This window comes from Vidua macroura, chromosome 2 (genome assembly GCF_024509145.1).
Source record: "Vidua macroura isolate BioBank_ID:100142 chromosome 2, ASM2450914v1, whole genome shotgun sequence".
In the NCBI taxonomy this organism is placed as follows: Eukaryota; Metazoa; Chordata; class Aves; order Passeriformes; family Viduidae; genus Vidua; species Vidua macroura.
In genome coordinates this window covers 33,437,563-33,495,556 of record NC_071572.1, presented here as the reverse complement: position 1 = coordinate 33,495,556, position 57,994 = coordinate 33,437,563, and the positions used below count along the sequence as shown (strand labels likewise).

General features: G+C 40.1%; 1 protein-coding gene across 1 annotated transcript; it reads right to left on the bottom strand.

Annotated features, from left to right (window-relative positions):
* Window positions 1-6,439: 6,439 nt before the first annotated feature.
* On the bottom strand, window positions 6,440-52,300 carry JADE3 (jade family PHD finger 3). Its single transcript, XM_053971188.1, has 11 exons — window positions 52,251-52,300; window positions 38,021-38,080; window positions 36,811-36,893; window positions 27,138-27,295; window positions 25,076-25,266; window positions 22,733-22,944; window positions 19,992-20,159; window positions 14,189-14,305; window positions 13,251-13,724; window positions 11,386-11,503; window positions 6,440-9,889 (listed from the first exon to the last, which is right to left on the bottom strand). The coding sequence occupies exons 2-11, from the start codon at window positions 38,067-38,069 to the stop codon at window positions 8,997-8,999; spliced, it is 2,463 nt and encodes an 820-aa protein (XP_053827163.1). The 5' UTR covers window positions 38,070-38,080; window positions 52,251-52,300; the 3' UTR covers window positions 6,440-8,996.
* Window positions 52,301-57,994: the final 5,694 nt, after the last annotated feature.

Here is a 57,994-nt window from a genome sequence, read left to right as displayed (position 1 = left end):
ATTCACACAAACCAGAATTAACTCAGCTGCTCTAAAGCTCGCCTCTTCCCCATCCAGACACTGCTTTCCAGCTGGCTTACATAGCAGCCCCATTATTCAAGGGGCACTGCACACCAGTGATCGCATAACATCCAGCAGGATCTTTTAGATCTCCTTTTAGAGATTTTATCTGTTCCTTATCATACACCCACCTGTTGGCAGTTATCTCCTGTTGAATATTATTATTATTTGGTTGCTTTTATTCATAAAGCAGGCGGTCACAGCCTTGGCTTCATTTGGTCACGTTTATTTCTATTAGTGGTATCTTTGGAAAATTCATGGGCTACATGACCTTACCAACATGTGTTTCATGTAGGCTGCTTCTGATGGAGTACTGATGTGATATTCATTAACTTATTGTCACCTTATCTGAGCAGTTAAGACTTCTATTTTATAGGCTTCCATAGTATTCCTTCAATGCTTAGAATTGCATTAATTTCTCTTTCTGTCCGACTGCTGCATGTACAACAAATAGCAGGATTTCATCTCAGACCTGAGGCAAGCAAATTATTAGCAACAACCAATGCAGAGATACAGAAAAAAAGTGCCACATCTCTCCTTTTTTCCATGCACTTCACAACATGGAAAGAAGATTCAGAAATTAAAAAAAAAAAAAAAACATGCAAGGAACCAAAGAGTTCGTTAAGTACAATGAAGAACAATTATTGCTTCTTACAAAGCTTAGCCACATTTACTGCTCTCCCATTGTTTTTGCACACTACAAGGCCTTTGGGATGCAATGCAAGAGCTTACTGAATCCAGCAGCAACAGGAGATACACCCTCAACCCACCTGAGCAGTCTCTCTGTTCCTTGCTGACTTAAGCATTTGCCAGCATGGTTTGGAGGCATCAAAACAAGCTGTGTGCTGGCACACACCTTGGGAGAAAATTAACAGCTTCTGTAAGCACTGGGTTACAACACAAACTCTGTGCCATGTATTTGGAGCTTGGCTCTCTAGTTACATGGGACAGCACCCCTGCTTTGCCTTCTCTGTAATGGCTAATCCAAGCTTGTTGAAAGGTAGAGCAGGGAGGAATCCATGGTGGGGTACCTTCACAGAGAGCATCAGATGAAGCCTTCTGCCAGTACAAGTTCACTGTGGGAGAGAAGAGCACAGAAGAGGTGGCTGCCAAAGATTGTACTGCCTTGTGCCTTCCCACTGGGAATTTCCCACTGTTGTACTGCAGCCAGAGTCTACTGTGTGGCCAAATCTGATTGATAGGGAGCTAACAGCACCTCTGTGGCTTCCACAGGACACACTAGTAGCTTAGCATTTATTCCACATGGTAGGAGGGAGCAGGGAAGTGGAATTCTTACTTATCTACAACCATGGAGAACACAAAGAGGAGATCTGTGATCTGGGAGGCCTTGTAGGGTGAAGTCACAGCCTTGCCTCAGCCTGCAGGTTCCCTCAGCCTGTCAGAAGCCACTACCCTTCTTGCCAGTTCAGGAAACGTGCAGCAGTTCTGGAAAACAGCCCAGAGCACCACAGAGCTGGAAAAATCCCCCCACTCTCAACAACAGTAGGCAAGAAGAGATGTTTGACTATTTCAGGTGCTATAGAGACTGGGTTTTACTTGTGTTCATTCCTGGAAAGTTCCAGTTGTTCTTGTCTTCTTTTATGAGCTTCATCCTGCTATTCCTTCATCTTTAGAGCAATCCTTGTCTTTTTCCCTTCCTTACTACTGCGAGTCCTCCTTCCTGCTCGAAGGTGGGAGAGCTCTAGGCCTTATCCATGGCTGGTACGAAGTGCAAATGCTGTATATCAGCTATCTGTATTCCAAGAGCTGCCTCTGAGTCTGTCAGGCCACCTTGGCAGATGGGCAAGGTACAGCTGAGAGTGAGGACTGTGCCAAGGGCCTTGGAGCCCAAAGAGCCACTACCTCACTGCAAGCCTGATAAATCCATTAGGGCAACCAGAGTGGGCATGTGGGAATTCTCTCCTAGTAGATAATATTGCATTTGGGGGTATACAGATGGAGGGACAAGCAAAAAACACTGAGCAAGGGTAGAGGTAGAAACATGAAATCAGTCACTGCCATCAGTTCACTGGAAAGGAAGAGTTGGCACTGCCATGCACTTGTTTGCAGCCAAGTATAGTTCTTGGAATTGGCTTGTGTATCCAGATCAAGTTTGTTAGCAAGCAACAAGTAACTCCAGGAGAGATCAAACTGCTGAGAAGTTTCAATTGTTTACTAGTCTGGATGATCACAGTTTCGTATTTAAACATAATAAAACATTTGCCAAATACTCCCTTTTCCTGTTTGCAAATGTCTGCTTGGGAGAAGGTGGCACCAGCAGATTTGTGCCCATTGACTAATTTATGTGTCTAACACCACTGTCACAGAAGTTAATGTGGAATGGATTAAGACTCTCAGACAGGGAATCTTTTCTACAAAGGATTGCACCAAATCATCATGAAGTCATATTGAAATATTTAGCCTTTAAAAACCAGTTTTCACAAAAATGACAATTGTGTACCCTTTACTTATTACAGTTTATTACACAGACTTCTTTCAGCACAATTCCTTCTGTACAGGCCACAGGCTCATGAAAAAGCATCTCTCACTTAAGAATAACAATGCTTAAGCAAATGTGTGGCCCTTCCCACTGCAGCCAGTCTCCCCAGTGCTTCATGAACACCCTCACAGTGTCACACATACACCTCCAACTTCTTTGTCATGGGAGCACCAAAAATTGCAGGTTTCTGCTGCCTGAAGCTGCTTCACAAATCTTGAGTTCCCAGCCTGTGCCTCTCCAGATGTCTGCTCTGTACCAGGAGCAGTTGGGCAACAGGGTGCTTCAGAAAGCATTCTTCAGTGGAACGCAGCCAAGACATTTTTCATTAATGCCTTACTTTTCTGGTCTTTGTACCCCATGTGACCTATATTTGCATTTTGCTTGCCTCAGGGTAAAAAAAAAAAGAGCATTGATATGTGCTACAGCAGCTGCAACATTACAGTCACAACAGAGGTCATGCAACAGAGCCAGGACTTCAGGGAAAGGCAGCATCTTTCATTCAAATAACTGATCTAGCAACAGTGCTTTCAGTGTTTGCAGCTTACAGGCATGCAAATCCTTCTTCTGGCCAAATCAAAATTAAATTTTAAATTAACTGCAGATTTAGGGTGACTTCACAGAGCTTTAATTTAAGATGTTCAACCAGACAATTTGAGGAGTCTGGTTTATGTACCAGCCATTTGTAACGAGTGTAAACTACAACTTGCTTATTAATACATGCATCACCTTGCTCATCCAGCTTTTCAGCCTCTGTGCTTCCTTTAACCAGGAGAGATGTCTTGCTTGTTGTATAATGATTAATCAGGAAAAGGATTAAACAATGCCCTACTTCATTTTAGAGGAGAGAACAGAACAATAGCTGAGCCAGTTTTAAGGAGGGGAAGTGCTTTGGTCAGGTTCCATTCAATCAGATGCAAATGGAGCCTAAAATGCCAGTGACAGGGGCTCCCGAACTACTCAGCACTACCCTTCTGAGATAAGGAACAACAAAGGAATGCAAGCAGACACTGCAATTTCAGGTGAAGTGGGTGGGCTAGTTCAGAGGTGGTTTTCCCCTTTAGATGACTCATTCCCTCACCAGGGCCTGCACTCCCCAAGGTATAACCAGAGGCATTTTCCCAAACGGCATATAACACCTTTTCTTTTTATAGGTACTACTCTTGAAGACTGAAGAGCTCTCAGATGACCAGGAGATTTCTTGATCTCTTGATGGCACTTTCCTTTGAGGTTGCTGTTGTGTTAAGTTTTAAATTCTTCCTCAGGACACTGGCCCACCGATTTCATGAGCAGAACAACTCTGGAACTGCTATGGAACTGTCAAAATACAATTTGTGCCCTGCTCCCCAGTGCTCTTTCCTCCAGATAGGGTGGGTGGGGCAGCACCTAAGGAGAAACAACAGAAACCAGAAAAAAATATCTTCAGGATGTTTAAGCCAAAAGAAACCATGAAGGTGTCATTATGGAACCTACTCAGAGATTTAAAACAATGTGTATCAGATAAAGCAGCCAAGGTGAGGAGGCAGATACCCAGCTCCAAGTCTGCTGAGAAAGCAGTGGAAGGCAGGAAGGGTCTGCCCTGAAACAAAAGAAGAATCCCAGAGAAAGGGTAGGGCAAGGTGGATCCAGGAGGTTGTGCCAGACTAAAGAAGCCTACTGGAAAAAGAAATATTATCTGGAAGCTGCATACACAGAGACAGGAAAATTAATGAGCAAACATGCGAGACTGCTTCTCCTACAACCACGTGGTCACACAAATTTATCCAAGCTCTTTGCAGAGGGGTGAACTTGAGGAACAGAAATAGTCATGCACATCCGCTATTTTCAAACAACTTACCCAACTGCTACGTAACATCTTCTTTCGGAAGTTTGTGCTTGCAGTCACTTCAATCCACCTGTTGCATCCCACTAGATACACTCACTTGGTTAGGAGCAGAGCCTGACAGCAGTTATCCCAGAATCATCTCTGCAAGAGGGACATGCCACAGAGTTTCACCTCAGGAGTGGCAAAAGTGTTCAGCCATGAAGCTGGTGTAAAAGGAAGGTTCAGAAGCAGCAGTACCAAGGCATCTCTCATGAAACCAGAGCCCAGAAGTCCGTGCGTCTTCATTTCTTCCTAAGGAAGCCGCATTGAGGCACTCCATTGTTTTCCATCTCTGCCCTTCCCCGGTATTTTTCCCTTGCATGCCAAGCTCCCTGGTTGTGCAAGCGGCTTTTGTTCCTTAATTCGCTTCAAAAGCATTTTTTTTAATAGATGTGTCAATTCCCTGCAGTGCTAAACCTTTACAAGTACTGGGATCATCCAAATTCCCAAGATCAGAATGAGTGTTTTCGCTGGATTATCTTCACAGCTCACAGAGGCAGGCTTTGGTTCCCTCCCAGGTGTCAGATCCACACCATGAGTCTACAGTATAGCCTGTACGTCTAGACCAGGTCACCAGAGCGACCACAGCAAAATCAAGGGAATGTTTCAGGCTTACATTTAATAGCCAAACATTTGTAATTGCCCCTTCAATCGTTTGGGATTCATGGTGCAAAGAAAACATTCCACAAGTGATATACACAAGTTATACATGAGAAACATTTCTTTTAGGGCAGAAACGTAACTGCAGAAATGATGGTGCTCAGAACCACTGTGCAGCCCCTTTAGTCCTTGGCCCATGTTATCATCAACAAGTAAGCACACTTAGTTATTTGAAAAGACTTTACAAGCCAATAGTAGCTGTTTCCAAATTAATGGGGGCACCAGTCTCCTTCCTTGGCCCTATCTTTCCCACATCCCAGCCACAAGCAGACTGTATGTGGAGAGGGAATTAGTCAGAATGTCACAACAAGGAAGTCTGTTGCTGGTATCTGTTGCAAGATGCCTTTAGGGAAGAAGAAATCCTGGTCCTGAAAAACAACTGACAGTCCAACACCTACTGCTTCTTCCTAGTGATGGTTTTTCTTCCCTTCTGTCTGCACCTTTACTGCCTTTTCCCCTTTTCTTACCTCCTGTTTGCTTTTCAGCTGAGGGATTTGGGCTCCATTTCACCCAAGATTTCTCTAGCTGCAGTTCCAGCATGCCTGGGGCCACCTGCTCAGTCACTCCCGTCCTTAAGCCAGTGCACAGCGTTGGCTGCTCAGCTCTGACTCACTCTGCTGCTGCCAGAGCCATCACAGGCAGGAGGGTCACTGCTGCTTGCAACACCCACATTGCAAATCCCATCCTTCTTGAAGGCTGCCAGTTGCAGAGCCAGTCACAGCAGGAGGGATGCTAAGGGATCAGTTGTGCACCTAGCCCAGCACCTCTCCCTCCACCTTCTCATTTTCCCATCTTCCCTCCACAGGGAGCAGCTCCTCTGTGCCAGCAAGGTACCTCACAGCACCGGCCTGTGGGAGCAGGGGGAACTACAGCAGAAGGTCGGGTAAAACCAACGTGAAGCCAACATGGCCCAGGAACCCGCTGGCCCCACTTTGTCCTTTGCACGCAGACTGGTGGGTGTTCAGCTGCACACGCCTGCGGGATACATGAAGAGGGATCAGACAGAAGGCCTGGCTGCGGCTCTTCCTCTCTAACTCACTTTGTCCGACCAGGGAAAACCAGCCATACTACAGCATAAGCAAATACATTGAAAAGGAAGGCCAGGGCAGCAAATGGTCTGTTACATTTGCTCAGCTAGGCAGAAACAAAAGCCAGGCTTGCACTATTTGCTATACACAGCAAATTTGTGCTCAGCGACTCTTTTTTGGGAGGCTGAAGGGGAAGGGTTTTCCTGGATACTTAACTTGTTAAAGTATTGCTAAATCTGCAGAAATAATTTACTCCTGATGGACACAGTACTCATGAGTTTTACAACCTGCCAGACACAGAGGGTCTGAATAAATCACAACAAATGAAAATATTGTTAGCAGTTTCATAATTTAATGAAAAAGTACTTGTAAAAAGGGGACATCTGAAAAAGACCGAGTCCATCTTGGAAAATTGAATATATATATATATTTATATATATAAAACAAAATGCAAAAACACAACAAAAAATTGACAAATAAGGTTAAGAGGTAATACTTCAAACAGTTAGCCACCGAACGCACAATAAAAACTAGCAAATGCACTTTGGGGACAATACTTGAGAACTACATAACCAAGGGCTCCTTCATATGCCTATTAAAATCATGTAAAAATTAGCAAAACCATTGCCCAGACTGGAAACAACTGAATTGATAACCCCAGAAGAGCAGAAACTCTGAGTTTTGCTTAAGCACCATTTTCCCTCCCTTCTGTCATATGCTTCCAGCCACAAAATAACATAAACACTTTGCTGACCTCCCAGGTAAGTGTTCCCAATAAAAGCTTCATAAAATTTCATGGCCAGTGAGAGAGGATTACTAATAAATATTGAAGGAGAACTAAGAGAATCAGAACCAGAATACAAATGAATAGACATTTGTTTACTTATTCTGAATGACCCATGGCTTAGAACACAAAGCATTTCCCATAAAAATAAAATATGTGGAAACCTAAATTGCTACTGCATATTTACACCAAAAGAAATAATTTTGAAGACACAGCTCTAGAAAGATCAATTACACAAATATACATAAAATCAAGAAGAAAAAAAATTAATATGCATGAAGCAAACAGAGCAGATTGGCCAAATATACTTTTTAAAAAATTATTTCACTACTGAAGAGTCCTCCAGCCCCTGACCTGCTAGTCCTATTGCAACTAGGGAGATTTCAAAGTTAAAAACAAATCTGAAAATGTTGTTGCCATTTCCCAGCCTAAAAGCAATAAATTAAAACTATGAAGCAAAACCAAGTTGCTATTCAGATCCTGCATAGTCGTCTTCATGCTGTGAGGGAAACACCTTTTTGTTTGTAGACAAAACTGAACCCTCAACAGAGCTGTACAACATGCCCTACACAACCTACGGGTCATTCCAGCCAGTGACGTGGGGACAGAGGATGTTGCGTGTTTATGAAATGTACAGCATTTCAGACAAAAATAGTGCAGTAGCTTTGTTGATCAACACAACACCATCTGTAAAACAAGAAGTTAGTTTGCATTCAAACAAAAATCCCCTGTCTTTGAAACAAACAGAAAGGGATTCATTCCCTTCTCTACTCCTCAGTCAGTACTGGCTGAAATTTAATCACTATTTAACAACTGCTGATTTTAAAGGACGTACAAAAAATGTGTTAGACTGGGAAACAGCAACTGATCCAGAGGTTCAAAAGCAGCATAATAAAATAGTAGATTTTCAGCAATTAAAAAAACCATTTTTAATTAAACCATCATACTCTAAATGATGACTTGCTAAAATTTTACAGACCTAGATGCCAGAAGACTCCTCTGCCTGTGTTCAGGCAACTAGGGTTGAAAATTTGCACCTGAAAAAAAATTCAGCTAAAATTATTTCTAATTCAGCTGACTTTAAAAATACCAGGTAAAAACACCTCTGGATATGAAATCTCAGTTTCAAGAGGAACCTGGCATCACCGGTGATTGCCTAAATGTAAGTGTCAAATAGCATTTTTCTTTAAAGTAGTACATCTACTTTTGTAAACACTATCCACAAAATTAGCCATCTGTACTTGTTAGCTGGGTAAAATATTTACAAGTGCATCCCACAACAAGCATCTATGTACAGAGATTAAAAAAACTGAAGTACTAGAAGTTGTATATTTACAAAATAAGCGAATTATTGTGAAGAGAAACACAACCTTCAGCAAAAGCAGGGAATGGGGGCACATCTAGAGGTCAGTGAGTTTGGCAGCGCCAGCTGACACCTGCTTCTGCCCTCCGCAGGGAGCCTGCAAACGCCACTGCAGTTCAAAGCCTCCTGCAGAAGGGGATCATCACTTAGTAGTCACTTTGGGCCTGATCCAGCAGAGCACACTGGCATGTGCTCGGATATCTGAGCACAAATGTTCCCGGGGGAAACCAGCAGGACTTTTCACGTGCTTAACTTCCTAACACATCCGCAAGTGCATTGCTGGATCAAAGCCATACTGCAGGTGCCATAACAACGCAGTTTCAGTGTCTCCGTTTGCAGTCTCTTGCAACACGTTAGAGCAATGCAAGGACTTCTTCAAAACCTGTCCACCACCACGAGACTGCCTCCACATGAACACGGTGCCTTGCACTTAAGCTGGCAAGGGGGAAGCAGTTTCCTGAATTTTTGCACTATTAACCACTTTGTGCTCTCCCAGATATTACCCTCTGATAAAACACACAATTTCCACTTGATTTTGTGGATAACTGAGCTAACCTTGCAAAGACTGCAAACCAATTCACAGTTGAACAAAACTATTCTGATTTCTCTCCCCTCCCCCATCCCCTACTGCAGCTCTTCCTAAATAGGTCCTAGACTATTTTCTGGAACCTTTTGATGCTGAGCTTTGCACTGGTACACTGGAATACATAAAGGCTGAATTACCCCGTGGGGGCTTCTAATCACCTTTGTACCGAACTGTGAGATAGCATATTCTTTTTGTTTCTATTGTGACAGTCTCTTCCAAAGTCCTTACTTGGGCTTTCTCTCTCTGAGCTACTTCGTCTTAACCTCACTTGTTCTTTGTTTTCATCACTTTCTGCTTCAGAGTCACTCAGCTCTAAGTCAGGACAGTACCCATCGTTGTCCTGGTATGGAGCACCTTCAAGTGCCTGCTTGCTCCACAAGCGATCTTTTGTTGCAAGTCTTCTTGTTGGCTTTTCACAGCACCGGAGATCTTCCGTGGTCCTCACCAGACTGTTGGTAGCCTCTTTAAAGGACCGGCTGAAATGTTCTATGGTGGATTTTCGGAATCCACTCTGGCTGGCCAAGTGAGCTGTGAGCACAGACTCTTGTTCATAGGACGTCTGGCTGGAGCTGTCTCTCTGGCTCACATCTCCAGCCCTGCCCATCAGACCATTGGATTTGGACACCAGCCTTGAGTTCTCCTGCTGCACCCGCCCATTTCCAATGGAAGACTGTCCATGCAAAGCAGCCTGGAGCGCTAAAGGCTTCCCAGAAGGCTGGCTCCGGTGAAACTCCATCAGCTGCATGGGGCCAGAATCCTTTGCCTCACTCCGAGGCTTGCCGATCCCTGCCAGCAACCCATTACTTCTGCTGTCGTGCTGATACCTGGCGTAAGATTTTGCTTTAATTTCAAATGATTCCTTTGACATTGGCACACTCCGTTTGCTGTAAACAGTGCTGTTGTTGTCAGGAGAAAGCGGTCTGTTGCCAGGCTTCAGTGAGTTATTTTTGCAGTCTCCCAATGCTGATTTGGGCATTTTTAACTTCAGGGTGATCCTGGGAGGTGGGTAGAACAGTGTGCTCTCTAGTGCACTTGTCAGAGTATGGCCTACAGGAGAAAGAGGCGAGGAAGCAGAAGAAAAAGAAAAAAGGCCTTTTTAAAAAGCGTAATTTCTTTTGTCACCCATAACAAGTTTTATAGTCCATTATACAGTCATGCAACAGTAAGAAGCATTTGCAAATAATTAGTGTGAAATTACTTTAGGAAACTAAGGAGAAGTTGGGATAACCTAACTGTTCCAAATTATCTACTGCTTTGGAATTTAGGTAAGCATTTAAATATTTCAATTAAAAACAACAATGTGCCCTTTTTACAGGGCTTTAAGCCAGTGAATTGAACCAGTTTTGAGATATGACTGAAGTTGTTCCAATAAAGCTATAAAAAAGGTTCATATTGTTTTGGATGAAGAAAAAACAATGCTTCAAACTGAGTTTCAATTTGGACTTAGTTCAACTCTGCTTTGTACTATAAAATTCTCTAAGCTTTAAAAGTCTTTTTACCTCAACATATAAGTTGTTCATGGTAATACATGCATACAGCACCCATTGCAAGTATCAAGCTATAAGTATTAAAAAAAACCATTTGTATTTGTAAAGACATTAAATAAACTTAGTAGACATTTCTAATAAAATGCATTTACACAAAAGCAAGAAGCTTCAGAGTGCCACTACTTCTATGAAGTACTAGTCTGATCTAAAACAGTTAAAAAAAAAAAAGCCCCTTATCAGTACTAACGAAACCTATCCATGTTTCAGGGGCAGAGAAAAAAAGCACAAAGACTTCACTGGTGAAGTATGTATCTTGAAAGACCAGAGAGATCTTAATTTCACACAAAAAAATAGCTGCCCTTCCTATTAAAAAAAAATCCCAGTAACTACATTGGTATGCATAGGCTCCTCTTCTTTCCAAATGCTGTGTTCCTTATTTTAAAAAGTTGCTGTAAATGCAAAGGGCAGAGTGGGGTTTGACACCTCAGCATTCCCAAACAGTTACTAGTCCCTATTAATACCCAGAGTACTTAAACTCTTTTTGAAGGAAGGAGAGCAAATGCAGATAACAAGCTAAAAAATCTGCGCTGCTCATGGCGTGCACAAGGCGCATGAGAAAAGCAGCAATTCCCAGCAGTCACTCTTTCTGTTGCCTGAAGGAACCAATTGGTGCCAGCAAGCAAAAAAGCCTTCTCAGCTGGAGACCCAACCAGCAGGGTAGAGCTTGCTGTGGGGAACCAGTGCCACACTGTGCAGCAGCCAAAACAGCGCAAAAACCTAGAGATCAGCACCAGTTCATTTCTGCTGTCTGGATGCCACGGTGATAAACAAAGGCATATACCAAAAACAGCCATAAAATAAAGAAATATTCAAGTAAATATTTTAAGCAATTATAGAGTTCTCTCTGTGTTGCTACTTTGATTGACTATGTACTTGAAGAAAATTCTTAAAGGTGTTTTTACATGTTAAAAGCACTAATCAGGAACATAAAGAGAATACACTGCTTTAGTTTAAATACAGGCAGGATTTATAAATATTTTACATTTATATTATTACCTGCAGCAATTTCCTGATTAATGAGTTGGACTTGCAAGTTGAAGACCTGTTCATGTACTTTACTGTGGGACAACTTCAGTTTCTCTCTCCTGCTTACCATGTAGCAGAGATTTCTTACCTACAGAAGAATAATAGGAGACTTAAAAGGCAATAAGAAAATAAATCCAGACATAGTTTAAAAAGTGTATCAACATTACATTACATTACTTGGTACATTACATTACATTACTTGGTAAAGTTCTTGTGAATATTACTGAACATACTTAACTATTAAAAAAATGTTCAGCTTGGAAAAGAGAAGGCTCTGGAGAGCTCTCACTGCAGTTCTTCCATATATGAAAAGGGATTATGAGAAAGACAGAGATACCAGAGCCTGTAGTGACAGAAAGAGGTAATGTTTTTGAACTGAAGGAGGGTAAATTTACACTGGGCATAAGGAAGACATTGTTAACAGTGAGACACTGCAACAGGTTGCCCAGAGAAGCTGTGGAGGCCCCATTTCTGAAGCATGGATGGGGCTTTGAGCAACTTGATCTCATGGAAGGTGTCCCTTGTCCATGGCAGGAGTGTTGGAACTAGAGAGTCTTTAAGGTCCCTTCCAACTCAAACCATTCTGATTCAGTTGCACATAATTCTACTTGTTTGAGTTAATAGCAACATTTTTATCTAAGGCAATAAAAAAGAGACACTGACAGTTCTTGATCAACACCTAAACGTGCTTTCAAAACACAAAAACAGCATAGGGGCTGGTTGAAAGGTATTTGCCAAACACGCTTTCCCCAGCACTCAGTTCCATCTGTTCAGAACTGGAATCTCTTTACCTAGAAACAAAATTCCAAGATTCCCAAATTTATATTTGTCCCAAGATATAACAGAATAGAAAATCTTGTGGCACAAGAAATTCAGAAACTTGGAAACCGGCGTTTCAAATTATGAATCACCTCCACTCAGAAAAAGTATATCAACAATATTTGGTGCAAACCAAACATTTACCAAACAAAAAGCTTTACATGGTCTCTTGAAAAATAATAAAAAAAGCCACCCTCAAGTACCAGCCCTCCATCTGAGGCATTTTATGGGTTTTATATTTTTTCTTGAAGTAAGCTTCCATATCTAAAGCAGTCCCGGAAAAGATCTGAGATTGATTATGACAGATTAAAGACAACAGTTACACTGACAAGTGCAAATCTTGGCTCCAATAATCTTCCTGTATTTTCATGTTGTTCTCTTCCCAATATTGTTTCCCCTTTTCTTACAACACTATTACCTCTCTTCTGCTTTTACTTCCCCTGTCCTCATCACATCTATTTTACTACCTTTTTTACATTCATTACCTTCCTCTAAGCACTTGAAAATTGCAGGTGACCCCTACCCAACAGGCCAACCTAATGGGCAACCTCCAAGAGGTAACAAGCCTTACTCTTATTTTCTTTTTATTAAAAGTAACTTATTTTTTCTCATTTAATTTGTATTACTACCTACTACTACAGTGGGTCAAATAAATTTCTTCATTTTTTGAACATTTACTCAACTGAAGCTGAAGTTATAGAGTCAATTACCAAACATGTCCATTGTGCATAGAAATATGCATCTTAAAACACATGAAGGAATAACCTTTAAGCAAGTTAGGAAGCACTGCTTTCACCTTAGGTCTTTCACTGGACTGAGAGAGGCAGCACCTGAAAGCCTCTGCAGCAGGCAGTACAGTATATCAAAAGACTGGAGTTGAAGGCCTTTTTTTTTTTTTTTTAATTATTATTTTTAAAATCGCCTCACTTTGCTTTCCCCATTCTCACTTTCATCCACAAACAAAGACCTTGCTCACCTGCAAACAGTTTTTCAAAACTTTACAAGTTAATTCTTACCCTCTCTAGGTCCTGCCTTAAATGCATGAACATCCTCATGCGAGTATGAATGCTATCTTCTTTTGGCTGCACCAAGCCATTTTCTTCATCCTCCTTGGGAGGAAACAATGGTTTGTTAAAGTTACTTTTTCGCTTTAATTTCCAGTAATTGTAGATGAAGTCTACAGCAAGTTTTGGAAGGCCCAGCTCTGCTGCAACATCCTCCACTTTTACTAGTGAGTAAAACTCTTCTTCCAGCTCTCGGAGTTTTTGGGCTCGCAGGCTCGTTTTCTCACTCTCTGTTTGCTTCTGCTCTGACACGCTCTTGGGGTGCTCCTCAACATCAGGCAGCGAATTCTGTTTGTTCTTGCTGTGCTTTAGACAGTAAGACTTGAACTTGACCTCATCCCCATCATCCAGGATAGTCTTCATCTCTAAGCTATGCTCAAAGGCACAGGTGACATGAAAGGCAGTGATGCAGCTTTTCACGGAGCACTGCAGACAAATTAAAACAAAAAGCCTCAATTACTAACAGTAGCAGCAAACTAGAAAAAAGGGACATAACTACCTCAACTGCATGAAAATCCATCCCTACCAAAACCAATTTCCTACACATTCTTAAAAATATTGATCCCTTTGAAGTTGGTATTACCCCATATAGTATTTTCTTGTTTGCAGAGTGTTCAGTGGAAGTTTTCTGTTCATCTTTGATACACATAGAACTGGCTCTTAAACACCTCAGCTTTATTCAAAAGACAGCAACCCAGACTAATTCTTCTGTCTAGTCAACTAATGTGATAGCAAATGGCTATGAAGAAGCAGACAATATATACAACAATATATCCAACAGTCATCTCCATTGTAAAGCATCTCTGAACACAGGAAGAACAAAATGCAAAACTGAAATTGCCCTTCTGACAAATTCCCCCCTGCAGAGTCACTATGGGACAAGTACATACCTGAATGCAAGCACCAGTTTTCAGTTTGCACAAACTACACACTAGAGCCCATCGACTTGGTGGAATGTGAGACACCTTTGTGATTGGCTCCATCCTTTCTGGGCAAGCAATACTAACCTGTAAAGAAAAAAAGCAGTGTAGAAAACAGTTATCAAAGGGAAAAAAAAGCCCAAGCTCTCCCTTTATACTAGAAGAAGAAAGTCATTCATCTCTTCCTGCAAGATCTCCATGTACTCCTACTTCTCAGAAAGGGACCCCAAAAGATCCCACATGCAGACAATAGTGTGGAATGCTATCATTTTAACCTGGTGACTTGAAGTTGCAATTATTCAAAACATTTGAGGCAGCTACAGAACGCCTTTGTTATTAACCAATGTCCTGATTCCAGCCAGGAGAGGGTTAATTTTTGCAGTAACCAAGAGGGAGCATGGCTAGGACCCAGAGGTTATTCTGTACCAGCTCACAAAATTTTCCAAGACTGGGGGGAAGGGCTCTCTTCTGGTCAGGTAAGTGTGGTGTGAAGCCAGTGGTCGGGTAGCACTGGCTCCTTCCCATTACTGATATTGTAGCTCTTACTGTTTGTTTTTCTTATTTCACTGATGCTTCCAGTAAATTCTTCTTTTCTCTATCCATGATTCTTACCATTTGTGCCTCCAAATCCCCTCTGCAGCCTGGTGCAAGGGAGGGGGGAGTGGTGCATATTTTGAAGTGCTTCAGTGGGAACACTAAATTGGGGAATACCATTGCTAAACCACTACCAGTTGAGAGACTGCAGCAAGTGTTGCTCTAAGTTTATTTCCATTCCCTTGTGGATTTTTGGTTTTTTTCCCCTCTGTGCTGCTTTCACAGGTCTGACTTAAAAAATGCCAAAATACAAGCCCCTGAGAACAAAAGAGAAACACTTTCCTGAAAAGTTCCTTCTATAAAATCCCTAGATCTGCTATGGTATCTACTTCTGTCAACTCAAGATTTGGGACAGAACCAGATCTATCAGTCAGCAGCCAGGAAAAGCCTCGCTTCCCAGCTTTGCCTCTCCACTGAGCACTCCTGCCACAAGAGATAATCCTAATACACCTTCCTAACTATGGACTGTATCAAATATAATTTGAGAAAAAATACAACAAACTTCTCTTATGGCAAAGCAGGATATATTGTGTTGTGTTAGTTTTCACAGAATCAGTTTGGATGATCAATTTGTCTCTAGTAGATCAGATTATAGATATTACTAAAAGAAAGGAAAAAAAAACCCCAGATATAGACAGAATAGCTTTTTCTATTCTTTGTTATATTAACTTCCACATATACATTGTGATAGAAGTTTCTCAGTTGCCTGTTGTCTATACAGGGAAATGAGGACTTTCCTCTATGATTTGGAAACCAAAACAGATATATCTGTATCTGTAGGCATCCCTGAGCCACTCCTGACAGGATTTATCCAAGCACAGAAACAAAAACTTGGCCAGCTCTGAATGACTAACATGCAGAACTGGGCCAGTATGAGAATGGCACGTGGCAGAAGATTTCAGTGGGATAACTATCCCAAAAACACCAGTCTCCAAAAGCTTGGATTTTGACACTTCTACAACACTTTCTGAACTCAGCATTTGTGTGCCTTGAAGGGCTACCTGGCTGAACCAAAACCACAATGCTGATACTCCACACTTTCTAAAAACAATTCATCTGAATAGAGCAGACCTGTATTTCCTGTGGTGGGACTATGGGCTTCTGCTCAAAGGGGTCAAACGTAAGAATTCAAAGAAAGGAGGTTCCTAGGTCATGCTCTGTGGCACTGTGAGGCCAGAAGAAAGCTGATGGCTTAAAAAAGCAGTTAAGGACGAGATTTGAACAACAATTATTTTGGTTTTGTACAGTAATTTTCATAGATTAACTCCACAGTAAGGGACACCCAGGAAAATCTGGATTGTATGAATTAGTTTAACATGTGGTAACTGAACTGGCAGCTTTACAAGAGCCAGTAGACAAAGCTGAATTTTTTAGCTTCCCTTTGGAGGTACATCATCAATCACTTGATGCACATACTCATTTTAAAACCTGTTTAATCCCTAAGGATGAAAAGCTTTGCTTCAGGAGATCTCCTCAGTGAGGTAGACTTACCCAAAGATAGCAGTGCTAAATCACAGTTGCTATGCTCAGAATATTTTTGCTACTCTCTCCTTATCATGCATTGCTTTAAGGATCATTTATGTAGGTGGAAAAAAACAGCTTTGCAAGAGATTACTCAGTTCATCATTTTCACATTAGAAAAAAAAAGCTGACCAACAGTTCATGAATTCATGACATACATGGACTCAAATAAGATGTTTGTTACAGTACTTCCCTCTCTGCCAAGTGCAAGCCCACATCTCCTGGAATATACTGAGGTCAACCAGCTGCATGGTATTTCCAAAAGTCTTCATTAGGAAGACACTGAGATGCTTCAGAAGATTGAGGTTTTAAAGAAGAACAGTCAGGCAACACATGATGCACTCATGAGACAGATGTGACTAACAATTTAACCTCTTGTGGTCTTCCTATAATTGGTGTAAAAGTGACAAGACTGTCCCTGGAATGCCCAAGTAGTTCAACAAAATCATGGTCAGTGCTCTTCAATATCATCAAATGTAGCCTTTTTGCTTCCAAAAGGAAAGACACTTTCATGAACCTAATTTGACCATGCTCAAAATAGCTGGTTACAAGTTGCACAGGTATTTCTGAAACAATATTGTAGGAAGACTGACTGTTACTACTACACTGAGAGACAAGACTTCCCTTAGGAATTAAGGGAGTGTATCAATGTGTCAGGTTGTCTATATTCTTTTCAAAAAGAAACCAGAATCTGCAATGATTTTTTCCTGGAGATTGAGTGATACCAGCTTTCCACTGAGCTTCTCAGCAGGAGCTGGGAATTGACACAGACCTTTTCCCTGTCCCTTTCTGCCCCCTTAATATTCTCCCTGCTCCTTCCCCAGAGGAGACTCATAAGGTCAGGAAACATTTATATTGGGAATACTGTTCATTCAGCTTGTAATGCTGACTGTTGATATTATCCCGCTTTGTAAAAGTACAAAGAGGCACTTACAGAGTCAGGTGCAATTTATTTATACTGGCCTTGTGCCACCTGCATGTTTCTGCAGAGAGGATTCAAGGCAAAGTCCGTTTGAACTTTGCTGCTCACAAGGGATCGGGAGAGCAGAGGCCAACCTTTTCATCCCCCCCCAAAAACTCCCATTGCAAGGCAGAAATGATCCATCTGCCATAACATGTAGTCATTTCCTCCATTTCTTCTTTGCAAACTTTTCAAACTTTGCATCAGGTTACATCTTGACTGCTATACTCAGTAGAAGTTCTAAGAGTGGGAGAGAGTGAAGACAATGGGTTGTTGAAGCCTATTATCCGTTATGCACATGATCAATCACCTTGCTGTCCTCTGCTTCCCTGCTAACTGTGCCACCACCAGCTGCACCAGTACACAAGGATCTGCATCAGTGGTTCAGCCCAGTGGCTTGAGCACAGCCACTCACAACAGCTGCTCAGGACAGTAAATTTTATCTTTCCTCGCCCGGGGGGGCATTATCACTTTCTGCTTCAGCTAACACCATATTGACTGGCAGAAGACATACCTATAATAGGTTATCTAAGGCAGAGAAACACCTTGAATTTCAAAACACTCAATACAGGTTTTCTGGTATCAGTGTTTCCTTTTTTGATTTTTTTTTTTTTTTTTTAATTTAGAAGAACACCTTAAAAAAACCCCATGAAATAGACCACACATTTACACTAAAGCAAAGTAAAGGCAGAAGAAAAAGAGGATATAAACCAACGAGTACTCTTTGGAAAGTAAAAACCTTCAACTGTCCCAATCAGCCAAGGGAGCAAAAAGAAAGCCTTTAAAAAGCGTTAACTCCCAAGGAAGGCAGGGAAGAAAAAAGATTTTAAGACAGTGCTGAATGTATTAATGCAGGAGAATACCTGGCACAATTGACTTCAACAGTGCTAGACTACACTTGCTGACTCATGAAGCCTCTTTGAACCTTTTGCCACAAGACAGACATTTATAGCCCCTTCCTCCCTGCTTTCTTCCATGCTTCACTTTGTTAGGGCCACAAGAGGAAATACCAGTGACCTTGTAATTAATGTTTCTTTTATGGAGTTCCAGCATGCTAGTACCTTGGAAGAAAAAAAATAGATATATGATAATACACATTCTCCCCTAAAGCATCCATCCCTGGGTCTTCAAACTCTATGTCCTTCTTGCCCCCAGCAGCACATAAAGCCGCTCCAGACAGGAACTGACCTGCCATTTTAGTAGAGATTTACAAAGGGTTTTCCTGGCTTCTCTGGAAACTGAATTGTTTTACAAGTGACTATACAGAAGCCTGCGAGAATGGATCCAAGAGGCATTTCCCATGCCTGCAGGCATGTGCCACCTCTTCACTATGCCTGACACACTTGGCGTTGGTGTGGAGAGGAGGAGGTGTCCAAAATCTGGAATCACTGAATGGGCTGTGGAAACAGCTGGATTCAAGCTCTGGGTGCCCTGGGTGTCCCCCAGTAGCTTCTCTTCCTCAGCCAGAGGGAGATGGACAGGCAGGAAGTCAGAGTGTGCTTCCTGCCTGGCCATCACCACCTTCCCAAACCTCACCGTTCCTTTGCTGATGAGAACAGCAAGGCAACCACATGCAGAATGGACCTCTTAGAGACACCAGTCAGCTCAGAGCCAGGACAGCTTCCAGGCAAGACACTTCATAAGCACAAGAGAAGTGGGTTTTTTTTAAATAAGTATTTTTGGTTTTTTTCTCAACTCCTCTCTCCTTGAAGGTGAAAGAGATGACAGAAACTACAAGTAGGCCTGAAGGGAAAAGTGCAACTGCAAAGAGTCTCCTTAGAAGGAGCTATATGCCTGAGACAACTAAAAATTACACATTATATCCAGTTGCTAAGTCAAAATAAACCAAATCAAAATCTCAGCATCTTCCTCAAAGTTGTGCACACATCAGACCTGTCTGCACTTGGGAGCAGAAAATTTAGAAAATACTGTACCCTTGATTTTATGGTGCTGACAGATCTGGCTACTGTCTCACATTAAACCACCCACCATAATGGATTTGTGAATCTTACCAGAAATAAAACATAAATATCCCAAGTGCAAAATTAAACACAAACTCCATCTATACCTAAGTGAACTTTCTGATTTACAGAACTACACTGTGATGCTAAACTTAATTCAAAATGGAGGAGGAGGTGTAAAACTTCATTATTAAATTCTCCATATATGTTATGCACAGATATAGCAAAAAAGCCTTTACTTATAAAGTGTATACAACATGGAGATAAAAATTCTCATCTCCCCACCATTCAGAAAAATTCTAATTCAAAGAAACTTTAAGTACAAATTGCAGCATACATCTTAGAGAAATAATGCAGTGCAGGCATCCTTCAAGCAAGCAAACAAACATAACTCTGAAAAGAGTGGAGGTACTCATGCAAATTACACACATATCTGAGCACACAAATTCATCAAAAAATATGAGACAATGAAGCTGCAGTTGTTAGATACCGCTTATATCAGTGGCCCTTTCTAGCAGGTCACAGATACTATAATGACACCAAGAAGTGATTGCTGACTAAATGGAGGCGACAAAGTGACTCATTAAGGGAATACAAGCTGGGCTCTCTCCCAGACTTCACAGACTGAGCATGCCTATCAAAATAAAGCCCAGTATTACGTCAAAGACCTTAAATCATGAGAATGTCAAAAAGCAGAGGATGGAACTAGAAGGAGGAGGACAGGAGAGAAATTTACCTCTGGAATCCAAAGAGCACAGCTCACATGTGCCCACTTGGTCCCTGTCCTGGTAGCTTTCATGGCACCTCCTCTTTTAGGACAGAGGAGACACTGAGGATGTATTCCCAGGACGCAGGTGCGACACAGCCAGCTCCCTTCAGGTACTTTTAAGATTCCATAGCAAGCCTTGGAGAAAAACAGATATTGGAATCATTGTGCTGACATTGTTTCACACACAAGCATTCATAATCACACAGAGTCAAGCTTTCAAAAAGTAAAGGCACAATCTGGCCTTCACTTAATCTTTCTGTGATTTCTTTACTTTAAAATGAGTCAATTAATCTAAGAGAAACAGCCTCAAAAGCAATAGATTTTACACATGTTTATAAAACATATCCACTGGGACCGCACAACAGCACTGGTGTTACAAACCTTCACCTTTGCCTTTAGTGACTTTTAAACTTCTGAAGTAAACATGGATATTCCTTTAAATTAGCTTCTGTATCTAATACTTTCTAAAATCACCATTTCCTACTGCTAAAAATGTAATGCTCTAACATAATTCTATTTAGGGATAGGGATATGAGCTGTTTGACTGAAAATAATTTCCTGAAGTGTTTGTGGTTACAGTTCTGCGAACTTTTTTTCTTTAAATATTTATATAATATTGCAACAAAAATCACAGCATATACTGGAATTTTAAGATGCTGGGTTTTACACCTATTTCCCAAGCATTATACTTAACCATATGGAAAATGAGAGATTTCTTAAGTTTTGCTAGGTTTGAGAATTAAAACAAAGAAAGGAAAATAAATAGTTTAATTTCTAATTCAAATTCCTCATGATTCTTAATGGAGCCAATGGTGGACCCTGCTGTACATGCATATCCCCCCTACCTCCATGAAGCTGAGCATATCTGAAATCACTGGTTACCACAGAGGCCTAATTTCATGCAACCACTCCAAATAAAAGTTTTATCAAAAGGGTGGATATCACAGGAAATCTCAATTTCTAACACTATCTCTGGTAATGATAACATTAAAAGATTCAAAAGAATGGGATCATTAGTTGTAACCATTCTTTCAGATTAAATCTACTATAAAATTCCCATACTTGCCTTTCCAGCCTTCTGCTTACAATATCTCAGTATTTAATATTAAACAATATCATAAAACACTGCACATTTATGTCAAGCTTGTAGGGAGGGGGACTTTCCTGAATTAAATGCGTCAAAACTGACTAACCTAAATGTTTTTTTTTTTGATGTGCCAACTCCTGTATAAGCCCAACAGGGGGAGCTGCAATCCAAATTTTACAAGTGTTCTTTTCCTCCTCTGTGGCATATTCCCACCAGAATTCTTTCTGTTACTAGAGCAGAAGCGGCATTACATCTAAGATCATATCTAGGGTGTTGGAAATGGACTGAAACTACTTTCTAATTTTAACTGATAAGCAAAGGATGCCTAGACTACTAAAACAGTCATTTCACCATGTGTTTGAGCCAGCACAACAGGGTACCATGAAAGAGGAATTTTCTCACACTCCTCCTCCCCTCCACCTCCAAACTTGTGATGACAAACAGACCTAAGGCTACTTGTTGAACCAAAGCTGATCCAGATTAAAAATGAAACAAGTTATTGTTACAGTTAGGATTTGCTCTAGCCCTGTAATAGTTAGGATTTGCTCTAGCCCAGGCACACTCTCCAGTTTGTTTCAAGCAGATCCAGCACAGGGAAGAGTGAGGGGCAAGAAGGCAGCAGACCATCAACTCAAGCTCAGCTGTCAGCAGACAACCATGAGCCTTTGACTGCAAACCCATCACTACTCCTTAATAGGCACAAGCAGGGACTGAAGCAAGCAGCCCATCTGCCAACCATATTCCTGTCACTGGCCACCTTACTGCCAACTCAGGCTCCCACGCTGCTTCACACAGGGACTCAGGTCAGGAAAGCAGCCGGGCTAGAAGCCAGCCCACTGTGAGCAGGAAGGTGACAGGTCTTTTTTCAGTCAGATGTGTTTTCCAAATATTACTTGCAGTCAGTACAAAAATGCATTAAAAAAAAAAAACAAAAACAACACTTTCTTGTTCTCCTTTCAATTTGTAGCAAAACTCCCTTCCAGAATAGGATGCACAAAAGCCACAGGATTCATACCACTCTTCTGATAAGGATACCTTTACCTGACTATGGTGAGCTCAGGCAGTGTAAAGTCTTGACTACATCTGAAACACTATAAACATGAGCACCATTCAGACTGAGACGATGGTTTCTGCAGGTGCTGATGGCTTCTGAAAAGGATCACTCTATAAAAGTGCCTATATATGGTTCCAGATGGCTAAATTTGGACAGTCTATGTCTGACTAAATAAGTATTCAATAAAGGCAAAAAAACCCTCTGAAACAAATGATCTTTAGATTTCTCACAAACAGGCAAGCCAGTATTTCCTGTCCTGTTTATCTTCAAAAGCAGATTTAGTAATAGGGGGAACAATTATTTACGGTCATAGAAGAAATACTTGCATGTCCCAAAACCACACTTTGCATTCCTGTTAGACTGTGGCTGTCCACTTATTAACTACGCTAGGCCACTTAATCTACTTGTAATTGTTATAGTGTAAAAATTCACCTCAGTATCGCACCAGCCTTCATATGTAGAAAACCCCAAAGTCCTCCACTTAGCATTTAACATCCATTCAAATTGCACATTTGCCTGGGTAAACTTAAACCACAGGAAAGTGTCAACATTTCTGCAGGCACTAACCTGATGGACACAAATGTTACACTTGTCACAGAACACCATGTCATTCCCATCTTCACTGTCCGGGGACCGGCACACATCACAGATGACGTCCTCATCATATTCGATACCCAACCCTTCTTCTGTCTCGATGGCGTGATTCATATTCTCATGACAGTGCCGCTCCAGCACTTCAATTGTCTTCTCCATTGTGTTTTCATCCAGGAGCCCACATCCTACAAAAGAGAAAGGGAAGGGCAATTAGAGGACAGTCAGATGCTTCTGAGTCAGAGAAGCAGGAGGAGAAAAAAGACAACTTCTACCGACTAATGCAATAGACACAGCATCTAAAAATAAAATAAAAATAGACAAGATTTTTCACTCACAGGCTAATTATAACATTATTTTATAAATACAAGCAGAACTATTATTTGAGTAAAAATTTTACACAAACCACAAGGTTGCACCTGGAAGAAAACACTGCAGCACAAAAGACAGCAGTAGCTGTAACTGCTGGCTGCTCTCATACAACCCTTCCTGCACCTCTGTAATTTTACTAAACACTAATGAAATCCAAAAATCATGCACTGTGTTCTTCCGAAGACGAATGCCCTAGGAAATAAAACTTATCAAGAATACTTCATATCTTATGATGAAAGTTGCACCACCCAGTAGCTCTAAGTCCCTTGTGATGAAGTGATCAAAACATGATGTTTATGAAAAGTGGTTTTATTTTTCTGATGTTTTTTTTAAAAATAAAATAGTAGATAAATATACTGTTGCAATACATACTATCTGAACACTACACATGCTATCTATACTCACCACTAATCAAACTTAGCATAAGCAGGATCACTTTAAAAGTATTTGCTATGAGATTGGCCATCAGCTTGCAGCTTCAGGACGTGCACTGCATTAGAAACCCCATGATGTTCACAGCTACATCTCCAAATTGCATGTCATCAAAATCCTTGCTCAAAAATGATCATGATGTTCACAGCTTATGATTTACTTAGGCCTTCAAATGTTGGGATATTCATGTAACATTAATTGCAGAGGCTAATATTTCAACTAAGGCTACTAATTTTGATTCCTTGTTACAAAAAAGAAACAGGGAGAGTTAAAGTGTTCTCTCCTGTGCCCTAATACTTTCTCATTGCCTGAATTAAAAGAATTACCGAATCATTCAGGTGGGAAAAGTCCTACAGAGGGCTTCAGCCCCTGCCCAGGCTCTAAACAGGGAATAGGAAATCCAAAAAGGCTGTTGCTCAAAAGATACATGTAGTCGTATCTTGAAAATTTCCATGGATGCAGATCTGCGCCCTTGAAAAGCTAACAGCTTTTGCTTACTGCATTCCTGTATGCCTGGGAAGTTATTGTCCTTGCTTCTACTTATATGCATCCTTTGGCACTGGAGCTCAGTCATGAATTCCCTACTTCACCAAACCAGTCTCCCAACACATCTACTCATTTTCCTGAATGTATAATTGGAACTTTCTTGTGCTTGGAGGACAGTGTTCTTGAAGTCCTGCTAGCTCTCTTCAGTAATTCCATGCTTCAGAGCTGCCTCCCAGATCCCACCCAGTTACCTAAACAGAAACATGCTGTCCTGAAGTCCAGGACCAGAAAAACTACTTCCCCTCCTCACTTCTCTCTGGAGCTCAGTCACCACTATTTCATTGCTGTTACAGACAATACTGCCATTGATTGTCACTTCTCTATGGGTACTACTTATTTTATTAAAAGCAAACACAAGGAGATGCCAACCCGTCTTTCCTAAAGGACCTACAATCACCCATGGAAGAATACTAGCCACACAGGCTATTCCATCACAATTCAGTTATTCCAGTGATCATTCCAATATTATTTTCCATAGCTCACTCCTTCTCATAGACCTCTATACCCACAACTTGCATGGCAAAAGAAAGTTTACTTAGCTGATTTTGAATGGGCTAACATGTGTGAATCTTAATTACTCTGTTGAGAACCCAGCATGCAAATTCCTCAGAACTCTGAATTTGTAGATATGTTCCAAGTTCAAGAAATGGAAACATCTGCTTTCCCTACATAAACTCTTTAACTTTTGAAGTCCTAAAATGAATTCCACCTGGTGTGGGCTTTTCCTCTCCTGCCTCAGGCTGCAGAAGTTGCAGATGATTTTGGACGTCAAGAAATTTTTAGACACAACAGGTAAAATATAAAACATTAACAGATCAAGAAAGTAATTACTTTTTTAGCTCCTGCTTCTCTTAGCACTTCCATTCAATTCTCATTCAGCAATCTTTCAGAGACCTTACACAGCAGACTACAACTCAAACAGCAGAAATTAAGTGCAGCTTTTAAAATGAGAAAATGTTGTGCAATTACCCATTTCTGTAAGCTCTTCATTTAGCTCCTGGAGCCAAAAGATGTCCATGTCATCCAAGTCATAGCGACACACAGATTCTGCTAGCTCCAAGATGTTGATGTAACCTGGTTCTGTGGGTTCTTGGCTGGAACAGTGGATGTATTTTCTGGGTCGTGTATACAGTACTTCTTTTACCTTTTCTGCTACAACCCTGTGAGTGAAAAGAAAAAAAAAGAAATACTTACAGCTTTTTAAGACCCATCCTTGAAAGACATAAAATATTTGCTGTAAGTGCAAAGCTGGGGTTTCACAGATTAAGTAAGTATATTAAGTAAGCCAGTAAGTATAGTCAGCCTGGGGAGACAGGATTCTCTAAATGTCATTTTTTCACACAAAATGTTCCAAGGTTTACTACATATACAGAACCCTTTTAAAATGTAAGCCTGTCCATATGACTTCAATTTAACAAATGCTACTGGTATGACAAAGCAACTGTTTCTGAAACCCACTGAAAGTATTGTGCATAAAACCAATGCAATCTTTGTCCTATATTCTTCCTAAATGACATAAGGAAATCTTGCCAACTGATCTCTTGAAAATACCAGCTTTTTCACGAAAGCTTACTGTAGTAATTCTACTGTAGTGTCTCTGTGTGTGGTGGAAAAATCCTCGCTCTCCATTTGGGATACTCAGTCATCCCTAATTTTGTAAATGACACCTTATCCACATCACAAATACATTATTTTTGTTATGCAAAAAACATTCTGATGCCAAACAAAAATGTAAAGGGGAAAAGTCATCCAAGAAGCAATGGAGAAAAATATTTGTGTTCCTTCTGTTGTTTCTTTCAAGTATTTTCGGAGATAAAACTCTGTGTTTAATTGGTTTGATTTTGGAATGGAAAGAATAATCTTAACTAGATAAAGTTCAATTTTTCTCTGAATTCAATGCAAAAAGCCCTACATGTGGAAGGAAGCCAGAGAGATACAGAATGGAACAGTGCCATGCATGAGCAGCTCTACATGCTTTCTGGAGCTCACCCTCCACAGGACAAGGAAAAGATAAAAACTCTGGAAAATAAGACAGCAAAGAAGGAGGAGGCAGCTGTCAAGTCCAAATAATTCTAACTGGACAATGTGGATTATCAATGTTAGCACAAGTAACGACCTTCCGCCATTCTCCACCCCCCTTCACCCTGCTCATTTTTTCCTCTAATTCCCTTGTGAGCTTTTCTTTTCTCTGTTCCAGCCAAATCTATAGCTATTATAGCTATATAGGTAATATAATACTGCTGGTATGAGCTGCTATATACTTATTTTTAATAACTTAGTACTGACAATAGCACCAGTGGAAATTAAATTATGCTGACTCAGCACTTTCACCAGACAATTAATTTATCTTCGTCTTGAAGACAACACTGGCATTAACCTTTCTTTGTTGAAACATGCTTTGTTTCCACCAGGAAGGGTTGCAGGACTACAGTGCTATGTTTCCCTAATCTAAACACAGTGTGAGAGAACAGAAGATTCTTTATGTATTCTCAAAATCTGAGACCACTGAACTTCTATAATGTTAAACAGCCAACTGTGGTGAGAGAAGGCAGAAAAGGTTAAAACATCGAGAATAACCAAAATTAGATTATAAAAACAAATGAGTAATTTTATCAGGTATCAGTAATTACTGCATGCCTAGTGCTCTATATCACCATGCAGGGTAGGGAAACCTTTCAAGTAATATGCATAAGATATGGGTTTATTTTTAATTTATTCAACTCCCCATGCTCAAATAAAAAACAGCTTTTAATCCATAGCACCATGTGCCTGAAGAAAAAAGATCTCTTTACACTCACAATGTAGATACTGTAACAGCGTGCAGACAGAATGAGATCTGGACTGAAGCACCACAGAAATGTTTTCCAAATTGGCACTCGTGTGGTTTAAGAACATGTCTGAAAGCTGCTACACTGAAGATTTAAACATACCAACAGAGAAAAGCTGACTGCACTTAGACAACTTGGTTTTGAGCAACCATCTTCTCTGAGTTGCCATTTTGTGCACATGATCCATGTCTGATCACCAATACCTGAGAGAAGGCTGCGGAATAGTTTCTGGACTGGCTGGAACCTGAACCCCTTTCTCCCATTCTTGTTTCCATGTGTCCGCAAAGACGTAATACTCATCAGGGTTGACATGGTGAGAATCTGGAAGTTTCATGGCACTAATGAGATCCTTGCGGAACACCTGCAGGAAACACAGAGTGCAAAGACAGATTTGAGAAAGAACATTGCATTAAAGAACGTGGCAGGCATTTTTCTTATCTACACTGAAACAGTGCATATACATTGATAATTTTTTAAAAGAGTATCAACATAAAGAAATCAATTTGAAACTACCTAGATTATTAATTTTTAGTGCATTAGGTACAGTATGATAAGAAGTTTACACTAATTCAAAACCATGCTGCTGCCCAAAGGCTAACCAGAAGGAAGAAGGTTTTTACAGGTAAGCAGAGAGAGGAGAAAGGAAGCCTGCATCTGATTCAAGACTTGCCACCATATTTTCAATCAGCTTATTGTCAGCCTGTAGGTTGTATCCTAACTTAAACACAAAGCAGGATATCCTTTTCTTTCACTCAGTTCGGCTACTTTAAACTGTCATATTCATCATGGGCTACAAACAGTTGCCATGGCAAAACTGATGGATAGGCACTTGCTCATTTATTAAAACCACTTGAAGCTTTATTGGTTGGGATCTCCGAGATCGAAGATGAACAGCTGCCTTTGCTGCAACACAAGATCTGTGTTGCTCTGTGTGTAAGCAGTGATGGACAATAACCAGCCTCAGCATCCTTCAGCAAACCTACACTTTGAAACACCACTCTCATACAAAGCAAACCACAGCGGCAAATCTCCAGCCATAACACTTGGCTCCAGAGAGTCACGTTTTTACAAGCATGTAAACGTGATTATCAGTCATCTCAAAGCTTACTTAATTTCAGTGTCTGTCAACTACAGGTGCCTACAATTTAAATAAAGAGCATATGTATCCTCTGTGGGTTTTCTCCCCCACTGCACCAGCTTAATGTTCAGTAAAGCAAAACAGTAATTGTGACTTGGTTTTAGGGAGACATTGCAACTAATTAACTGTATTATTGTAATAAGAAATCAAATCCTCAAAGGGCAATAAAACGACACGGAAAATATCCCTGCAGTAAATTGTGACAGGTTGAACTCTCTTTTCACTAATTCAGTTTTATAACCAGAAGAGTAATAAACAATTTCAGAGCCCAATATCTTCATGTACCCTGTTCAATTTGACAGTACCAGACTGCTTATGCCTACTGCGGAAATTCTCAGCTGTTCTTGGAAATCATCAAGTAAATATTACTTTAAAAGTCTCTGTGCTAAATGGGTATTGAAATAGCTGCTGTGACCTGGAACATTAGCATTACTTCATTATGTTCTACAACTGCATCTCATATGGATGGCCAGGAGAGCAAGCTGACCGAGGGTACTCAAACCCACAGACTCAAGGGTCATGTATTTCCTATTAATGTGTTACCTGCCTTGGTTCAGAACAGACTGTTCACTGCTGCCTTCTGTATAAAACTCCTCAGGTACCTAACAGGCCTGTATTAAAATCTGAATGTCAAGAGTGAAAGCAATGAGACTGCAAGACTGCAAGCATCCTTTTTTTTTTTTTTTTTTTTTTTTCCCCAAGCACTATATGTACACAACAAAATAAAATGTAAAATTATTTATGCCACTTAAAAGCCATTTTAGTTTTCTGTGTTACAGGTACAGAGCCAGAATTATGAGAAACACTAACAGGGCACAATTCCAAAGAACACTGGAAGGGAAAAGTATGATACTGGAAGGGAAGTGCAATGACTGCTTTAATTACCAGAAAATATATTTCTCAAATCTTATCTGAGGTAAGTGCTTTACAAACTACCTTTTAAGCCACTGACAGAATATAAAAGTGACGTATTTCCTATCAAATGCACTATTTCTTAACCACTAGATGAAAAATGCTATTAAAGGCATCAGTATTCTAACTACATTGCTTAGCAGCAAATCTTCTGATCATCCATTATGTATGCAAACCATATCTCTATTTTTAGAGCACAAGCCCCCTCCTGGAGCATGAACTTCTTCAGGGTTTCTTTTGACTGTTGCAAGTACTGACCACACCATCACCATGCCACAAGATAAAGTTCTCTGCTTCAGATTCCTACAGTTTACAGTACAGGTACCACTGAAGGTCAAAAATTTAATCAATAAAAGGATAACTGTTGAAACCTTAAGGGACTCCAAAACTCAGCTAAGACTTCCTAAGAATTGCCTGTTCATACTTGTGATTAACAGTGCAATTGAGGATTTCTTGCAGACATTTGGAATGATTACAATCTTTAGTTCTAGTCATTCTTCATTTCTTCACGTGTGGCAAAGCAGGGTCATCCAACAGTAAAATACTCTCAGAGGGCAACGTATGAGAATACTCAGTCTGTATTTCTTTCATCGTGGAAGTAAACCAAAACACTCAGGGGACCCAAAGAGAGTTTTCTGACAAATCAAGTAAATTCTACTTCAGCAGTCAGCCTCAAGGCCATGAACTAAGCCATCTACACAAAGAGCAGCACACACACCTTCAGGATTTAAATAGCCAGCTTCTCCTCATGGCTGTTTCTTTCCAACATTTGAAAAACAAATAAATGCTGCTTCCTTTACTAACTGTGTCCAGAGAACAACAGCTAGTCTGCTCCACAGCACACACTCTCCCCTCTTGGCAAGAACCACCTGCATTTCCAGTTAGCCCATGACGCTCAGTGGCCAATCTTTCAATCACCCCAAAGTAGTTCTACTTCTTACCTTATATAAATGACAACCCCTCAACTTTATTTTAACATCACCTGTAATATCATACATATTGAAAATACCTGAAAAATGAGCATGCCAAGGCTAGGCTTATAAGGTATTCCCATCCAGAAACATCACTCCTCACAACCAGACTGAGCTGGTGTCAAGCGTCTTTAGCACACAACAGAAGGCCTTGCAGAGCTGAGCTATAACCAACTGCAGCTCCCAGAGCCACACAGAAGTGGGAAACTCCCCACCATTTAGAGCATTCCACAGTAGTTACTGTGTGACAGTGGGATTTTTAAAAAATATTTTTTAGCAAAGAGAGCATGAAAGTACAAAGGAGTTTTAGCCTTACCATGCAAGACTGTTTGGTCTGAACTTAAAATTGCATTTTGCTGCCAGGAATTTTTAGCTTCAACCACAAACAGTGCAGCACTTTGAGTAAATTATATCAATGAAATGTGTCTGCTTATGTAATCATTGTCTCATAATCTAATCATTACCACTTCATTGAGACTTTCTATTATATATTTCATGCTTTAATACTGCAGCTTAAATATAGAACAAAAGACCTTGTTCTTTAGTCTTGTTGTGGTCTTAAGCCCAGCTGGAAATGAAATTCTACTCAGCTGCTTGCTCAACCCCACTCCTGTCTTCCCCCCCCCAAACCCAGTGGAATGGGGAGTAGAATCAAACTAAAATTTGTATGTTGAGATAAGAACAGTTTAATAATTGAAAATAAAGTTAAATACAATAATAATGACAAATAATAATAACAATAATGATAATAAAAAGGAAAAACTCAAACAAGTGATGCACAATACAGTTGCTCACCACCCACTGACCAATGCCAGACCCCGCTTCCCAAACCCAGATCAGCTCCCCTTCTGGGTAACTCCTCCAGTTTATACAATAGTTCTGTGGGGTGGAATATCCCTCTGATCAGTATGGGTCACCTGTCCCAGTTATGCCACCTCGCAGTCTTTCTTGTTTTGTGGTTTATTTTTTATTGCGTACCTCCTCCCTGTCTGAGCATGAGACACGTAAAAGAAGAAAAGTCCTTGATTTGGGATAAACACGAGTTACCAAATAACCAAAGCCCACTTTATGCTGGATTGCATGTAATTGCTTCAGTGGTGAGGCTTCCCCTGCACCCAGCAGAACTTAGCAACTCAGGCTTTTCATCACACCCATCACCTGGGGAGTCAGGAGACGCACTGCTCAGAAACACAGAGCTATGATTTTTTTAAAAAGCAGAAGGGAACTATTATGTCCTGACTTCCCTGCAAAAGTATATTAGATTTTTTACAGCAAACAGCATGGAATGAGGGCCAGCATCCTCTCTAACCAGACAACATCTAGCATTTTCCTAGATTTTTGGTGCCCCTCCCAATTCATCTCAAAGGTCAAGTTTAAAATTCTATTGTCAAACTCCTGGGTTTATGTGAAATGTAAATTACACAAGAGGTTTTCCATCATGTCGAGGGTCAAATAGTTTTATTTATTCTCCTTTGAAAGGATCCAGTAACTTTTATTCCCGTAAGCACCCCCAAACATTAAGGCTTACTCTACTATTGTAGCTCTCAAGAACAGGCCCTCAGCAAACACACGAAGCAGCAGGTTTACACCTAAAATCACCACATAAATAATAAAACAAAATTTAAATTCTAATATGACTTATTGCAAGTGTAATACAGCCACACAGTATCCGAGCATAGTTTATCTTTGTACGGATATTTGACAGTATGTGCAAAAGACTACCCATTTACAGGGCATGAAGCTCCAAGAACAGAATTTGGTGACCCTGTCCTGGAAAGGTAGAATTTTTTCTTGCTAAAACATTGCAACCTGGGCATGAAATTGCTGAACTAAGTAACTTGCCTTATAGAGAAGTGTAGAAACTTAAAGCAGGTTTGCTTTGGATTTTGGTTGGTTGTGGGATATGTGGCAGCAAAGTAAATAAAAGGCAACATAAATTTCAAATGCAAATGAAGCTACAGTTCCAGGGACATATACCAACGAGACTGAAAAACTTAAATGTTAAAAATGATAGTGATAGTCAGGAATACGTGTAGAAATAAATTTGTAGCTCTCAAACATCCACACAATTTGGACAAGCAAGGCAGTAAATCCTGATGTTAAAACTCCCTATTCTCTAAAACTATTTTAATGAATTATCCAGGGCTCAAGCAAATTAAATATTGTACTTTTCATTTAAGTAGCCATGATTCTTCCTAGCCTCCTTTTACAAGCATGTATAGGAAAGGCCAGGAAATTGGATACTAAATCAATGCTACCTAACATTGTGTCTCTGACAGTATCTCATGAGCCAGAAGAATGTGCAAGAACATGTCAAGTTTCCTTCTGGTTGCTTATCAGACATAAGCTTTGGATTTTGGGGTTAATCCTAACAATCAATTTTTAAAGTGGTACTAATTTATACAGATATTTTTAAAAATCTGTACTTGCTATCATCTGTCCAATTCCTTTTTTAATCTTGTTTAATTCTCAGTCTCAACAACTTCCTGTAGCAGATGAGCTTCCCAGCCTAATTGCATGAAAAGGATATCCTTTCAATTGCTACAGATTTTCTAAGTTTTGGCCTCATTTTTCAATGCTCACGGCTGCCTTTTCTGTCCAGTTTTTCCATCACAAGGACAGGCAGGACTGAAGCACTCTAGCTCTGCTGTTTCCAACCCATTCACACTTTACTGTTATGCCTGCTCATTCACTTCAAAGGTAAAATAGCTCAGCTTTTTCACAAGCAAGCTCTTCCACACCTCTCTGCATTTGGGTCACCTCTTCCTAAAGAGTTCAAATAGCCTGAGACAGTATCTCAAAGGGAAAAAAAAAAGCTATCATAGAAGTAATTGAGGAGTTTGCACCTCCAACCTTACATATTTTTTTTTTTAATCAACTAACCCAAGCAGGCTAAAAAGTAGCTCATGGATAACACACGCTCGCCAGAGGTCTTGAGAAGCCACACGTCTCAGATAATTCAGAATTTTTTAAGGTAAGCATGCACATAAAAGTGGCAGTCTCTTATTACACATGGTGCATGCAAAGCAATATAGTTTAACCATGTTGCCCATTCAGTCACAGAACAAAATAAAGCACTTCCAAACTGCAAAAGGAGTCCATTTGCTGCCAAGATACTAGTCTTACAGGCTGCTTCTCAGGATCAAGACCTACGATTTATGTGGCAGTTAAATGCCACTAAAAAGAGTTTCATGTACCCAAGTAATGAATGCAGACCATTTAGTTTTGGAAGATAAGCTGTATTTCACATGATAATACAGCTGTCACAATCAGCAACGAGGGGATTAAAAACTACGCCTGCTGTGAGATTCGAAACCCTATTTGCAAAGAGAAGTAAAATATTACCATGTTATATGGAAGGGGTTTTAAAAAAAAAGTACACTAACTTAACTTCTTTGCACTTTCAAGGAGGAGACAGGATTGAAAAAAGATATACATAAATTTGAGTGTCATAAAGATCTCTTAGGCTCTTTTGTGACCCCACAAGCATAAGGGAAAAGACCTGGTCAGTCATACAGGCCGGTCCAGCTAATGAATTTTCCCTGCAAAAATGATTCCCACTACTCTGCCATCATTTTCTGCCTCAGCTTTCATGGAGACAGGAAACTGCCAAGTACAGGCTTCATGCTGAGCCAGACATCCAAATGTCTCCTACCCTGCTGCTCCCACACAGCCTACTGCAGAAGGCTGTGAGTCTCTCCTGTCTACGTTTAAATCCACTGAGGGGCAACACCACAAATGCTATGTGGCCAACATCATCATAAAAGTCTCCAAACCAGCTATGACTTTGAATTACTGGTGTGCCTCTAATCTCAACACAGCTTATTTATTCACAGTAAATGCTAAAGCTAATTGGATAACAGAATTTTTAAGTCACCATTTCAGTAGTTTGTGACAGACTGTAATCCAGAAGGCCAGCAGCAAGAAAGAGACACAGCCCTGCTTTTGACATTACCTACAGAAGCACCATGGTCTGAAGAAGCATCATTACAGGCTTCCCTTGTTCTCACCTTCTTCTCCAAGGAGGAGACTAGAGTAAGTTGAAACCAGGTCCAACCCAGTAACATTGATCAATCCCTTCTGGATTGATACAGGCTCTGGAAATGGCCATTTGCAGTGTATCACAACACCTCTTGGCCTGGCAGTAAAACCAGATGACCTCGCTCCACTGAGGCCATTCCTAAACCCACCCGGATTCTAAAGCACCTGGAAGGCAATTCAAGCAGTCCTCAGATGCAGCCGCTCATCACTTTTTACAGGCAACCTCAGAGGACACCGGCATATTCAGATAAGTCCTGAACTGAACATATACTCACTACCTGCTTATTGGAGCACCAAACCCAAGCTTTTATTTGGAGAGAACCCAGGTACTCAGGTTGGGCTGGTGATAGTAGAGGAAGGGGAAGAAAGCATATGTATTCACATGTAATTGATTTGAAAAACCAAGGCTTAATGGCATGAAAAAAAATTAATGTATGAAGACCGTGAACAAAAATATTCCCAAACAACTATTTATAGCTTTGACCTTCTACATTTTCTGCATCACTAACTCAAGAAACAGCCTGCTGCCTGGCAAGCAGAGGTGAATGAAAGGAGAGCAATGCCAACTTGTTACAGAAAAGCCTTGCTAAAGAGATGCTGTCAGCCTGAAAATTTAAATTTCTATCTAATAGATATTAGATATGTAGTCGGATCCCTTTTCAGTATTTGCTTTGCTCCCCTGTCACCATTTGATGCATAAATAATCAATTTCAATGCTCTGCTGACAAAAGCATTTTGTATAATACACTTCCCAGCATATGGTTTTCACGGGGTTGGAGGGAGCGCTTGCTTTTAGTGGAACAAAAGCAAAACAAAGACTAGCCACAAGTCTTTTGCACAAGAGGTACAGTACTACTGTCACCTTCCCTTTCACTCCCTTTCCTGGAGAACTTTATTTGTTTCACGGATCTTTTAAATATTATACTCATGATACTCTTTCCAAACAGGATATGTTCTAAAGTTTGGGATTTCTTTCCTTTTTTTTTTTTTTTAATTCCTTTATTTTCCCCAGGAGGAGAATCTTAAGTCAAATACAACAAAGAGATTCCAGTTTTACTGGAAGGATTACACTATGAAATAGACTTATTAAACTTCAAGTGTACATTCCAGATTTTTTTCTCCAAAATTTCATATTTTCAAGCACTAGAGGAATCAAGATTTTACCTCAGAACCACTAAAAGGCAGCAAAGATGATCTCAAAAGAAGGAACTGAAAACACTGCTTGTTTTAATTCCTAGAAGTTATGTAAACAGAAAACTTGCATGCTACATAGCTGGACCACATCTTCATAATTATTGTTTTAATGTACATATGCACATAGAGAAAGAATGGAGCAAACTCAAAGAAGGCTGTAATAGGGCAATCCCTAAGATGGAGAGATAGAAGAATAAAACTGGATGGCTGGGCTGGATGACTGGATGATTGGTCCCTTACCAATCCCTTGGTAAGGGAAAGAAGGGATTGGTAAGGGACTAGCACTGAGGTGTATCTGAAACAGCAACAAGCCTGGCAATGTATGTGCTTCAGCTCCCATTTGCACAGCTTGACTGGTAACAGAGCTGCTGCCTAGGCACACATGAGCAACACTTACAAGACCTCAACAGCCACAAGCTGCTTTAAGATTTAAATTCTTAAAGAACCATAATCCTCATAACATCTTAAAGGCAAAAAGCTTAGTGGGTTTTTCTTAACATTCTTGGTGGCTGCAAATAAAACACTATGTAGCTAGCTTGTTCTAGCCAATTTTTTTTAACTTTTTTTTGCATTTTCTTTTAGAAGTGAGTTTTCTTGAATTGACTTTCAGTAAGAATTAAGCTTCCAAAGAAATTACACATTCTGTATCATTTACCTTGTTCTTACCACACCAAACCCACCTAGTTAGCAGCATTTAGAAAAGAAGCACAAAGCTTGTTTGCTGAATAGCTTAAGCTATAGGAGCACAATCTGTGTATTTCACACAACCTTGCACAGCAGTAACCACTCAGGTAAAAAGCTGCTGGTATAGTAAATAACTTTAAATTCTACAGAAATAAAGTGGGGTTTGTCAGTCTTTTTTCAGCAGTCATACTAAAATTCTGAAGGACTCATTCAGAGGCAATGTGATAACAAGTAAGGGGAATTAGCTACAAGAAATATTTCTCAAATTTGCAGTTAGTATCTGACTTCAGGCCTTAAGAAAGCAAGCATAAAATCTGGAGAAGGCAGCCAACAAATCTTCCACTAAGAGGGGCTACCAATGGAATGACCAACAGGATGGCTTTGGGTACTGGATTGTGCATAGATGTCTATTTATTAAATAGGTCAGTACAGGTCCAGTGACAGTGGTGGTAAGCATTGAGGTTCTAACAGGTGGAGATGGCCGAGTAAACAAAAAAGCTACACTGACAGTAAAAAGCCAAGAGTAACCAAGTAGCAAACACTGCACATACATATCCTACCCACTTAAGTGTCCCACTGTTTCATCCTGAAGCAGAAAGACAGTATCCTTCCCAAAAACATACATATGAACCACTTTTCTGTGCTATGCTCTCAAATCGTAAGACCATACCAGCTTTTGCAGATTTCAAAATGGTATTAGAATTCCAGGGAAAGAACAAACTACATGTAACTATCTGCAAATGCCCTAAGTCATTTTGGTCCATCAAACATCAGAGTTCCTACAATATTCACATGGTGAGGAAAATGAGGGTCCACAGAGAATTTGACAGGTGACAAAAGGACTCACCAGCACTAGATTCATAGCTCACTTCTTCAAGGCTTAGAAACATGAAAACTGTATGAAAGAAAACTACCAGTGACCAACCCAGTTCTTACCTCAGCAGGCTTCTTTTGTTCATTTGCTGGTGTTTTTGACTTGCTCCTGTATTTAGAACAAGAAGAAAAGGAAGTGGAAGGACCTGTTAGAAAAAAAAAGAAATAAAAAAGGATCGTTATAGCTCAAGTTGAATTCATTTAATTTTTTCCAGTGAAACAAGGCACTCCAATTGCTTGAATTATAATTTTTGACAAGATGTGGGAAAAAAAAAACCTGTTAGGCAGTCTGTAGGCTTAATTTCAGCTCCTCCTGTTCCACTCATTCTTTATAAAACCACAGCACACCAAGTTTATGGGTACACTCTGCTCTGCCCAATACAAGCATGAGTAAACAGAAACAAGCAGACAGACTGCTTTCTTTCATTTAGTTCCCTTCAAACGAAGTGGAAGGAATAGTAAAACAGAGCTTGAAAATGCTCAAAAAAAAAAAAAACTGAAGAACAAAGCAATGATACCAAAATGTGCTAACAAGAGATGCAAAAAAACCATAGTGTGATATCTTAGATGTTTCTGGCAAAATGTTATTTTAGCAGAGGATACATCAATGACTTGCAGTGAATATGACAATGAATCATTATCATATATAGAGCTACTAGATGGGCACAGGTTTATAAGAAACAAACAAGACCCTGTCACACAGGGTTGTTCTGTTTTGGGTTTCTTGCAGATAAAATGGGAAGATATTCAGGTGGATGTCTGCCAAGGAACACTTAAAGTGTAACTTTACTACACTGTTGAACAGACTGAAGTGGAGTAGATCAAGAATCAGTTTGAGATAGCACAACAATCAATATACTGATTATAATTCTAATACATTAATGCTCAAGTAACTTGCCACCCCCAATGTTTAATGTTGAAACTCTGCATACCATGAGACAATGGGATTCTTTTTTAAAAAATAAACAAAATAGAACCCTGGGCAGTACAATTTCTCTTGATTTACAGATTTCTTCTTGCCAACTATGAATGAGAAAAATACACAAGTTTCTCTTGAAATTCTAAGTATACTCAAAACTCCTCTTGTAAGATCCTTTGCCTTATTTTCCTCTGGTAACGTGATTCAGAACACCAAAGACCACAAATACAAAAAGAAATCAATCAAGAAACATTTTCTTTAAAATTTTAAGAGGTGAAACTGTTTGCCTTCAAACCACAGAGGGAAACCACAAGGGGGTGATAGACCAAAGAAAAATTAGCAGGTATTACTTACTCTCATTGTCTGAGCTGTCACTGGTGCTTAGATGCCTGTGGCGTTTCATCCTGACGCATCCTAAAGAGAAAAAAACCAAGTTGATGACAACCGTTCTACGGTTGACGCCAAGTTCTTCAAACTAAAAGGCAAAGGCTCCTCTGAAGAGGTCTCAAGCATACAAGTAATCCCAGTTCAGTCACTATGTTTTATTTCTGCAAGCAACTATTAGATCACAGTACTATTTGTGAAACTGAGCACCCCCAAAACCAGCCTGCCTCTGCTGGGCAGAGCCTGCTTTTAATTTTGCAGAAAGAAGTGCAACCCGCCAGCTGATTCCCGGCAGGGCATGAGCGGTGCACTGCTCCACTCAATGTCCCATCTGTTCAGCTGGAGGAAGAGTTGCCATGGTGGCAGTAGCTAACTGAGAGACGGGTGGAGGCCAGGAAATAAGGTGGATGCACAGCAAGGCAAGGATTTAGAAATATAACACACCTTAAAAAAATCTAAACAAACAAAACACAAAGAAACCTTAAGGCATCCATGCAAAGCAAAAGGCAGATTTTAAATAGTGACAATCATAGAACGAAGTGACTGATGCCATATAAGTCATCTGTTCACCATTTATTTCACAAGCAATGTGGTTTTCAGAAGTCTGAGAAGTGAACAAGAGCATCACTGAGAAACACTTCAGTGGAACTGCACTAATTGCATTAAAAAAAGGTCTTGAACTTTTCAAAATTCATTTTTGAACATGTAATGCTACAGAGAGAGAGGGGAAGAGTAACTTTCTGCACCTCTACTTAATAAAAGAAAAATCAAAACAGTTACCAGCTACATACTCTAAACAAGTGCCAAGAAAAATCCATATATATCTTATTAGTCCTGCCACTCTATAATATTCAACATTACGTTTGTTCACTAAGGTTCAATAACAGTTTACAATTAATAGCAGTAAATAAAAATCACCCCTATGTTTGTAATGGATTGAATGCAAAAATCAATAAAGAAAATAAGTAAGAAGTATTTCTGCAGGAATATACAAGAACTCTATCTTTTTTGCTTGTTTTTAAGCAGAAGATATGCTCAAGTAGGTTACAGACAGCTGGACCTGATATGATGTCTGCAGTACTCTAAGTGCCAGCTTGGCTACACCTGAAGTGTAAGCAGCTTCATTGCTTAAACATAACTACATGCCATTAAGAAAAAAAAACAACACAGGTGAATATCCCATTTCATTAGTGCTCCACAGTAGTTACTGTACAATGGGTCTTGAGATTATCCAAATACCACGGGATAAACAAGATCTCCAGATAAGAGAAGCCTGCCCAAAGGCTTTGAAGAGATTGAAATTGAATTGTTTGCAGCACAAGTGTTTAATTTAGTGGAAAATTACAGCAGTCTTTGTATTTAAGAGAGTGAGTTTACTGAATCTAAATGCAGTGATCACTGGAAGTTTAAATCAATCCTTTCAACCTGTTATAAAAAAAGATATTGTCCACACTCCTGAAAGCTGACAAAGGAAGTGATGCTTCCAGTCATCAAGAAAGCAGACACAGAATTTCTGAGTCAGGTATTTAACCTGGGGGGAAGACAGAAACACACAGGACAAAGGTAATTTGCATCATCACTTAAGCAAGGTATAAAATCCCATTACATAACAAATAATTTCACACTAATAATCTCACAGCTCAGGCAACATAGAGGAGACAAGGCAGTCATGCTATATGTGCAGACCAGTGTCCAAGAAAAGAGTGACATCAAAAATTAAATACTCAATACACCACAGGGCTTTGCTTCCAGCAAGCAATGTAAGGTAGCTTGTTCAGATGAAGAAACTTCATGAAGCTCTTGGACAAAAGCTGTTTGACATGTTGAAGGCACTTGGGTCAGAAGGACTTGTCTTTGTACATGTTTTGGGTGCACCAGGCTTGAAGTTTGCTGCAGGGTACTGAAGGTAGGTCTGGAAGACTACTTTCATATTGGCAACTTACAAAATTTAAAGGCATGGATTTTAATCAAGAGCAAATAAAATTGTACTGTCTGTTTGAGAGCTTGCACTGCAGGCCAAACCCAGCACCTTGGAGCATGCAAGGGGCTAAAAAAATGCAGGTTCTGCTCATGACAACTTATCTGCTGGCAGGTTTCACTTCCTGGCTTAAAGACCATCAGGTATGTTAGAAGACCTTGGGAGACAACAAAAAAGCATCTAGGTGAGCCGAGCAGTATTCCCCATTTCCATTTCTTAGCAAGTAGCAAGCACTTCCATTTCCCAGCAAGAAATGGAAGTGCTTGCTACTTGCTGTGGTTTTATGTTCAGGTGAATTTTTGAGCAATTGTTAAAAGTTGTTGAAAGCTTATGGCAGGTGTTTCCCATCTCTTAGAGTCTATATAAACATGCAGCAATAAAACCTTTTCATTCTGTACTAAGGACAGCTATCTGCAAAGTATAACATGAGCATTCAATTAAAGTAGGGTCAAACGTGAGGTTGAGAGAGACAACTACAGGTCAGAACACCCAGAAAGCCTGGACTTCTGCCTGGGCGACTAGGAAAGAAGAGCAGAGATGCCTACATTTCAAAGACAGCTTACATAGAAATGTCAAGTGTAACAAAACCTTTAGAGCAGAAAGCACACCTCTGCCAAAACCTCCGAGAGAGTAGAAAAACAAACAAACACACACTAAACAAAAGTAACTGTTATTTGAGAACTGGGTTTGTAGCAGCTCAGGCAAGAGATTTACACCTCCATGACAGCAGACAGAAACAGAAAAAGTAGTCACTGAGGGCAAAAAGCCCTGAATAGTAATAGTACTGTATTCCTGCCTGAATTTTTTCAGCAATATTAACCACATCAACAGTGTATAAAAATCCAGAGAGTTACAACAAATTACAGGTGTGCTATGTTTGGTAAATCAGGTTATGTAAGTGCCTAACAGGCTACAAGTTCACTCTATGTCCCCACACGATGCAGGAGGACCCAGAGCCTCAGCACCATTCAGCAGAGACCACCTCTACAGGGGATTTCAATTTTTTTTTTAAACAGAGAGCCGCTTTGATGTACCCTTGCGTACACTGGGACTGCCACACAGCTTCCAGCTCACTTCCACACCAAAGCATGAGGGCTCATCAGAAAGGCTCCCTGATAATGATGCTTCCATTCCCTAGACACTAGAGAGGGATCCCAAAGTAACATCCATTCAGCGGGAAAGCTCCTGCCTCACTTCACCTGCCTTTGAAGAATGGAGAAGAATCAGAAGCTGCTCAATTCAGAAAAACAGGGGACACCTCCTCTTCCCCCACACCCATGAAAATTGATGTCAACCTTTCCCAGCTTCAGTCCAAAATCCCCAGAGCAGACTGGCATCCTGCAGTTTTTGTCCAGGCATTTTGTAAATGGGCACGCTGAACTCCTTGACTGAATAGACTGAAGTTTTAACATTGACACTTTGAAGTAGTTTCAATGTACAAGCTATGGGAGTGTAAAGCAACTCAAGACTGAAACATTGCTGCAGAGCAGAAGCAACGTGGCCTGGAGAAAATCCTTGTTTCTTAGTCACTAGATGATGATTCTCACTACCTTAGAAAGTAAGTAGGGTACTTTGGCTATGGACTTCCAGAGTGCACAGGCATTATAGGCAAGCACAGATTACCTCAAAAATTATAATCAAAAATACAAACATAATATATTAAGTGGTTTTCACCCCTTTTTTTTTTAATCCATAGAGGGACTAACATATTATTCATCACTTGTATGACAACATACATAAATTCTAAAGATGCCCACCTTCAGGGATCTTCTAAATGAAAAGTGAAAAACAGAAGCAGCAGTAAGAAATCATCACATCACAAGGAAAAAGATGTTCAACTCTCCAGGCAATTACTGCAATGAAACATTTGCTGGCATCATTTTTAATATGAATTACTAGAGTTATTCCTAAACTTGAACCATATTCTGCACCTGTTACACTTCAAACTTGCCAAGCCATGGCTGCACACTTATGCCCTATCTGCCTGAAACAACTTAAGACATGAACTGCAACCTTAAAAAAGAGAAATCAGCATCACTGCCTTGCAGTCACCTTAACAACTGAACGCAGGTCAAGATGCCCTGAACCTTTTTGTGCGTTTAGGCAGAAAACAACCCCAGGAAAGCCTCAGCCACAGACAGTAACACTGCGCTGCCAGCTTTCCCTGGCTTCCACAAGGCTGCTGTACATATTGGGAATTTTGCCCTGGAGACAGACCAATGCTTGCATCCAACACATCACTGCACTTTCAAGGAAAGCCAGGAAAAGCCACCCTACACGCAACTGGCTGAAATTAAAACATGAATCCCAAGCTAAGAGGAATCAACACCTCAGCCAGCATGTGCAAGAATCTTAAGACAGTAACATTGATATTTCCAAAAATCTAATGGATATGTTTTGTAATTAATGATTTCCAAGTTACGCTTGCTCCTTTTTGCTTATTCACAAGTGCTGAAGTGAACAAGAAGCAGCCACTTGCCTCTACCACCATTCTCTCCTGCCCCTGCAGAAAATCAATGTAGTACTGACTTAAGGCACTTCCCACTTTTCAAAACTAGTTACCATGGATTACTCAAAAAAAAATTACTCAAGCAGCACACGTAGGTAGCAGACAGGTAACAAAATTTAAGTGCCTTATCCAAAACAAAAACCCATTTCAAATACCTGCAGAAACAAGACAAACAAATATTTTTTCATTTTCAATTTGCACCAGAGTAAACAACTAAATTTACTAAATAAACTATTACATCACCATTACATGCACTATTACATACTATACTATACTATATAATAGTATACTATATACTATTACATGCACCAGAGTAAACAACTAAATTTACTAAATAAGCTATTACATTTAGCTTCTTTTTTTAATGCTTTCCTCTGATAGTTCATCAGTAACAGCAGACACAAGGATGATATCACAGAGTCTGAATTTGTACAGCATATTAGGCAAGACGTCAGTGACAAGCACACAAAATGAATCCTTACAACCAGCCAAGATTTCTGAACAAAACAGTATCTCCAAGGAATAGCAGTGCTTCCTGGCTCAGTTTGTTGCAGACAAAGGTTAAACACATCCATCCATATACTACTCAGTACCTGTTAGGACCTACAGAGGTGGAAAAAACAGAACCAGAAAATTCAAGAAACGGTTAAGCAAATATATCCTAGACCTCTGAGATTTTATTTCTTTACATCTTAAAATAGCCTGACAAAAATGGAATTGGCCACAACACTATGGAAATTTTCAAGTGGGACAAAAAGTAACCTACTTTATTTTATTAAAAAGAAAAACAGCATCTATGTATGAAAACCAAATGACAGGCTACATGCAAATTTCAGATTAAAATTCTGTACTTACATTTTTACAATATGGCTTGTCTACAAAAAAAAAAACACCACAAAACAAAACAAACAAACAAAAAAAAAAAAAAAAAAACAAAAAAAAAAAAAAAAAAAAAAAAAAAAAAAAAAAGGCAGAGGCAGTAGGTAGCAATTTCCAAGTCTCCAAAATGTGGTTTATGTAACTGTTAAATTTAGATTAGGAAGCAAATTATCTTGAAAGGTCTCCAGGAAATGTCGTACAGTAAAACCATTTAAATAGGTCAAATTTCATAGTCAACTGCCAGGGAAATTACGAAGTATGAATAGAGTTAATACAACCTCTCAAATAACTAGAGGAAGAGAGATCACGCGTGTTTGTGTTTTTTATTGTTATTTTTTACTATCCTATGCAATCTCACAAAAAGGCTATATAAACAGAAAAAAATACTCACTTAGAACCTGATGTAGCAATATTTGCTACACTGAAAAGGTTTGAAAGGTTAATCAATTCACAGAATAGGATGATCAGCAAACAAAGTAACAACCTTAACAATTCTGTGATTGCTTTTTTATTTCACTCTAACCAGAAAATTCTTTAAAATGTATAGCATACACCTACTCTACTCAGGAAGTCCATAACAGAGTGACCACATCTATCCTAGTCTACCCTAACTCCCAAAATAAATAAATTAATTATTTTGTGAAGATTGTTCTGGGCCCACCACAAAATTTTTCTTGCTACTATTCCATACTAAGTCTTGATTAACATAATATTATCTGTAATTCAACAAAGGAGGAATGCACCAGTTTTTTAGAAGCAGCAGTACCAGCAACAGCCAATTCCTTTGTCATTAGGCAGTAAGTAATTGTAGCAAGCAAGGAAGTGCACATTACAGGAATCTGGCTAATAACATGGGTCTATATGAAATGCAGTAGCAACAAGACATACTCTCAAACTCTATCTTCCTTGTATGTTACATCTTTATATAAAGCAATTCGGCAGCTGCCTCAAAGGTACTGTAGGTTTAAAAAGGAGAAGAAAAAAAGAAGCCCAAAATATCATATTCCAACATTACTTACCCCCTGAATTTGTTAAATTCTGGACTGCATCATCTGATAGATCCTAAAACTAGGATGAAGAAACCCCAAATATAATCACACACATACATTCATTGTGGATTATGGGCCAAAAGGGAACCCTGACATCATTTCAGGTGCCCTTCTACCATGATGATCCATCATTCAGTCTAGTGCAAAGTACTTAATGACCATCACTTTGCCGATATGAAAAGAGCTAAGTGATGCTACTTCACATCAATAACATGCTTTGACAACACGATAAAATACAGCACACCTTTCATACCTTGAAAACAGAAGTACAGTTTTTAATTTCTGGTACCACATCCATGCATTGACCCACTGTGAGGGCAGGGGAGCAGATTTACACCAGAGGCCTTCCTGAACTGCCTCACACCAAGCAGCTTGTTAAAAACCAGAAATCCTCAGAAGAACAAATCATCAGCAGCACACACGTGCAGTGCCACCATTACCTCAGCCGATACTCTCCAAGAGGCTACAAAGAAATTACACTGCACTGTTTTTGCAGTGCTTTCCTGACACCCAGCAGTGACTTAGTGGCCTTACTTTCATGTTTGAAGCAAGCTACACGTGTTGGCCTGTACACAGAACAGCCAGGTGGGCCAGGCTGACATGGAAATATTTCTGTCCATTATAGACACAGTTTTAGCATTAGCATCCTGAAGACAATACTGATCTGGGCAGAGTCAACTAAAACAAGAATGAACAACATCAGACTGTCATTAATTCAAGCAATTACATCACTGTGTACGTGGTTCTGAGCCACTCTCTGCTTCAGTCCTCATTATCAGTTTTCTACTCCTGAGCACAACACTGGTTTTATACCAGCTGGTTATTAGCAGGACTATAATTTTCCTAAAACAGTAGCAGAGATTTGGACACACAAAATTATTTCCTTCAAAAGACCATACAGCATTTGAATGCAAGTCTGCTTTTAATATAAAATTTTAAAAAACCCAAATCCCCTCCTTCCCTAGAACCACAACCAGTCTGATGCTGCCTGGCATCGCCACACTTACACGCCTGAAGTTTGTCTGCCTGGCTCCAGCTCGCTGAACACTCCTCCACCTCCCAGCTCCTCTCACCTTCCTCCTGGCATCACTCCCAGGCAGGGAAAAGGCTAAAATGAGGGTACATCCCTCAGAAAAGGGAGTCACGGCCCTCAGCAGGGTACTGTGCCTGCCCACCCCAGCCAGGTCCATCTTGTTCCTATAGGTCCCTCCCTTGGGGGGGACAAGGAAGTCCCCAACATGATGAAATGAGGAACAAGTTCCCAACGGGAAAGTCACAGTGATTTTGAACAAATAAGCACCAGCACCTGCTGAGGTGACCAGCAGGACATTGCCAACAGAGGGATGCCACTACAGCTCTCACTTCCTTTGCTCAGCATCACATGAACTGTCTCTTGTCAGGCTGCTGGAAACAACACAGCAGGTAATCGATCCCCGAAGGAAATGCCCAGGAGGCAGGGGCCAGCTCACATAGGGCCCTCTAACTGCACCTGCACCAAGTGCCATGGAAAAGCACCTACCCCAGTTACTCATGCTCTGGAAGCTCATCCACTCAGAAGAGCCCTCAGGTGGGGAGACAGTTATGGAACATGTTCTGTCTGTTTTACAGGGCTTCTTCAGAAGAAAACTTATACCTGACTTAACACTAAGACATTCAAAAACCAAGGAACAAAAGAGAAGAAAACCCCACAAAGCCCACTTACTAAATGAAGCTAAGGACAATATCTGCTTTGAAGAAAGACTGATGTGGGTGCACTGCTACTAAAAATGGACCAGAACAGGACATCACAGCCTCTGCTAAGCAAACAAGGGGCTGGCTGCCCAGGGGGTTCAACACCCAAACACAGCCACACACCCTGTATTTGCAAGGAGACTGCAGCCACAGGCATGCCAAGCACTGGTGAGAAACAGGAGCAGCACACTCTCCACCAATATGACAGAGCAGAAAAACCTCTGAGCGTTTAGCTGGGCTTTCTATTTTAAGAACTGGTATGATTCACGTTACCTTGGCTCTAAGTGTTTTTCAGTCTTCACTGTATCTACTCTCATGATAAGCTCATATTAAGCAAGCACTAAAAGCCCTGACATTTCAGAGCTGCAGCGCAGAGCAGCCATACATCACACTGGAGCCTCCAGCATCAGCAGCAGCTGCATCCAGGTCTCCCAAGTGCATATTCTGTGACCTTGCCACTCACTGCCCTTCCTGTGCTGATGCACATGTGGAAAAAAACAGAAGAAAAATCCCTGTGATGCACTAAGTATTGTTCTGCTATTGCACAATGATGAAACTGCAGGGAGAGGAGAGATGGGGACAAAAAAAAACCCTATAGAAGTATCATTACTTAATTGAAAATTAAGCAATAACCAGTATTATACTAGTTCAAGTGAAGTTCCACATTGCCCTATCTGCCTGATGCTGCCAGCAGTTGCCCACTTGTATCTTTTTCTTTTCTTCAGCTGTACTAATGCATGCTTTCATGACAAAATACAGGTGCAGGAACTAGTATTGCAGCTAGGATCACAGGCAGGAAATATTATCAAAGAAGGAAGGATCTAGAAATGTATGTGCTATTTGGGATAATGAAAAACAACTTTTCTATTAATAGCATAGGAAACAGTTCTTATATCCTACAAAACACTTGCTTAAAATAATAATTTAATATTTTGTACTTGCTAATAAATATATTAAAGTAGGTTTCACTGTTCTTGCTTTGTTCTTTTCAAGTCTCAAATAAAAGAGTCAACAACAGCAGCCTGCATTAAATATTTTATCTGTTTCAACTAATTTTTTTTCTTACTTATAATGCTTTGAAGAAGCTAACCACTTCACTGCAAAATTTTGCAGCACCAACAAAACCTGAAGGATTGTAAAAGGCAGAAAACATCAATATGCATCTTTATGCCCTACTCAAAGAAAGTAAGAACACAAATATTTTCCTGCAGGAAACATTAGGTTGATAATTTCTTTCCTTATCTGACAAGAAATGGCTGTCATTTACAAGTTGAAATAAACAATCTGGATGCTAAAGTTTTCCTCACATAAAAAGAGTGCACTGAGGGGATCATTGGATGGGAACAATTAAAGGGAATGTACTGTCACAGGCAGAACTCTAAATAGTATTTGGAATATTTCAAATCTCTGGTTGAATACTAACATTCTTCTACATTTTCATTTCACACAACATGTATATATGCAGTTGCATTATTATTTTGGTTCTCCATTTCAAAACATCACACATGAGAAAACATTTACTATAAGGTTTCTTAAAATACTTTTTAGTTTAAAAAAAAACCTTTTGAAGAGATAAAAAATCTGTCATAATAACTAATGATTTAAAATTAATTTTAATTTTAATGCCTGTGTAATTAAATTAATGTTATGTACTACAATCTGTAACATACAACACATCAGAGGACACAGAGGGTCTTTAAGTCAAAGATTTAAAATAGATTTATAAAAATAAATACCATTCCAGGTTTCTCTATATCACCAAACTGAGGTGGGGAAAAAACATTATGAAAGATGTACTGTGGCCAACTGATGTTTGTCCATTTTTATGTACAAAGTAGAGGCAGAAACAAGTATTTTTCTCTGTCATAACACAAGCTGCAGCGATGACTAAATAAGTAACAGACTTGTTCACTGGGGCTGATGCTACCCTGAAAAGAGGAAAGGACGATTCTATTTGCCCAAGGTTGTTGCATCCTGGGTGTAACGCACAACCGCTTCAAGGCACATCTTGTTTGGGAAAGCAGTCAAGAGATGCATCCTGAAAACCATGTAAGATTCAATTTCTCAACAAATGGCCAATTTGAAGCCAAAGTACTTCCATATTTTTAATGAGGGGACACACTGATCAGGACTAACCATTAACAGTCCTTTAAATTCCTCCTTCCTCTTCTGTTCTGTGGAAATAAACAAGATTTAAACAAGACTAGACCATCACCATGTTCCTAGTAGAAAACATGTCCTTCTCAAGCTGTGCTGAAGCTGAGCTGATGCAGGTGGCTTTTTTGGCACAGGAGAAAAGGTGCCAACCTACAAGGTGGATCACAAAGAACATGGGGATTTGAACGGGTGGACTCAAAGTAGAGGAGAACACTCTCCATCACCTGAGGATAAGGAACTATCACAACTGACCTTCTAAAACTGCCAAGGTGTGAAGTAGTGAGTCTGCCTCCAATGCAGGTCTCTTGTCTGCACTCCTGTACTGGCAAGAATGGAAATACCTACAAGCCATGGAAGTAGGAAGGTGTTTCACTACATGTTTACTCATATGGTAAAAGCTACAAGATGCTGCAGCTGCTGCAATTGAATCCCATGCTGTCAAAGAGCAGTACTAAAATCTCTGCTGAGAAACTGGAAAAGTGGTTCCAACTGAAAGTACAACTACAAAACTGAACAAAACAAACAAAACCACCTTTACAGCAGCATCACTCTTAAGATTCCATGATGCAATACAAAACCTGCAGCTGATATGTTTTGTACATGCAACTCCACCTGGTCAGGGAGGTTTTCACAGACCTGTAAAGAAGCTGCCTTCTCTGCAGGCTCTTACCTCGCCTAGCTGCAGGACATGGGGCAGATTGCAGCTGTACCAGTTACCAGGGGCTCTGCAAAGGAGAGAAGGCACAATCAAGCCTGCACTTGGACTGGGGCAGAATAAAACTGCCACCCCAGACTCTGGTCATCCACCTCCCCAGCTCTGCAACACCAAAAGTGACTGGCTGTTCACAGAGAAGCTGTGATATGGTATCAGATCACAGATCAGGCACATGCAGCTGCTCCCTCAGCCATCCCTGCCAGTGAGGCAGAGTGCTGTTGGCCTATCCCAACATTGACTATGGTTTCTAATTAATACATACACAGTCACACCACAGTGTCTCACAGGTGTGAGACACTTCTAGGTCTGAAGATGAAAACACATACATTAATTGAATGTCTTTAAAAATACAGTACTTGGACATTCCCAAATCACCTGTAGCAAACTACTGTAGGAGGAGAACAGCACACTGATGCAAGAAAGGCATTCTTCTGGGAAGGCCCAAGAGCAGCAGCAACAAGCATCAACACAAGCCTGTCTGGTTTCATTTGCTACACCCACTCAGCAGCACAGAGAAAGCTTTATGGATGAGCAACATTAGTGGGTCACTCATTCAGGCTAAGTGCAAGGCAGTACCTTCTAGCTCCCTCAACACCACTGGAGAAGTATTTGTAAAATGTGAACCCCCAACTACAGCTCTAAGGAAAGTTTGCCATGGCTTTAGGGTAAGAGATGAAACAGATTGTCTGTGAAAGGAGGATGTAGAAGAGGGGAGATCTGTTTTAAGTGGCAAAGAGAAGCAACAGAACGAAGAGACATCTCACAGCTTCTCATGGCCCAGGAGAAATGGAAAACAAAGTTACAGAAGGAACTTCAAGGGAAAGTAATTAAATGAAGAAAAAAAAAAAGTCATGTACAAAATGACTTTGAGAAACTCCATGCTATGGCATATTGCAGAGGTTGAAAAGCAAACAGATTGAAGAAAAATAGGCAAAATGGAAAACAAGGGCTATTAAACATAATGTCATGTCAATCTGCTGGAAATCCCAAAACCAAAATTTTATGAGAAACAAAGTCAATAGAACTTTATAATGCTTTCTTTCCTGTGGTGTCCACTGCTGAACATTATCAGAGACAGCAACTGGCCTAATCGAGTAAGGTAAATCATCTGGAACTACACATACTCATAACCCATTAATTCTTCTTGTGCTACAGATTTCATTGTTTTTTAATTCATCACTTCCTAACCTGACCTCTGTGGACTACAGATCAGATGGGTGGTTATAAGGCCATGATAAATATTGAAATTAGTATGTTTATCTGATAAGATTTTGATTATGATGAGCACAATCAGCAGAAATTCTGACACTTGACCTATTGTTGCCATTAAAATTTGTTGACTGCTGTTCACCAAACTATTCTAGTCAAAATTATTAAGTAAAAGATTAGATCACCCCCAATGTACTTAAGTTGTTGATTTTTAGTTTTTCTTTTTTAAGGAGAAATCAAATAAACAGTTGTACAAAAACAGCCTACATCAACCTTAGGGCCCTATCCACCTGGGATTTTCTTTTGGGTTCTCTTCTATTATGCAGAGATTCAATCCCTTTAATAACTAGACTTCCAATTCCATGTCACAAGTTTAAGAATCCACAACGCTTTCATTTTCTTATGTTTTTCCAATCTGGATAACTAACAGCGTTCTCATGTGATTCTTACAGGTTTATTATCTCAAACCTTTCCAAGATACACATCTGAAGTTATTCTGCCTCTCTCCTCCCTCATAAGGAAATAACCCAAAACTTCCAGCCAGCACTGTATTGCTGCACACTTGAATTCTGCAAGCTAAACGCTTAAAAACCTACCTAAACTACTTAGAAAAATGTAACCATGCTTAAACTTCTGCCTACAAAGCCCAAACATGATAGTGATCCATCTCATCTGAGCCACTCATTTCATTGGTGAAATCTGATGTCATCTTTTCCAACTGCAATGGCAAAGCACAATGCATCACAGCCCTGCTAACAGTACAGAATCAGGTGGGAGGAGAGGCTGATGCTGGTTTCGTGGAGGAAAGAATTGCTAAGCCCTGACCCCTCGAAGACAAAGTGATGGTGCAAGAGTAGTCAAGGCCAAAGCTCTGTTTGCAAAAAATCAATGGGTTATGCACAATGGCAGCTGCACTTAGATGTTCACAGCTCAGCTGGAGTCTGTAGATCTGGTCTCTAAATTCAGAGCATTTGGCATTGAAAACTAGAAAAAAAAAAAAAAAAACCAAAAACAGTCCTCCTCCCATTTAAAAAAAAATTAAATGGTCAAACCAGAAGCAAGCTTTGATCTAAAATTATTGAAATTGAGATGAGTGAATCCCTTCTCTTTGCCACTCCTTATGATCTTTGGTAGCCAGCCAAATGGCTCAGCTTAGCTTTACTTTCCACATCAGTCCAAAAGTTGAATAAGTAATAAAACTTGCATGAGGAGAGGGCTTTATAATCACATTAGAGACATACAAGGGAGACCGGTTACCTCGGTTCACCGGACAGCTTGAACAAGGCTTCATAATGAGGGACAGGTGTTGGCACCAATTAGGAACACTCAGCTCACCGCTGACATTGGCCCCTCAAAGCATTGACTACACTTTAATCCTCTAAGCCACATAAAAGAAAAGCAGAGTGGGCAGATAAAAAAAAAATCTAAAAATGCCTCTGCAGAGGATTAAAATATTTTTGCTTACTTAAGGGAATAAAATAGAAGAGTCACAAAGCTGCAGAAAGTTCACGATGAAGTATCTTGAGTATATCAAGAATCTAAATCTTCTGCACAAGCAGAGTATTTAATTTTAGGAAGGGTATCACAATGTATAGTAAGCATTCATCACAACTATCAGAATTTATATCCAGAAAAGAATCACAGAATAAAAAGGAGTAGAAGCAGCATATGTAAATATTGAGGTAAGATAAAATTATTCCATCTATGCCTACCAGCATTTCAAGCATTATGAGATACATAAAATAGATTTTAACTGAAATTATTAAGGAGTCCTGCAGGCTGAAATGTTACTATTAACAGCTTCTTTTATGACTTCCTCCCCTTTAAAAGACTTTATATTCCTTTAAAGTTCAGAAAGCTTTCATTCAAAAGGTGATATCTGAAAGTTGAAGGTATATAGATTCAATTTACACATTGTAAACACCAACAGACACATTTTTTTATTTTTAAGTATCAGTTCCTCCTTCACTTACATGCCAGGTCATGAGGTAGATGTTTTCGCTTCAGCTGATGACATCACAAGCTCCTAAAAAATGAAAGGAGTGCTTTTAGGTAGTAGGAGTGACATCAGGCATTTCATGTTTGAGCTACATTTTAAATTTTGGCAAGTAAGTGAAGGTTGTATTAAATTTTTATTGCAACTTTCCCAAGCAAATTATATGCCCAGAATATAAAGCCTTAAATTCCACAATTCTCATTTGATATGTGGAAAAATTAAATGTATAAGCTATATGTGCACATACTGTGATAGCAATGCAGTAAGTACTACAGCTAAAAACAAATTTATAAGAATATCCTCAAAGTCTTAACATGAACAGGAACCAACTTTACCAATACCAACAAAATGAAATTTTGATTAGTATTTTCTCTATCCTGTTTTGGGAATAAAAACACTTCAACAAACACATTCAGATAGATACACACTTATTCAGCTGACTTAAGGTGTTGATTTCTCCTTATACACGGATGCTTTCTTCATTCAAGAGGGTCTTCTATGAACCACGCATGCTTAGAAATTCACAGGAGGGCAAATAAAATAAGCATAGAGGGAAAGCTCCATGTGGCTCCTGATTTAATTCCCCACGACATTCCTCCAGACCTCTCCTTGACAATCCCAAATAGCTTAGCTTCCCTGGCAGGGATTCTGCTTACTCGCCCTTTTTAATCTAGTCCTGAGCCTTGAGCAACATTAAATATGGGAATAGAAGGAATTTTTCCCTCTACCAACTGCCCACATTCCCCTCCTGCAGGATCGTGCACATGTATGTTTTGTGTTCTATTGTAATGCACATGGCAAAGGCATTAAAGCCGTCACACCCAGCAGATGAGTTGCAGCACTCCCCAGAGATGTCAGCAGCCCCACCAAGGGCTCTCCTGGCAGGCAGTCTGCCCCATGCCTTGGAGCAAAAAGTTAACAAAAACAGGGCAGCTAAGAGGTGTGGAAGAAAGTATTAGAGAGCAAAACTGCAAGTAAAAACCAAGGAAGTGATAGCTGCATACCCTGCCAGAAGAAAAAGGAATTAAAAAGGGGGACATGACAATGTTTTTCTAAATGACATAAAGCAGTTTCTGGTCAAAGTGTCAGCACCATACTCTAACATCTGCGCTCCTCCACCCATCTGGAGTGCAAGAAAACGATACAACCACCCATCCACAGAGGAGTGGCACAGATCCCATTACTTATTACAACTATTGTTTCTCAGCTTAGGCTGTGGCATCAAAAGAAAACATTTCCTTACACTCTGAGGGGGGGGCAGGGAAGAGAAGGGGAACACATTATATATTACAGCTCCTGTCTATTGACTATGCAAAATTTTTAAGTTTTGGCTGTACTAATTCTCTTTGATTTAAAGTTTCACTTCTGGGCGTTTTTTGTGTTTCTGTGTCTTTTGTTTTGGGATTTTTGCGGGGGTGGGGGGGGAGTCAGCAGCAGAGGTGCTTGGTTGGTTTGGGGGTTTGTTTCAGTTTTTTTTTAAAATCTTCCTAAATTCCTCTTCCCATCTTCCTGACATTCTCTGGCTATACCCCACATTAAGCAATTAACTTTGAGCAAGACAAGATGATCTGTTGATCAAAGCAGTACCAGAGCCAAGGCTGTTGAAACATGAATCACACTATGTGGGTCGGGTTTTTAACTTGAGATAAGCAGACACACTCGGCCACCACCACCATACACATGGCCCAAAGCAATCCACAGGGTCCATGCAGGAGCCTCCTGCTCCATCCAGAGGAACCCAGCTCAGGAGCAGCAGAAACACCTGGCACACAGGGAGTGGGGGTGACCAGAGGGGCTCACTTAAACAGCCCACTGCTGCTCTGCCTGGTACTACATCTACCTCCAGCTAAGAAATGCCAAGAGCCTCACCCACAAAATGCACTGGAGGAGGGAGGGCAAGTGAAGAAAATAAGTAAATAATTAATAAATGGCTGGCTAAGTTTTCCAAACATGACCTTGAATGAATTTTTCTTATGACATATTTAATTACAGGATAATTCTTTAATGTCCCGATTGAACCCATTTAATATAAGTTTTCCATAGAAACACATACAAAGCCCTGGTTGTGGCAGCTCAAATGGCATCATTAAAATGCAACACAGCCTACAACTTTTAAGTGTGAACAAAACCACAGCTTTTGCCTCCCAGCTGAACCACAAAACTAATATATTTTTGAACTCTTCATTAAAAACACATTTATTTGCTCAGTCAAATGCCAAGATGAACTCTGAAATACTGGAAGGTTCAACTAAAAATTGTTTTCTTCCTCTAATCCTTACAGTATACAGTCATAATCTTCAGTCCCAACTTCACTTATTTCACAACCGTGAACAAATATACAAAATGGGATGAAAAATACAGTTGCTCCCACAAAATACTATTTCCCTCCTCCTTGTTTTAAAAGCTTTAAAAGCTGTCTTAACATATTGATTGAGAAACACTACATTAGAGTCACCTCAAATTAATGATCAGGGGGTTCTTCCTCAACAGATTACAAAAAATGTAAGAATACTAATCTCCCTGTGAGCAACGAGTTCAGGAGCAAGGTAAAGAATGCACAGAAGATGCTCACCCTCCCTTCCACACAGACTGCCAACAGACTTAACTCCTACTCTCCAGATGCATTTGAAAAAGTAATGGACCAGCAACAGAAACTGTGGCATGAAGAAACAGAAAAAAAATTATAGGAGCTAAAGGACAGTGTAGACACAGAAAACAAACTTAGAAATGCACAGTAGCTTTTCATAAATACTGCCTGGAAACTAAGCGTCACCAGGGAAAAAAGCATCAGCAAGATTTATTTCTTAAAATACAGCTTATAACAACAGAAGGCCACTTGGAACACAGATCTATTTTTGTAGTTATCACTACTGCTATACTATCACTCTCTCTGTAATTTACCACAGTGCTTACCAACAGCCAAGCCACCAAAACAAGAATTGGTCTGGTTGAAAATAGAGCTTCGTGCTTTTCTCATCAACCATCCCACACACTGCGCTGCCATTTGCAAAAACAGAGATGGTCGCAGAATAAAGATCTGCCAGGGTCCTGAAAAAGGACAGCCTTTTTCAGGTAGGACTGAGAACTCAGACTCTGCATTACAGAGGTTCCTCAGCTTCTCCAGGGGAGCCCCTTCCACACTATGTGACCCTTACTGCCAGGAAGTTTGTCCCAGCACTTTAAGCACACCTTTCCCCATTCTGCTTAAGCCTTTACCAGGTGTCTCCTAGCACTGGACCCTGATGATCTCACCTCTTTCTTCTTGACACAGTTTGAACACCAACTTAACTTTCTTGTCAGTGGGTCCTTATCTTTTCTCCAGAATAAAGAAAACCCAGTTTTCTCACCCTCTGTTTATAGGACATGTCTTCTATACTTCTGATTCTTCTAGGTGCCCTTTACAGGGCTGGCACACAAAACGAGTATGAAGTTGTGATGTCCTCGACAAAGTTTCCCATCTGAATCTTTCCCTACACAAAAAATTGCTGTTCTCTTTTTATAGAAAAATATCCTTTACTGTCACTCACATGAGTTGCAGATAATAATCCTACGTACAAACTCCAGTGCATTTGCTTTTGCAACAGCATGACTGTTGTCTCAAGTCCTGGCTGTGAGCAATTATTGCTGCTGGGGCCTGTTGCTCCCAGCCTGCAGGCATGCAGCCAAACCTTTATATCACAGAACTGCCCCTCCATGCCCTGCTCAGCCCCATTCAACCCCTCCTTCCAGACTCCATCTCCAATCAGTCAAAGTAACTGAGTTCAAAGCATCTTCACAAGTGTACATGCAGCTCCACCCAGCTTGATTCAGGTATTGAATGAACTGAGTCCTCATCCCTTCACCCACATCATTAATTGCAAATATTAATTCACCTGTCTTGTTTGAAACTAATTAGCAATTATCCTCTCAGTTCCTCTGAGCAGCTACAAACATTCCTGTGAGCATTTCAGTTAATCCATGCTTCCTTAGCTAGCTTCTGATAATATGGATTGCCTGATAACTTGCATCATCTACTGTGCAATTCCTACCTCACAAAGTACTTTCAAAACTGAATTAGAAAGCTGGTCTTGTGATACTTCACATCTCCTCCATAAATAATCCCAGGGATATAACACTGCTTAGGTGGGAAAGGTATTAGAAAATTTTATAATTTCCTAGTTTTCTACAGACTGTTTCAGATATCTAGCACATACAGACAGCTCCACATGGACTACAAGTAAACATTACAGAGACCTCTTACAAAAGGCAGATTAAAAAATTAATACTACGAAGACAGAAAAAAAAATAAAGCCAATAGTCTTTCAGATTATAAATACAGTATGAAGCAGGAAAGTAATGGTACTCTTTCTCTTATAGTTCTGAAAAAAATCATAACAGAACGAGTATCCATCAGTATCCAACAAGTATCTAACAGTACCCATCATATTTAACTGAAGAGCTATTTCCAGGCAATACTTATCCTACAGAGATTAAAGGTAGCAAAGAAAAAGTCAGTAAGCTTTAAGAGAAGTCTTGTAAAATCCCTACAAAGTCTTTGAAGCAAACAGTGTTGGATTTCTGCTTGTAATAAACCGTTTTGTTGTTTTTTCCTCCTCTTCTTCACAAGCTTCTAAACAGTCCTGACTACAGCGAGTACTCTGCAGCTTCTTAATTTTTACCCCTTTCCACATTGGCTTAGCCAAAGTAATTCAGTATAAATTCACAATTTCGTTGTAAAAATCTAAAGACAGTCCATCTCACCTTAAGGTAGATCAGATACACTGAAAGCATTTAGTAAATCCTGCAACTCTCTAGCACCTTCACTTCTTTCCACTGTCACAAAACTATTTTGTGACACCTTTATGCAGCAACAAGCCTATTCTTAATAACAGCCAGTGATTTAGTAATTCCCAGCAACCAATTAAAACTTGCTGGGAAAAAAATTTCCCACAGTGGCTTACCCCACCTTCAGACAAACAATGCAGCAGGATGTCTAGAAGGATAGGTTTCATAAGGCAGCTAACAAGTAACATCAAGACATTTTATGAAATGCTCTGAAGTCCTGGGCCCCAGGCACTCAGATGGTGACCCAACACAGCAGTTATTTAGTTTGTGTGTAGAGCCAACCACTTTGCAAAACACTCAAAAAATCTTATCGATTACTTGAAAATCATTGTTACATAACGCAAGTAACATACATATGCAAAAAACTGAGTCAGGCTGAAAAAACTGCCCTTACAGGGAAAAGCTACTAACACCAACATAAACAAAACACCTACTTTAAGCTGCGAAGCTGTTTACATTCTTCATATACAGATAGGAGATTATAATTAGTCAAACAAAAGCCTGCGTCTGTAAGAGATGAAATGTAATGGGATAAATTTAAGATAAAACCCAAAAGGTTTAGGCTTAGCATTAAGGAAACATCCTGAGAGTCAGAACTGCCGACCCATGTCCCCAGGGGGAGGACTGGAGGCTGCAGCCCTTGACGTTTAAACAAAGATTGGACAAGAGTCCTGGTTGCTGTGCTGCCAACACAACATGCTCCGCAGAGCTCAGCTCTTCTCAACCCAGCCCAAAGGCAAGGCAACAATAAATGGGACTTGAGTATAAAGAGCACTGCACAAAGTGTTTTATTGGGACTGTCTGTGCTGAGGGCTGCACCTCACCATGCAGACATGGTGCTGTGGAGCAGCAAGTACTGTGCATCAGATACTCCACAGAACTCAGGCATATCGCCGC

What these genes read in the sequence shown, in the direction of transcription:
- JADE3 (XM_053971188.1), bottom strand. Translation starts at nt 38,069, where the DNA reads ATGAAACGCCACAGGCATCTAAGCACCAGTGACAGCTCAGACAATGAG. An exon ending in TGAAGAGCTTACAGAAATGG is followed by an intron (nt 22,945 to 25,075) that starts GTAATTGCACAA and finishes TCTCTTTTGTAG; the next exon opens with GATGTGGGCTCCTGGATGAA. An exon ending in GTAACATTTGTGTCCATCAG is followed by an intron (nt 20,160 to 22,732) that starts GTTAGTGCCTGC and finishes TTTTTCTCCAAG; the next exon opens with GCTTGCTATGGAATCTTAAA.